Genomic DNA, 62,902 nt, shown 5'->3' with positions numbered 1-62,902 from the left:
ATATTTCTTAGGGAATCAAGAAACACACAGCTGCCCCCTTCCTTAATCTTGGAGTCCTTGAAGATCAAAAGGACTCTTTCTTCTTTCCCAGAGCTCTTTCACACATCCAATCTCCTAGGCTGTAAATAAATCTTAACCTTCTGCAGCAGGGTTGGAATCTACATTTGTAAATCAAATAGCCTCCATCCGGCTGAAGCTAAGGTGTGACTCCTTTTACACCTCTAGAGACATGACAAAGAACAGACACCCACTTTCCCAGGAGGCTGCTCTCCCATAATGCCATGTTTTTTATCTGAACCAAAGTTTAATACATACAGAATTTCCTAACTTCACTACAGATTCCTCAAGGGTTTGTGGCATTCCCAATTTCACACAGGTGCTCCACTTTCGGTAATCCGGTTCACACCCCTGAAAGCTATGCCACCACTACTGAATCACTTTTTCTGGTACAACTTGATAAGAGGCATTCTGTGGACCTGGCTTTATTAACAAGAGGGGTACTTTTTAAAAACCTCACCAAAGAAGAGGCTGAAAGGGGCTGTGTTGGGCATGGATATTTTTAATTATTCGGAAGCAAAGATGGGAATATTTGAATCAAACTTTAATTTCTCTCAATCCCTGTCCCCAAACTGATTGGGCCATGAAGGGGAGGGAGGAAAGAGGGAAAGCAGAACTTGTTGCACTGGCTCCCACTAGCACAACTGCTTAGTTGAATGAGATGGTCTAAGGTAATAATAACTGGAAACATGAAATCTACAAAATAGTTTAGCAAGAAACAAAAGGTAAACACCAAAATAGTCATGAATCCAAAGAGACTTGAATCTTCTCCCGAAGCAAAGTTCTGTTGAGTTCTGAGAATTGCAGGGGAATCCGCCAAGGGCACTTCTCTGGGAAGATAATCATTGCATTTTATCCTCTCAGTAACCTTGCCAGGCAGGTTAAGCTGTGTGACAGTATCTCTCCAGGCTCGGTTGAACTACAACTCCCATCATCCCTAACCACTGGTGATGGTTATCCAAACTTTCTCTTGTCCTGCAGCTTTCCCACAGGGAAAACAATTCTTTAGAGCTCCATCAGAGCAAAGGCAATTCAGGTTTTCTCTGGATTGGTGTTTGCTCTGATTTAGCACTAAAGAGCGGGTTTTCCCTGGGAAAGGTGTGGGGCAAGGGGAAACTGCTCAGATCCATGCTTTCTAGGTGTGGAATGAGCAGAATTTTGGATGAGCCCTAAATTACACTACTGCCTGGCCAGATTACTTAGGAAACACTTCCATGAAAGTTTGATTATTATTCAAGGCCAGGCTAATCAAATGTCATTGGATCCAGAAGATTAATTGCAACAGCCTAACACCACTTGTCAGTGTGTTTATAGCTTTCATTGATATAGCAGCCAGTTCACACAATCAAGTCTCTTTTTTTCCTGGTCCAGGCTCAAACTGTACATCTTTGAACCCACATTGCACCTGAATTGAGCTTATGCACGTTTTGGAGGGGGCCGAGGGGTTGTCCCTGCACACATCTTAACATGTGAAAATGCTTCAAGAGCACATTCCCCATGAGAAAAATCCAAATCACTTGGAGCTTTTTAATGTAAAAAGACAGGGAGCAAGGGCAGAGGGGTCTAAAATCATGAACAATGTGGAAAAGGAGATACTTTTCTCCCTGAGGATAACAGAATTTGAGGGTGCCCCCGTAACATTGATTGGCAGTAGGCTCAGGTTGGGCAAAATAACAGAGCTTCACCCCCAATCTGCTGTGCTGGAGGAAGTTAAGAAGTGGCAGAGATTTCCCTCTACTCAAATGCAGCCAGGTTCTGTTAGCAGGTGGCCTCACTGCTGTGGAGGTCATCACTGCACCTGTCAATGATACAGGCAGGTGGAATCTGCTGCCAGTGGTATCCCCATAAAACCCTGAAAGAGGCTGTGTTTGGGGCAGCAGGACTTGCCAAGGATCCTCTAGAATCTGATCCAGCTACTATGATGGACGAGTCTAGGCCTCTCGATTGAAGTACTTCTCTTTAAAACATCAAATGAATTGTTGCCTTCAACACCTATTAGTCATGAGAGGTAAATAGAACCTCTGCATTCAGAAGCAACATACTGCAGGGGTAGGCAATGTGTTGCCATCTAGATGTTGCTGGACTACAACTCCCATCATCCCTGACTTTTGACCATGCTGGCTGGGGCTGATGGGAGTTGGAGCCAAAATGTCAGAAGGGCACCACTTTGCCAATCCCTGCAGCATGTTTTTGGACACCATATACTGGGGGACAAAGGATAAGGGATTCTGTTGGTGGGAATCATAGTGTCCAAGCCCATAGAGCTCCCAACCCCATCTTCCATTCATTGCATTGTCTAAATGTCAAAACAAAATAAAAAAATAAAAATAAATCCTTCCATAGTACCTTAGAGACCAACTAAGTTTGTTCTTGGTGTGAGCTTTTGTGTGCATGCACACTTCTTCAGAGCTCATACCAAGAAAAAACTTAGTTGGTCTCTAAGGTGCTACTGGAAGGATTTTTTTAATTTTTAATTTTTAATTTTGTTTTGACTATGGCAGACCAACACGGCTACCTACCTGTAACTGTCCAAATATCAGTTACCCTTAGCAAAGTTTCTGGTATTTCTATGAAGCCTCATTAAAGCCCAAAATGGATCTGTCTCTACAGTAATAGAGGTTTTCTAGGCTGTACCTAAATGGTTTGACATATATGTCAAGATAGAGTTCAATATGAGAGCATAGTGCAGCATTCAAACTCATATGCTTTGTACGCACCTTTGTGTCCTGAAAGTCTGAACAGGCAATTATTTCCAGCCAGCTGGTTTACTGGAGAGACCAGCAAAGAAAGCAGAAGTGGTTGAAACATGGACTTTGTGACAATATGGGTTTTTTTCTTTTCTTTTTTCATCAGAACTGGTTCTGCCTGAATCTTAAAACTATGGACTATCTTAAAGTTCCTGTTCATTTTGATCATTTCAGGGCAGATGGCCGGCGTTGGTCCTTGGCTTCCTTGCCATCATCTGGATATGGAACCAATACTCCCAGCTCCACTGTATCGGTAAGACCTTCCTGCCATTAAGATGATCTGGGAGGGAGGCAAGATTTGACTGGTTATGGGAGCTGTTTATTGGACAGTGGCCTGAAGACTGTGCTGGAGTGTTTGAGGACAGGCCAGCCAAGGAAGTCTAAATCATAAATATGGTGGTAGAAATTGCTAAAACTACATGTGGGCCAACTGACCCCCAGTTTGTAGCTATTGACCCCCCACCCAAGAGCCCTGCATGTCCACTGTAGGGTTGCCTTATGTCCAAGAAATCCCAGACATGTCCTCTTTTGCGAGGCAAACAGGCCCATTCGGAGGGGGGGATTTTTACCTTTTAAAGGAAATGTCTGGGGTTTGGGGTTTTTGAAATTGGGGTGGGGTTTGGCATGGGCACGGGTGGCTCTGCATGCCATAGCTGCTGTCAGCCTGAACCTGGGAGAGAGGCACATGGGTGCAGTGGCCCTGTGCACCTTGTGCCTCTTTCCCTGGCTCGGGCTGGCAGCAGCTCTGGCTGTCTCCCCCCCCCCCTTCAAGATATGGCAACCCTAGCATGCAGGCCAGAGGTGGGGGAGGGGAGTCAGTGTTGTCAGTCTGGGTTGCCCCAGGAGAAGAGGAGTCTACATAATGTGAGCACTCGGCACAGGTTGAGGATGCAGAGTGCATACCCATTGCAAATGTTGTCACATAACTCAGTGCAATCTTTAACATCCTAGTGTGTGTATCTGTGGTTCACTGTAATAACACCTGGAATTCTTAGCTTCAGGTCAACCTGAAGGGCTGTAGGTCAGTGGCAGAATGCTTTCTTTCCACACGAAACACAAAACCCCCATTCCTGGCATTTCCAGGCAGGACTCGGAAAAGATGTGTGCCTGAAACCATAGAGCAACCTCCTGCCAACTTGGTGCCCTCCATTATGTTTTGGACTACAACTGCACACACACGCCCCAATATCACCTCTGCTGTGCTGGCTGAGGCAAAACAGAGAAGGCTGGTGTCGTCTATGCCGAGCTAAATGGGCCAGTGGCCAGATGATTTAAGCAGCTTCCTGCGTTCAGTCACATTCTGTGGGTTAATGCCAGGCTGACCTGTGAAAACCATTCTGCAGTAACAATTCTCATGTTGCATTGGCAATTGGATTATATTTTGGTTCCTGCAATAAAACTGTTGCATGTTTTAGAAGGCTATGCAGCCCATGTATAAGAACTGGGCCATTTCAAAGACCTAGATACATTTCCATGGCAGATTTGGGAAGACATTTGCAAATATCTGACACTTGGCATCAACTTAGGGCCAGTGGCCAATTCTGTTTCTTCCTTGCAGTCGTCCTGCTCCTCCCAAGAGCGCCTTCACCAGCTGCCTTACCAGCCCACCATGGATGAGCTGCATTTCCTTTCCAAGCATTTCGGCAGCAGTGAGAGCATTACTGATGATGACGGGGGGCGGAGGTCCCCTGCAGTGCGGCCCCGGTCCCGGAGCCTCAGGTAAGGATGGAGCAGCCGTCACCCTGCAGAGCAACTCCCTTGGGTCCCTCATATGTTCATTGCACATTCAGCCTTCACTCAGAAACTTGTAGGAATATAAGCAAATGAGAGACTTGCAATGAATTATTGGTCTATAGAATGGGATAAAAGACCAGTGTTCCAGTTAGATTCAGGGTCAACCCTGGCTGGCATGGGTAGATCCTAAGCTCCCCCCCAAAAACAACAACAATGGAGTGTATTTGCTAAGAAGCATTTTGGTGCAATGATCTGTGCTCTGAATCTGCCAATAGGAAGTGGGGAATCTCTGGTTCTCCTGATACTGCTGGACATCAGCTCCATCAGCCCCAGCCAGGATGCCAAGTGATAGGAGCTGATGGGAGTCATAGTCCAGCAACAACTGAAAGGCCTCCAGTAATCTTAAAGAATTGAGGTTTACGTAGACAAAAAGAAACACAGTCGTACCTTGGTTCTCGAATTTAATCCGTTCTGGGAGTCCGTTTGACTCCTGAAATGGTTCAAAAACCAAGGCGCAGCTTCTGATTGGCTGCAGGAGCTTCTTGCACTCAATTGGAAGTTGAGGAAGCCACGTTGGACGTTCGGCTTCCGAAAAATGTTTGCAAACTGGAACACTCACTTCCGGATTTGCGGCTTTCAGGAGCCAATTTGTTCAGGAGCCAAGCCGTTCAACAACCAACATACCATTGTATTAAACATACATTAAACATCTAAGAAAATAAGCACGAAACAGCTTAGCAACTCAGCAAATATGACTTTTGTTGCATTTCAAATGTGATAAAGACTGATGGGATCAGTTATTTGAATTCTGCCATTAGGCTGCAATCCTATATATATTTACCTAAGAGTAAGCCCTGCTGAACTTCTAAGAGTAGACATTAGAGGATTGTGCTTTTACTTTCTCACGTTGGCATGATCCAGGCCAGGAGGAAAGGTTAAACAGGCTGAATACAAAAGGCTCCTCTATTGTCCTGCCTGCTGGGAAGCAATTAATTTAAGAGAACTGTGATTAAATAGCTCCTTTTAATGGTTCCCTGTACATCTCGCAAAGCAGGTCTGTGTGCCATTCTGAAAGTGTTGCCTTTGGTTAAGGAAAGCAATAGGATAATACAGTCAAACCTCAGTTGTCGAACGTATCCATTCCAGAAGCCCGTTCATCTTCCGAACGTTTGACAACGTTTGTCGCGGCTTCCAATTGGTTGCAGGAGCTTCTTGCACTCAAGCAGAAGCCGTGTTGGACGTTCAGCTTCCAGAGAATGTTCGAAAACCAGAGCATTTACTTCCGGGTTTTTGGCATTCAGGAGCCGAAATGTTCCAAAATGGAGGTGTTCGGGATCCGAGTTTTGACTGTATAGGAAGCAATGCGGGTAATACTGAACACCACACTGATCTTTCACTACCAACTGATACACCACACTGCTGCTGACAGTTAGTTCCTGAGTTTCCTCACAACCCTGTCTTGTCTGTCCAATGCAATGGATGCCTGCTGGACAGGTCCTGTACACAGGGGCTGGGGTCTTGGAATCTGTTTTCTATTTTACTGGAATTGCTGGAAGCCAAGTGCACGAGACAGTTAGAAATGGAGAGCATGGTGCCTTTGAGCACACACTCAGCCCATGACAACTGGCCTCACAGTCTTTTCACACAAACATCCATTCTGATACCACCATGTTTTCTTTATTTCAACAGCCTTATTCAGAAAGCGAGAGGGAAGTCTTTTGTGTGTGTGTAAGAAACCCTTTCCAAGTCTCCTGCAAAGTACCCAGAGATTTACCATAGATCCCGATCTACCTTCTCCCCACTTCTTCCATATAGTATATTTCACATCATTAGCAATGAAAGAATAATGATTAAGTAGTAATAAAGAAAAGTGAGAAATGCCCAAATAGAATTCAGGGCGATGGGGAGTGTAGGAAAATGGAAGATACCAGGAGCTGATGCATTCTTATTCCTTTGCAGCCCGGGCCGGTCTCCATCCTCCTATGACAATGAGATAGTAATGATGAATCATGTGTACAAGGAACGATTCCCCAAGGTAAGGAGGCAGAATCTAAATATTTCATTTCCATCAAATAACTTCCTACAGGGACCATTTTGCTTGCAATCCTGGGAAATGGCTTCTAGAGGCAAAGGGATCTGTTTCATTGAGCCACTTTCCATTGACAAGAGATGGACAATATGCCTGTATTGACACTTAGCATGTAAATTTAAGACTCTTTTTTTGTCCCGCTCTTTCTGGACACAGGTCCATGCTTCAAAGCTCTGAGTCCAAGTGTGTGTGTGTGTGTGTGTGTGTGTGTGTGTGTGTTTTGTCCTGGAGCTTTCTCTGCAAAAACCCACTCTTTAGCGCTCCATTTGGTTTTTCTGTGGATTGCCTTTTGTTCCGATTGAGCTTTAAAGAGTGAGATTTCATAGGGAAAGCTCTGGAGCAGAAAAGGGGGCACTTTGACACAGAGTTTTACACTGTGGATCGTGTCTGGAAAGAGTGTGGATCAGCCCTTAATTTACATTTTAAAACTTGAATACTCTTGCCCAGAGCAGTGTCTCTTTGCTTTACTTTGCCTCATTCTCTCATGATTATTGCAATAGCCCACATTCCAAACAAACACACTGAGAAAGGGTAATGGAGAGAGAGAATAAGAACTGGGCGGGCCCAGAAATGGAAGCAAACAGGTATTCCTGACTAGGGTGTGTAATTGTTATTTATATAAATAGATATGATGGAGAAGAGAAATACCTTATGCCTTATAAGACAGAAAGAAAGAGAGGTTGGCTGTGCCTTGTTTATGTTGTGTCTTACTGTGGTGCAGTTGTGATATAGCAAGTGATTCTTTTAGAGGAAGGTGATAAAAAGGAAAGGCTCTCATGACCCAGAATTCATAGATTTTTGTTCACAGAGAGTGCTGTGAACTGGGTTCTAGTTGAGGGGCTGGGAGTCAGGATTCCCTTATACCTTTCCTAGCTTTGAGAAAGGAGCAATGCCTATTCTGGGTTATTTACTAGACTCTTTTTCCTGACACAAGAGCCAATTTCTTACCCCCCACAGGCCACGGCGCAGATGGAAGAGAAGCTGCAAGACTTCATCAAGAGCTATGAGCCAGACAGTGTGTTGCCCTTGGCTGATGGGGCTCTCAGTTTCATCCACCACCAAGTCATTGAGCTGGCACGAGACTGTTTAGCCAAGTCCCAGGAAGGCCTCATCACCACTGTCTACTTCTACGCTGCAGGAAAACATGGAGAAACTTCTAAAAGATGTGAGCACGGAGCCTCTCAGTGAATGTGCAGTGGACGGCAAGATGTGTGGAAGAAGTCTGTTTTCCATGGCAGTGAATAAAAATAAAGTAGGGAGGGGCAACAGGGTTGGCTTGGAGTATTTTCTGGAGAAATTTGGGTTTAGGTGTGAGTGGCAGCAAGTTATGATGGAAGCAACCACGATGGACGAAACCCATGTGAGAGCAGGGACTCTTGAGTGGGGTGATAGCAAGAACACGAGGAGGTGTTCCTTGTGGGCACAGTGGCATGCCATGGAGATGACTGCAACCAAAACCATTCTCTAACAAGCCCCTTCTTCCATTTTTACAGGCCTATGAGCGCTCTGAGAGTGAGGAGGTGACCTTTGTCACTCAGCTTGTGAAGAAGCTGCTCATTATCATCTCCCGACCAGCCCGACTGCTGGAATGCCTGGTGAGGCACTGAGGGGTATACAAGTCTGTCTGCTTCCCTAGCAATTGGCAGAACTCAAAGCTGTATGTCTCTGTTGTCACTTGATATCTTCCCACATGTTCACATCAAGAGCACTCCATGATCTGCTGCCTGTTGCACTCTCTGGACTGGTGAGGTGCTCAGTTTCTCAGGTCAAGGGGAAGACACACCTGAGGGTCAAGGCTGTGGGTTTATGGGCTCTGGTTCTGTGGGATCCAGCCCTGGAGCTTCCTGTCTGCCAGCCTCAGGTTCAGTGGGCTCAGTATCATGCTCAAAGCCAGGAACCTAGTCTACCACCTCAGCCACTAGCCCTGTTGCCTCTTTGGTATATTGGTCATTGACTCTGGGAATGTGACAGGTAGCATTGCTGTGGGGATGGGAGAAGAGTGCCGTTCTACTGTTCTCCCTCCATCCTCCTTTTTCATTTACTAATGCATGTTGCTGCAAAGAAGTCGTGTGATGGAAGTAGCAGGGAGCCACCAGAACACTCAAAAATAAATTCACAATGAAGTGGCCGGCAGATAGGAGCTGTGTTGTGGGTTCTAACATCACACACACAAAGTACTGTACCCAGCTAGAGCCGACAACACTTCTGCAGAGGCATGTTTTGCACACAGTAGCAATTAATGGTACATTTGAAGGAACTCTTACAAGTACAACATACGACATCCCTGAGGGACAACATGTGGGCTGTGCATAGCAAATGAGAAGGCAATGTACATGTTTTAGGAAGAACATAAAAATCATGTGTGCACACAAGTTCCTTGAAATGAATGGAATGCATGAACATAGCTGCTCTAACTCAATACAAGGCCTACTGAAATCTTCTCCCTTTGTTCAATGCCCGTTGGCTATTCCCACCAATGGACCCCAGAAATTTCTAATTCCCTTTGTCTCTAGAGGGTGCACTCTCCAAAACATGATATTTTAGGACATGTATTTTAAGAGTGCTGCCATGCATCCTGTTGCCTCTATATCAAGTTTTTAATAATTGCATTGTAGCCTAGGTTGAGAGGGCCTTACAGGGATAGGAGATGGGACAATGGTTTTTAAATATATGCTGTAAATAATACAAAGAAGCATTGCTAGCTAGCCGGGGGGGGGGGCGGACCACAAATGAATACCACCTTTTCTCCCAGGACTACCTCCTCTTCCAGAGCTGGGAAGTGAATTCAGGGTTCTTGTCTCCATCCTAACCATGCACTATCAGAGCTTAAAATGAGATTTTCAACACCAGTCATGCAGTCAAAATGAAAAAGCATGATGTAGATACAGGGTATTACTCAATAACTATCAGACTCCACACATAAGGTTAAGGCAGAGGTTTTCAACCTTTTGAGTCCACGGCTCCCTTAACTAACTACATTTTTTCTGCAGCATCCCTGTGGGGGCTCAGGAGCCCAGTTCTGTCACCCCTTTCCTGCAGAGCTGGCAGCCTCTCCCCTTTTTTGAACACCCTCCCTTGAGTGTTCCCTCAGCCTCCTCTCCTCTCCCCTCTCTTTGGGATTCCTCTAGCTGCTGCTCTAGCAGCTGTGCCCCCTGCCCCAAAGAGAGGTGCCTCCCAAAAGCTTATAGCCGGGGCTGCTGCAATAAACAGCTGTGCAAGCCTTTGGGAGGCAGAGACATGAGAGGGCCTCAGAGAAGGGAGGGGAGGAAAGAGGGACAGAGGCTGGTGTTGCCTGCGGCTCCCCTGACCATCATTCAAGGCACCCCAGGGTGCCACAGCAAAGTGGTTGAAAACCACCGGGTTAAGGAAAAGGGGCATACAGAGCCAAAGAAGGATTTGATCATATGGGTAGTGAAAATCATTGGGAAGGGGGGGAAATCTATTGAACTATTGTGGCTGGTGGGAGTTGGAGAGCTACATGTTCACTATCCTTGCTCTGTATCTGTTTCTATGAGGCTGAAAGTGGAAGAGGCAGCTTTAGGGCAGCCACGCTGGTCAAGAAATTAAGGGTGGCAAACTAGGAGGGAGACAGATCTGGTGCAAGTACTCAATCGCCCAGGAAGTTCTCCTGAGCACGGCCCAGTACTCATTTGTTTAAACAGGGCTTTAACAGAAGACTTCAGCAGGTCATTCTTCATTCTAATGAAAGGTGAGGCAGCAATTTGGATTTGGTGTTGCCCAGCACATCTTGGGCCGGCCCTTAATACTGCCTACGAAGGATGTCCTGGCTTGTGTTACTTTTGTCAGCTTTGTTCCCAAGTGGTAAGAGTTCATCCTGGTGCCTGTTCACCGGTCCTGTACGTGGGGAGGAGCCATAGTCCAGGAAAAGTGTTCAGTCCTTTGTACCGCGACTTAAGTATTAGCACTGAGCTGGGCAGCCTTGAGCCTTGGCACCAGTTGCTTCTCCTTCTGCCTCTTAATCCTGGCTCTGCTCTCCGCCATCCACAGAGCGCACAGGGCATCAGCTTTCACCCACCTGCCAGTTTCCCTGGCAACATACCATCCAATCACAGGACGCGCTTCCTCAGCCTTGCTAGTTGCCAGGTGGTTTGAGGAGCAGGAGGCTGTGCCAAGCCAATGCAGTATCAGTTGCTGTTCTTATGTCGGCATCCCTTGTTTGAAAAGGAGGAGAGTAGCAGTAGAGAGGAAAGCAACTGATTACGCCTCTTTTTATCATACATACATACATACATACATATATATCTGTATTTACTTAGTTGTCAGTTTGTTTTTGCCAAAAGCTGGCTGATGTGAAGCTGTTTGATTTCCTTATTCCTTTTTCAAGTGTTTTTCTCCACCGGCTGTTGGCTTGTGACTGACTGATGAAGAATGTCTCTGTCAGCCAGATCTGAAGGAAACAGTGTTGGGCAAATGATTCCGTTCCCCCTTTATTTCTTCTAGCACAGGAACTGGGACTGGTTCCCCTGATACTGTTTCCTTTGGACCTGGGAGTTCAAGGGAAGCAAAAACACCCACACAAAGCTTTCACCAAGGTTAAGTTGGAACACTTCAAATTCCTATTTTTCTATAATAACCCCCCCCCCCAGTCTCATCTCTCCAATTCCCTGTCTACTGCTTTGTCTCTCCCCATCCTTTCCAGCTCCACAAAACCAAACACACTGCAGTCAGAATCAGTCTTTTGATTACTCTTTCATAGCCTGGTCAGCTTGTCTCATTCCTTAGAAGCAACCTAAATTGCTGCAGCTAGACCTGTAGCCTACATTATTTTTATATTTGGGTGGTGTGATCAACTAGGTAGCCCCATTGAAATTAATGAACACAGCCAAGCTTGGTCTATGAGCTACTCTGAGTAAAACTTAGTTGAATTTCTGGTTCACAAAGAGGTTGCAACCCAGTTCACAGACCTATACGACAATTACTTGGTCATATTAAGCAAACTGCAAAATTACCACACAGCAATATAATGGTTCAGATCGAAACCTCAGTCACATAATTCCTTCACTCACTCACTGTAGGATCCCCACAGCACAAACACAGAAATCCCTGGCTCAGCTACATAAATCAGTCTGCATCACAGTTGGTATATTTGATATCGTAGAATAAAATAAATGAAATGGGAGGACCCCAATTCATCATTTAGCATAAGCCTAACCATCTTGTAACCTCTGGCCGATCCACGTTGCACCAGCCTTTTTCTATGGCCCACAGCACCCCATTTTTGCAGACCTTTGTTTCTAAACAAGTAACCCAAAGAGAATCGAAACAAAATAAAAAATAAAAAAAAATCCTTCCAGTAGCACCTTAGAGACCAACTAAGTTTGTTATTGATATGAGCTTTTGTGCACGCACACGAAAGCTCATACCAATAACAAACTTAGTTGGTCTCTAAGGTGCTACTGGAAGGATTTTTTTTAAAAAAGTTTTATTTTGTTTCAACTATGGCAGACCAACACGGCTACCAATGAGAATCTTTAGCCTGCTTACTATGGTAAAATCCTATGCTTTTTGTGGATAAAGTAATGTTTTGCACACCCGAGTCCCTGAGTGGTGAGAAGTTTTAGGTTTGATTCCTGCGCTTCTGTGCTGTATGATCTTGTTCCCATAGACAAATAGTCTGTGCAGAAGATAGAGAACTCATAGCATTAACACTCCCAACAGATCCTGCTGTGCCATTAAGTTTCTGTGGCAGAGTAGGCGGGCACCAAACCCATAACTTTGGATTTTTGCACAAAGAACTCCAGTCTCTTTTGTTCTCTTTCCCCTTGGTGACATCCCTCCAGCCAGGCAGATTTGGTGGCAACTCATTGCCCTAGCTTATATGACAAAGTAGATGCATAACAGATGCAGCTAGGGTTATTTACTGGTACTTAGTAAAGAAGCTAGTTTGACCATTTCAGCAGCCCTCCTGTTTGTACAGGATTTCGTCCTAGTTACGATTTGGTCCTAGTTACAAACCCATTTTATCCAACCCCCAAACTTATTATTCCACTTTTCCTTCAAGAAGCTCAGGACAGTGTGCTTGGGGACTGTGCCATCCTACGCTATCAATTGCCCTGCGAGGTAGGTTATGCAAAGAGAAAGGATGAGTAGCTGGATGCGGCTTGTCCAGGATACCCTGATCCCGTTCCCAACGCTCTGACCATTACACCACACCAACTCTCCCTTTTGTGAAAAGTGAAGGCAGCTCATAGTTGCTAGCTTCCTGCAGTCTTAGGAGAAGAGGCCTGATCCAATCCAAAGCAGGGCCTAACTCTGAGCTGTTCTACTGTTCCCTAGGAGTTTAATCCCGAGGAGTTTTACCACTTATTGGAAGCTGCTGAGGACCATGCCAAAGAGGGACACCTGGTGAAAACCGATATCCCTCGCTACATCATCAGCCAGCTGGGACTTACCCGAGATCCCTTCCCAGGTAATTCAACAAAAAAATCACCTGCAGGAAAACAGGCAGCATTCCACGTATGTACCTGGGCCACAGTACCTACTGCGTCATGTGAACATATGTGTATGTGATTTCATGCATGTGCTAGCATGCTCATTTTGTAACCTTTGTGGCTATGTGGCAAGTGACCCATCCTGTTAGCTGTGGACTTTGGCTTTACATGGATTCCAAGAAGCACAGGCTGTTCCGTCCCCCCCCCCCCCCGGTGAGGATTCTTCATACGTGAGCCAATCACATTTCCTCTACGGTTTTCAGGGTAACCTCTTCATGTGCTGGTTTATTGTTTAGGTTGATCTAGTTGTTAAGCAGGACAGAAAAACACACCGAGGGTGTGATGTCACTGATGGGAGTGGGTGTCAGGACAGCTTCTAGCCTTGACATATTTCCAGTATTTTAACAGAGGTGAAACTCATCCAGGATTCCTTGGGGACAGAGCATCCCCTAAGACAGGATAGATCATGGATAGACTGCGTCCCATTGGACAATTCCTTAGCTTACTGCTGGGATTTTTGTGGAGAACACAGGACTAGATGGACTTCAGTCTGATACAGAAAGGCACTTTGGATGATGATAAGATACATTCTTTGGTTCCCTTATTAATACAGACCAGCGAAGCCTTTGCCACTAAGAGATCCCAAGTATTGACCCTTGCTGTGTAAATCTGGACCTAGTTCACACACACATTAGCAGCCATTTATTTGTTCATATGATCGTGTATCACAGATACATGACACCTGGGGGGAAAGACCACGTATGTGTGAATCTACATTATGACTGAAAGGATGTCTTTGTATGAACGTTTTTTGAAATACTGTTCACCGCCCTGGTATCTTATTTATTAAGTTGTCAGGTTAGAAAGCGTGCTTGCTTTGGTCTCAAGGTGGTATGAACCACTGAGTCTCTTGGGCTGGCTGATCAGAAGGTCAGCAGTTCGAATCCATGTGACAGGGTGAGCCCCCGCTTTGTCCCAGCTCCTGCCAACCTAGCAGTTTGAAAGCACACCAGTGCAAGTAGATAAATAGGTACCGCTGCAGCAGGAAGGTAAAGGGTGTTTCTGTGCGCTCTGGCTTCTGTCACAGTGTTCTGTTGCACCAGAAGCGGTTTAGTCCTGCTGGCCACATGACCCAGAAAGCTGTCTGTGGACAGATGGAGGCTCCCTTGGCCTGAAAAGCAAGATCAGTGCCACACCCCATAGTCGCCTTTGAGTGGACTTAACTGTCCAGGGGTCCTTTACCTTTTACCCTTTACCTCCATCAATAAACTTCTTGATTTTGAAATCTTAAATTGGGCTGTACCAGCTAACGTTTGATGCCTTAATCTTATATGGCAGATTTCAATGGTCAGTCAGGGTGTGCTTCTTGGTTTATCTGTGTAAACTGAGGGGCAAAATGTAGTTATATACATGTGGAATTTTTTCCAACGAAAATACCCCCAACCTAACAGTTTTGCTATGGTCTCCAGGACTCCAAATCTATCTGTCTATCTGTCTGTTATATTTATATCCCTCCTCTTCTCCAACGAGCTGAAAGTGGTGTGCACACTTCTCCCCACTCCCTTCCATTTTACCCACACAACAACTCTGTGAGGTAGGTTAGGCTGGAAGTCTGTGACTGGCCCCAGGTCACCCAGTGAGCTTCTTGGCTGAGTGGGGATTTGAACCCTGGTCTCCCATGTTCTAGTCTAACACTCTAGCCATTATGCCACACTGGCTGTCCGAGCAGTGCAGGACAAGGGCATGTTTAATGCTTTCCTCTCAGGCTGGTTTCCCAGTCACATTTGGCTCTTCTTCAGTTGCTTTATCCCCATGGGGGAAAGTTGTATAGACCTCTCGCCGATTGTTTGACCCAGGGACAGGGTTGGTAGTTACTCAAGGTGAGTCTATGTGGTGTCAAAGTGCTGACACCCAGGTAAGCCAAACCAAGCTCACGTGCCAACGTTGGAGAGTCGAGTGGCCTCCAAGGCACCAGATGACAGAGGGATTGCATCTCACATTTGCAATTTGGCATAAACTATCTGTATCTGTGTGTGTTAAATGGGCATGGGCATGCATTTGTGTGAGCAGGGTAGCACAGCTGACGTCGTATTCCAGTGTCAATGGAAGTATATGCGAACCCCCATACCCGCAGGTGTTTGTGTATCTGTTCCCAAGGTGTGTGCTAAGATGCATGCAAGCTTATTCGCCTGTGATTTGTCTTAGCGAGCGCATGCTTCTGCCTCCTGATTTGTCACCTTGACACGCGTGTATCTCTCCATCGCATACATACCCCCACGCGTTGGCATGCCGCCGTGTGTGCATGTTTGTACCACAGGCATGTGCACCGGCGTATATGCATGGCTGTGTGCACATGTCTAGGTTTCACCCTTTCTGTGCTTTCATGAATGACAATGGGGTTGCTAAAGCCTTGTTCCCTTGGCTCTCCCTTTGGCTCTTTCCAAACCCTGTTCTCGTCAGATGTGCTGTATGTGGAGGAGCATGATAGCGGAGGATCCAACACACCTGAGACAGAGGAGTTCACAGAGGTCAGTACACAGGGGGCACCAACCGCACCCCAGCTCTGTGCTGTCTATCCCAACTATTCACACATAGACACAACTCTCTCTCTCTCTCTCTCTCTCTCTCTCTCTCTCTCTCTCTCTCTCTCTCTCCATACTGCTGCTCAATGTTTCTGCCACTACATCCACATCGCAAGCTTGATCCTGGGGAAAGAGGGAAAAGCAAGTTCCTGCAGCTACTTGGCTTCAGGCTGCCATCCCATTTGGTGGGCTGTTGTGCAGGAAAACAAACTAAAGGAAATCTGGCTACTCACTTGGGTGCATGCAACTAAAGCCCTCTATTTACCATTGGGCGTTCGGACTCTACTGGCAGCAGCTGGGAATCAGGCCAAAGCCGTGGTTCCCAGCGTGGGCACATGCCCCACGGGGGGGGGGGCAATTTGATTTTTAAGGGGGGCAATTCAAGAATGAGTTACTAACAGTTAATGGCCTTTTGGGCTTCCTCCATGCGAATAGGAGTTCATTTTTTGAATAATAAGAATTATATGTCACTGGGGTATGTGTCAGGATTTTAGAGATGCTTAGGTGGGGAATGGCCAAAAAAAAGGTTGGGAACCACTGGGCTAAGGCCAGAATTTGTTGCCTGAATGCAATTAATTTACACTCCTTTGTTATGTAAGTAAGCAGTCCCCCCCCCAAGCCATGAGCAGCCTCAGGATTGTGATGGGGGGTGGGGGTGGGGAGGGAGGAGAGGGAGTTTTCCATTCCTACCTAAAGGCAATATTTGCAATTTTCAGGGGAAAGTCCAATGAACTCCAAAGTAGGTTTCCCAATGGATAACTTTTGGCAGGTCAGAATTTGTTAGTGGCAGAGTGACACTTCTTCCCTATTCCCATAGCTGTTCTCCCTACCCCAAATCCAAAGCCCTTCTGGGCTAATAAAGCTTTGGGACAGGGACTGGAGCGTAAACATAATAAACAGACTCATCTTCTTGCTTTAATGTTTGATCTTTTACCGTGTTTTTAATGTTCTGTTGGGAGCCGCCCACAGTGGCTGGGGAAACCCAGCCAGATGGGCAGGGTACAAACAAACAAACAAACAAATATTATCATCACTGTCAAAACAAAAGGCCACCTTTAATTAATTTATTTTTTTAAAAAACATGACCATGCACTGGGACCTCAACAGTGAAATAAATGTGCTTTAGTTGACGGCTTAAAACATTCAGATCAAGTTATGAATTTCACATGTTAGATGACTCACTGGGAGCTGGGAAGCAGCTGACTTCCTTGCACCCTGACTTGGGTAGAGGTAGCAGCAGCGCCAAGGATGGCGACCCAAGCAGCAATTCTAGGAGTGCCCACGAAGCTACGTGCCATTGCACAAGTGCACTCCCCAACTCCTTGCGCAACAGCAGAGGATGATAGGGTGCAGTTCTTGGATTCGTGGCACACTGGTTTTGGACCAGCAATACAGTCAAACCTCGGTTCTCAAACGTCTCTGTTTTGGAACGTTTCGGCTCCCAAACGCCAAAAACCAGGAAGTAAATGCTCTGGTTTTTGAATGTTTTCCGGAAGCTGAACATCTGACGCGGGTTCTGCTTGAGTGCAGGAAGCTCCTGCAACCAATCGGAAGACACGCCTCAGTTGCTGAACATTTCGGAAGCCAAACAGGCTTCTGGAACTGATTACGCTCGACAGCCGAGGTTTGACTGTGTATCTGTGGCAGCCACGCACAGTAGTAGCATAGCAGATGTGCAAGAAAAGGGAAAGAGGCAGATAAAATGGGGGGGGGGATGAGAACCGGTGTGGTGGAAGTTGGAGAAAATGCATGAGGTTCCCCCACTTGGCTCCTCCACTCTTACGATAGAGAAAGAAAAGTCCAGCCAGGCATATTGGGGGGGGGGGGGAGAAGAGAAGGAAGGTTCACATGGGAGATCTGGGAGACAAGTGGAAGAGAGGCACAGAATGTGGATGGATGAGGTGGGAGGGAAAAGAAGCCCAGATGGTGTTGGAAGCAGCCAGGAAGAAGGCTTAGGAGGAATGTGATTAGTGGGTGAGAGGAAAAGAGAAGGCATGGGTGATTGACAAGGAGCATAGTGGGCAAATGGAAGAGAGGAGGCTTGTGTGAGAATGCCGGGAAGGGAAGCAGGTAGAAAGTACAGGGAAGGAAAATGAGCTTCTTAAAATATACGGTGTGAGGTGGCCCTAAGTCCTGCTGGGTCCAAGCCTAGGAACTGCTTTATCCACACACACCCTGCCTTACCAGAGTCTGTCAGGGGTACAGGGATGGCATTCATGTCCCACATTTTGTCAGCAAAGGGAGGTGTTCTTAGTGCTTGCCCCACACTTAAGGAAGCCAGCCTTCTCTTCCCTCTTGGAGATCCCCCAAATCTTGAGCATGGAAGTGTCTCAGACATACGGCTAAGATTCATTGGGTGCTATTTGGGCTCTGGGGTGAAATTGGTAGAGGGTTTGGGTTTTTCCACCACTGATGTTATGTGTTGGTTCATTGAATTTGAATGGTGTATTTTACATTTGGTTTTTTGATTCGTTGCGAAATAGATGCTAAAGTAGAGCTAGGTATAAAACAGCAGCACCAAAGCCTACAGGAGCATGGCTCGGTTGTTTGCCACAGACGTGGGAAACTGAGGTGATGGCCCTCCTGCCTTCATTCATCCATTCTTCTCAGAGTGTGTGCTGCATTTTTATTTGGGAAAAGAGCACATGGTGCAGTGATTTGGGGTAGCCAAAACAATTATGTCCAAACATGCTGGTAAACAGAAAATCTTAGAATCATAGAATTGTAGATTTGGAAGGGGTCACCTAGTCCAACCCCCAGCTATGCAGGAATCTTAGGTAGAGCATCCCTGACAAAATGACCATCCAACCTCTGCTTAAAAACCGGAGTCAGAACATATAGTTCTTCCTGGTGTTATATCAGCCTCTCCTTTCTTGTCACTTGAATCCCTTGGTTTGGGTCCTACTCTCCGGGGCCGGAGAAAACAAGCTTGTTCCATCTTCCATGTCACAGCCCTTGAGATATTTGAAGATGGCTATCATATCTACTCTCAGTCTCCTCTTTTCCAGTCTAAGCATACCCAACTTCCTCAACTGTCTATCATAAGAAGCGGTATGCAGTGGAATATATGACCAGCCACTCAGATCTCAGGAAGGGAAGTAGTGTGTGTGTGTGTGTGTGTGTGTGTGTGTGTGTGAGAGAGAGAGAGAGAGAGAGAGAGAGTCAGTCATAGAAGCTACAGAGCTTTCTGAAACAGCTGGAAAGGCAGGAAGTCCCACTGCTGGGATAGAGCCTGCCTTGGTCCAAGGATCAGAGAAGGCACTGGTGTGGTGCCTGCAGCAGCCTATCATCCACCCATTGGGGCACCTTAGGCATCTAGCATTGTGACCAGTCTGGTTGGGCAGGAAGGTGACAAGCACAACTCTTTCCTAAACTGCAGTTGACCTCAGTTAAAGCTCAACAGAGTGGGGGACCCAGAAGCAGCCCTTCTTGTGGAAGAATAAATATTCCATTCAATAGAATGAATCCAGTTGCAGGGGACACTGGCACCATCTCCAGCAAGCCCCAGGCTCCTGGGCACCCACTAAATTTTGCTGTTGGTGCCTAGCCTCTGCCACCTGCCTCTGTGCATCCCCCAATGCGACCCCAGCACATGGAGGCTATGATCCAGTCACTCCCGCAGTGCCAGAGCTGCTCCGTCATGATGACACGACATGACATCGTCACGTCACCATGTCATTATGCTGCAACTCAGTGTGCACCAACGTTGGGGATCCGCAGTGGGGGGGGGGCAAGTCAGAGCCCCTGGCAGGGGAGATCCCTTTCTAGGTTTTGTGTCACAAAGGTTGTTAGAACAGTGTGCGTTTATTAAGAGGAAAATAGAATGCGATTGCATGCACCCCCAAAAAATTGCTATGCGGACTCCTTTTTTTAATAGGAAATAAAATTATTTATTTAGTAAAGATAAAGGGTGGGGATGGAGAAGAGGGAAAGAGATCTAGCAGGCTTCCACCTCCTTCATGCCAGGTGGAAAAGAGCCCAGCAGCAAGGACATGGTTCCCTCTTAACTCCCCACCCAGTTGATCTGCGATAGATAGGAATGAAAATAAATCTGTTGTGATTACAAAAAGGAACTGAAAACAAGTGGAATCTCTTGCCCTTCTTGTTCTTACTGACTAACCTTTCATTTGTGTGACCCAGGCTTGAGGTGGGTGGCTTCTTAAATAACAGAAGACACTCCACCAGAACAACTCCTTATTATTAGGCATCTGAGTCAGTGGCTGGCTCTGCCCACAAGGTTCATCATTAAATCCATAGTGCCGTTGCATAGCCAGGGATTGCCCCGTCTTACGTTTGTGCTTTTGGCTCTGGTTTTTTTCTATCTTCTGCATCTATAAATGAAACTAAATGGGCTATGCCCGTTCAGTTTCAGAGTGGCTCTCTACCAATTTTCTGGTACCAGTGTTAACTGCGTTCACAATCTGTCATATTCCATACACAACTGCACTCCTAACCAGTGGCGTGCAGTCATTGGACTAGGATAGTCCCCTAAAAGTTCCCAGGAAATTAGAGTATTATTAAAGACTGGTGCCTCCTTCTCAAAACTTGGCAAGCTTCTGTCTGGCTTAGAGAGGAAGGTGTGATGCTCCAACGGGGTCCAAGAGCCCTTCTGCAACCTTCCCAAAGCCCACCCAGCTTTTGGAAGGAGGCAGCAGGGCTCCAGCATCCTGTCAGACGCTGGTGCCTCCTTCCCCGAAGCCCGGGAAGCTTCTGCATAGCTTGGGGAAGGAGGCGCGATGCTCAGCACACAATGTCACAACATAGCGATGTCACACTCACAACGTCACCGTTGGTCCTGCCCCGCCCCCAGTTGCCCTTGCAAGTTGCCGCCTCTCGCCCTAACTGTTCCCATACAAATAATAATAATTTCACCGTACGGCACTGCTCCTAACCTTGGTAAAGAAGGGGTCCTCAATAGGGTTGGCTTCAGTTAGCGGTGCTGAATTTCATAGGAGCTGCTTAAGCCCTCATACCCGATTTACTTACCATTACAGAGTCGTGGAACTACTCCAAAGCCAAAGAAGCCACCGGGAGAAGGAGACTTTGGAACAATTAAACTCATAAGCAACGGGGCATATGGGTGAGTGAGCTGACTCAGATCCCAAACTCCTTGGATCTGCCTGCCTGGAAGGGTCTCTCTTGCTTCTGGTTTGCTCCTTCAGCACCAAATCAGGCCTGGTTCAAATGCTTACCTGGCCCAAAGGGGCTGTTCCCAAAGTGGAGGAACAGGCTGTTTCAGCTGGTTTGAGTTGAAAGTATCACACCGTCGTTATGCTCCAATCATCCATGTTGGGGAACCCGTGTCCCATGTTTCTTTATGAGCATCATGGCGGGGGGTGCAGGAGCTTTGATATAGGGAAGCAACTGAACCAGGCTTGGAAGTTCAGGAGGCATCCCCTGGAAAAAAAGAAGAAGAGGGAAAAATTTATGGGGAAATGCTGTTTAAAAATTTTGGATTCAAAATACAGTACTCTGAATCCACATTGCTTCCTATTGAGAGGGAGAGATGCTCACTTCAGTGGTGTAGCATTTTCACTCTCTCCAGAGCAAGCCTGTTTGAAGGTTTTCTTGGAATTCTCACCTGTGTAAAGTCACTATGATGCCAGGTGATGGACAGGTGGGTTGTCCCATGGATCTGCCAAACTTGGCCTCTGTGTGTGTGTCATTTGGGAATCTGGCCCACTGAACAGTTCCCTACACCATCTTACTATGATGGGAATTTACTGTTATCATTCTCCTTTCCGTGTGGCTGAAAAACCCTTTTGTTAGAGGGAATGCTTTGCATCCCAACTGCTTCCTCTGGAAAGAAAGTGGAGCATTTTTCTCTCCTCAAAGGAAGCAGGTTTACATTTACACTTGCTCCGGCATTTTTGAATGCAAACTGCTTCCTCCATCCCCCTCAGGAGCCCATCCTAGCCAGGCTCTCGGTCAGCGTATTGATGCTGACAGGGAACCTTACTTGTACAGGAACAGCAGGGAGCCCCATTTAAGCCACATCCATATTTGCCTAGAACCAGCTATCACATATGGTGTCAGTTGTGGGACACCACCAAGAAGGTCCTGTTTCCTCTTGCTACTTGCCTCACACTGAGACAGCAGAGGCACCTGGAGGGAGGGTTCTGAAGAAGGCATCAAAGAGAAGGCAGGGCGATGCGGGAGCAGGGTTTTCTTCAGGTCGCAGTCCTCAGACAGCTTCCCGATCTTTTGCCACCTTAAGGGTTTGCAACGATGTGTAATGTTGATGCAGTGGACATATGAGCAGACCTAAGCCTCACTGCCCCCTTCCAAAAGCTCTGGGTAAAAGCTAGTTTACCAGCCCATTGTTTAAAGAGGGGAGAGAGTCTAGTATTTAGAGTGTGAGGATCAAGATCCCTCAATACACCTACATTCTCTGCTGTTCTTGGAGAATATGGCTCCCAGAAGTGCTCTGTGGGTTGGGGCTGCCTCTTGCTGAGCACATCCCCTCTGCTTTCTCCTCCTCCTCTCGCAGAGCTGTGTATCTGGTGCGGCACAAAGAGACCCGACAGCGCTTTGCCATGAAGAAGATCAACAAGCAAAACCTCATCCTGCGCAACCAGATCCAGCAGGCCTTTGTGGAGCGCGACATTTTGACATTTGCAGAAAACCCCTTTGTGGTCAGCATGTTCTGCTCTTTTGAGACCAAGCGCTACCTCTGCATGGTCATGGAATATGTCGAAGGTACACGGCCTCGGAACTCCTGGAGGGGACTCAAGATACCCCTGGGTCTCTCAGTGTCACACAGTCAGCTTTCAGGTTCCAGATGAAATTAAATCCCATGTGTGAGCTTGCAGGAAGCGACCCACATCCTTTGTTGTACAAATAATATCCAGTGTATTATATTATTATTTATTAATTTATCTATTAAATTAAAAACATAGCTCAGAAGCGGAGGAAAAGCATCTTTTCCTAGCCATCCAAACTGATCTACCCTTCTCAATCATTAGCACCAAGCTCCTCAACCAGTTGTTTCATTACTTTTAGTCAGGGACAGTGATGTTACTGGAAGCCCCAAGACTATCTCTTTTATTCAAGTTACAGGTAGGTAGCCGTTGTGGTCTGCCATAGTCAAAACAAAAGAAAATCCTTCCAGTAGCACCTTAAAAGGTGTTTGTAACAGAAATTTGAATGGTTCCTCAGTTACCAAGAATTAACACGTAGCACTGCTGTGTTCTTAAGGTAAAGGTTAAAGGGACCCCTGACCATCAGGTCCAGTTGTGTCCGACTCTGGGGTTGCGGCGTCATCTCGCTCTATAGGCCGAGGGAGCCGGCGTTTGTCTGCAGACAGCTTCCGGGTCATGTGGCCAGCATGACAAAGCCACTTCTGGCGAACCAGAGCAGCGCACGGAAACGCCGTTTACCTTCCCACTGGAGCGGTTGCCTATTTATCTGCTTGCACTTTGACATGCTTTTCAAACTGCTAGGTGGGCAGGAGCTGGGACCAAGCAACGGGAGCTCACCCCGTGGCAGGGATTCAAACCACTGACCTTCTGATCAGCAAGCCCTAGACTCTGTGGTTTAACCCACAGCGCACCTTAGAGACCAACTAAGTTTGTTCTTGGTAGGAGCTTTCGTGTGTATCTGAAGAAGTGTGCATGCACACGAAAGCTCATACCAAGAACAACTTAGTTGGTCTCTAAGGTGCTACTGGAAGGAATTTTTAATTTTGTATTTTCTTTTATTCAACTGTGTCTCCGGCTTCAAAGCAAGCTTGGATTGTAAGAGATGGCAGAGTCCCTGTGCGCTCTTGGCAGGAGCTTCCAGCATCCTGTTAGCTTTTTCAGCAAGCAAGATTGGAAACGCCCTGCCTTTTAAACCAGTCTCAAGTCGAAGGATCACCTAGGTCTTTTAGTATTAAATACAGCATGAATGTAAGGCACAGGGATCCAAGCCTTATACCTGCCCTCCTACAGACTGTGCTTTTTAGCATTCCAAACGGCATGACACTGGAGGACTCAAGCTCCGATCAAGGACAGGAACAGAGTAGCAGTCCTGCACTGCAGGAAGAGAGTGGCCTGCTAGCTGCCTCCCTAACCACTTCACCCTTTTCCAGCAGGCGGGGATTGTGCACACTGCTGAAGAACATAGGGGCACTGCCTGTGGAGATGGCCCGCATGTTACTTTGCGAGACCGTCCTTGCGCTGGAGTACCTGCACAACTATGGCATCGTTCCACCGTGACCTCAAGCCTGACAAGTATGAAGTGGAGAGCCAGAGCCTCTCCTGGGCTATCCTGCTCCGAAAGCAGCAGCAGCGCAGCAGCATGCTTTGCTGACATTCCCTGGGTTCCTTTGCCAAAGTGGGGGTGGGGGTGGGCAAGGTGTGTCTGTGATCTGAGCTCTCTTGACGGTTGCTTCTCCGGCTTTCTCCTCAGCCTGCTGATCACTTCCATGGGGCACATCAAGCTGACAGACTTCGGTCTCTCCAAGATGGGGCTGATGAGCCTCACCACCAACTTGTACGAGGGTCACATTGAGAAGGATGCCCGGGAGTTCCTGGATAAACAGGTGGGGCCCCTGATGGTGTGCGTGAGAGGGGAGCGTGGTGGGTGGGTGAGAGGGCAGAATTTGAAATGTGTGTTGGAGACTAGAACAAATCTGCCCTGTGGTGCAGATCAAGGCTGATCCAGGGGACCTCTTTCTGCTCCTCTCCGATTGTGTTTACATACAAACAACAGAAGTAAGAGGACATTAATCTCAGTTAGTCATTGGCTATGGGGGTTTTCATTGCCGCCAGACCACTTGGTAAATATTTAGGGAGGTATGAGATAAGAGAGTACAAAAACCCCTTGCCACTGGCTGGAAGTTCTCGTCTGGTTAGCTTGTTTTTTAAACCCCAGGATGGACTTTACATCAGAACTTCTTGTCAGTCAGCAGAACAAAGCCTTTCTTACCAAACAAGGCCTTCTGGTATTTTAGAAGGAAGACACGAGGCAGGACATGACAAATTGTCATTGTGTATGTGAGGGGGAAAGCTGTAGACATAGGGCGTCTAACCTCCATCCCAGGGGTCTGGTGGAAGCTTTTGTGACCCCCAAGACCCCACAGGTGGTGGTGGTGGTCGAAACAAAAATTATATACCCACCTCTGAGATGAATAGAGAGGTGTGAAACCTCTCCACCCAGCCCAGGATTCTGATAGGGATGCAGATCACCCCCTTCTCAGTTGTCTCAGCTAACATGTAGGGCCACCATATGTACAGATTTTCCCGGCCATTACCAGGATTTCATCCAATCTCTGTGCTGCTAGCTGAAGGACGGTGGGTGTCTTGGCAGGTGTGTGGAACCCCCGAATACATTGCTCCCGAAGTGATCCTTCGCCAAGGCTATGGGAAGCCAGTGGACTGGTGGGCTATGGGCATCATCCTGTACGAGTTCCTGGTGGGCTGTGTGCCATTCTTTGGAGACACCCCTGAGGAGCTCTTTGGTCAGGTCATCACTGGTAAGTGAAGGGCAAGTGTGTTTTGGTCGCTGTGATCCAGCTGTGAGCTCAACGTTGCTACTGCTGGCCTTGGAATTTCCTCCAGGCTTGGCTAAGTTGCAAGGTGAATGGAGGGGTGAGAGGAGGGTGCTGTTTGAGTTGGTGGGGAGAAAAACCTTAGGAGGGTATCATGAAACAGAGTGAAGCATTAAGGTGAAGCTTTGGGTTCAGAGGCTCTGTTAGGAAGATGCTTGGCATACGAGCCCATTCCCCAGTAACAATTGAAGCTGTTACAATAATCTACACATTGAGCAGACGGTTCTAACCCTCCCATATCCACCCCATCAGCTGCCTCGTCCACCAAGAGCTTCTCTGTTTCTTTCTGCTTTCAGATGACATCTTGTGGCCGGAAGGGGAGGAGGCCCTCCCAGCAGATGCTCAAGATCTCATCTCCTGCCTCCTGCAGACCAATCCTCTTCTCCGCCTGGGGGCAGGTAAGGACAGTTGTTCAAGGTGCAGGGCAGTTAGTTAGGTGGGGCTTCAGTGCGATCCAATCCAGAAGGAGGGGAGGGATAGTCCTGCCCCCAGATCTCTAGATCCTCTTTCGGGGTGTTGCAACCTGGGACACCAAGTTGTTGACCAGCTGTGGCCTTGGTGGGTCTGTGTCAACATTCCCTAAGTGCTCAGGATGTTGCCCACCACCCCGCCACCTGGCAGCAGAATCACATGTTTCGAGGAAAGAGCACCTCTTACCATGTCCAGTTTGATTGGTGGTGTTGTCCAGCAGAGGGCAGCAAGACCTCGGTCTTTGCGTTTTGCAGGTGGCGCCTACGAAGTGAAACAGCATGCATTTTTCAAAGATCTGGACTGGAATGGGCTTCTGAGGCAGAAAGCAGAATTCATCCCTCACCTGGAATCTGAGGAAGACACCAGCTACTTTGACAGCAAGTGTTAACATTCTTCTTTCTTTTTCTCTCCCCACTCCCAAATGTTTTCCTTTAACAAACAAGAGTGAGGCTGCTGGCCTGCACCACTACCCACTATCCGGAAACACCTAATCCCAGATTGCTCATGTTAATAAGGGCCTTCTCCTTCCTTCTTTCATACCAAAGAGGCGTCAGTGGGGGGTTTCCAATGCAAATATCAGCTTCCGGGGAATCATTTTCACCCGGGCCTTAGCTCAGTGGCAGAGTAATGCCTGCAAGCAGAAGGTCCTAAATTCAGTCACTGGCACTTCCAGCTGGGACTAGGAGAGACCCCTGCCTGGAACCCTGGGAGAGCTGCTGCCAGACAGTGTAGACAAGTGTGGAACATTATGAACCAGTGGTTGCCTCTGTAGGAGGCAGTGCCCTGTGTTCCAGTGAAAGAGTCACACCACTGCAACTGCTATTGTATTATTATTGTTTTAAGATGTATGTCAAACACTGTCAGGATGCTGTCAGTGGCTCCCAGCTGGCTGCCCAGGAAAGTATAAAGACAAGGAAAAGTTTCTTACCTTCCTTTTTTATTTCAGTATTACAGAGAGAGGCTATAGAACCCAGCCTCTTGGATAATGGCGTTGTCCTGAGTGAATCTCCACCCCCCCCCGTCTCTCCCACTTCCTCATTCGTCATTCTCATTGTCTCCTCTACGGATGGTGCTATGTGTCTTTGAGCTCTTAGCTCCCCCTCATCTGCCACTGAGCTGTGACCTCCCTCAAACCACTGTTGTCAATCTATACTGTCTTCCTAGAATCATAGAATCATAGAGTTGGAAGAGACCACAAGGGCCATCCAGTCCAACCCCCTGCCAAGCAGGAAACACCATCAAAGCATTCCTGACAGATGTCTGTCAAGCCTCCGCTTAAAGACCTCCAAAGAAGGAGACTCCACCACACTCCTTGGCAGCAAATTCCACTGTCGAACAGCTCTTACTGTCAGGAAGTTCTTCCTAATGTTTAGGTGGAATCTTCTTTCTTGTAGTTTGAATCCATTGCTCCGTGTCCGCTTCTCTGGAGCAGCAGAAAACAACCTTTCTCCCTCCTCTATATGACATCCTTTGATATATTTGAACATGGCTATCATATCACCCCTTAACCTTCTCTTCTCCAGGCTAAACATACCCAGCTCCCTAAGCCGTTCCTCATAAGGCATCGTTTCCAGGCCTTGGACCATTTTGGTTGCCCTCCTCTGGACACGTTCCTCTTCCTCCTCCCTGGAAAGGTCAGGCTGGGGAGGCGGTTTCCACCATTCCTCCTCTGCCCAGTCCCTGACAAACAAATGCTTAAAACATAATGCGCTAAATGCTAAGGTGCATCTGATGTCCTTCCTAGTTTGCTTCACACAGCTAAAATCAGAGATAAGCTTCTGCCTACTCTGGGCTTGAAATCTTTATCATCCATGCCATACAACTGTAGGTGATTGACAGGTAGGTGACCCCACCCCCACCCACCTGTCAAAAATGGTCCATGGAGGGTGGGCCAATTCTGGATCTGATCCTCAGGTTAAAAATAATTCCCCATCCACTCTTAGGTGACAATGGCAGCGAAATTCTGGGAGACGACGGGAACATGCTAAGGTTCTCGTTTGTTTTTAAGTACATGGGTATGCTGCTCATCTTTGGGTTGGTGGGTGCAGAGGGAGAGGCTGCTTGTCCTGGTGGGGCTTTGTTTCTGTTTTTTCCAAGCTTCCTGTTCAGGGTGAGATGTTCCACTTGGGTGCAGGAATGAAGCTGCCTCTGTGATGTTTCTCTTTCTCTAGCCCAGTGTTTTTCAACCACTGTTCCGCGGCACACTAGTGTGCCGCGAGATGTTGCCTGGTGTGCCGTGGGAAAAATTGAAAAATTACTTTATATATAGTCAATATAGGCACAGAGCTAAATTTTTTAACATTTTCTAATGGTGGTGTGCCTCGTGATTTTTTTCATGAAACAAGTGTGCCTTTGCCCAAAAAAGGTTGAAAAACACTGCTCTAGCCATTTGGGGCCAGGCTTAGAGGGAATGTGGGCAGCTCAACAGCAATCCTGCTGCCCTGCGGGGGTATTTGGAAGAGTCTCACCTTGCTCTTTTGTTGCAAGATTCTGATACGATTGTAACTCTACAAATGGCAAAAAATTTAACCTCAGTAGTGACACTCAAGAGACGCAATGGATTGTTATACACAACTTGAAATTTTTTATTTCCATTATAATTTATTTAATTTGTATATCTTCTAACCTATTCTGTTGCCGGTAATTGTAAATCAGAATGTGCGTGTTTTCTCTATGTCTATGGGCTTAAAGCTGAAATAAAATAGACTGTAAGACTAAGACAAAAACTGTAATCCTGCTGCCAAGGTCTCCTGCAGTTCCCATGAGACATTTTTCCTCTTTCCAGCTCGCTCTGATCGTTACCACCACATTAACTCATATGATGAAGATGACACGACTGAAGATGAACCCGTGGAAATAAGACAGTTTTCATCTTGCTCTCCCAGGTTCAGCAAGGTGAGAGTCCTCACTGACTGCATTTAATTTGAATTGTTGTTGTTGTTGTTTAACACTGGTGTTGAGGTTACAGAGTGTGTGCTCAGAAGCCCAGAGTTTAAATCTCACCTCAGCCTCAAGGTCACAAGTGTCCCTAGCTGCTTCCCTCTCTGTCACCTTTCTTTCTTTCTTTCTTTCTTTCTTTCTGCAAATAAACGAGGATAGTGTTACTGGCCTACTTGGCAGGGTTGCTGTAAGGATTACTAAGATAATGTATGTGAAATGCTATAAATACTTTTAATTGCTCTATGAAATGCTGCTGTTGTCTTCTTCATTCTTCTCCTGTCATTAGCAAAATGTGTTTGGGAGCACAGTGCAATGAGGAGTCAGGATTTGAATGGCGTATGTTGGGGATGGGTAGCCAATAAATGTATTGGCTATCTTCATAGCGCATCTGTATAGGGAGACAATACAATAGGAGATTGTCAGCAGCAGCACAGCCCTATACAAACTTACTCACTTAAGTGTGCAGAACTATGGTTTCCAAGTTGTGTGATTGTTGAGCTAAGAGGTGGGTGGGGGTGGGGTGGGTGGGTATTTTCAGGCAAAGATCGGCAGGAAGAAGGGATGTTTGAAGTCTCCTGCATGGGCCAGATCTGCACACTCAAACCTTTTAAAGACTATTCCCAGCACCCCTGGTATAGGATCTGAAACCAGCAGTAACCGTCACTGATGAAAAACATATACAGTGCTACCTCTGGTTACAAACTTAATTCGTTCCAGAGGTCCGTTCTTAACCTGAAACTGTTCTTAACCTGAGGTACCACATTAGCTAATGGGACCTCCTGTTGCCGCCGCCGGGCGATTCTGTTCTCATCCTAAAGTAAAGTTATTAACCCAAGGTACTACTTCTGGGTTAGCGGAGTCTGTAACCCGATGTGTTTGTAACCCGAGGTACCACTGTACTTGAAATCACCTTGTGGGCAGTGGGGGATTTCCTGTGGAGAACTGAAAGATTTGGGGAGGTTTACCGCGGGTGGCGCTGTGGGTTAAGCCACAAAGCCTAGGTCTTGCTGATCAGAAGGTTGTTGGTTCGAATCCTCGTGACAGGGTGAGTTCCTGTTGCTCGGTCCCAGCTCCTGCCCACCTAGCAGTTCGAAAGCACTTCAAAGTGCAAGTAGATAAATAGGTACCGCTCCGGCGGGAAGGTAAACAGCGTTTCCGTGCGCTGCTCTGGTTCGCCAGAAGCGGCTTTGTCATGCTGGCCACATGACCCAGAAGCTGTATGCCGGCTCCCTCGGCCAGTAACGCGAGATGAGCGCCGCAACCCCAAAGTCGGACACGACTGGACCTAATGGTCAGGGGTCCCTTTACCTTTACCTTAAGAACACAGCAGTGCTACGTGTTAATTCTTGGTAACTGAGGAACCATTGAAATTTCCGTTACAAACACCAAAGAATGTCTTAGAAGGCTCTGGGTGCTGTGTTTTGTTTTTGTTGTTATATCCTCCACACAACACGCTTCTGAGTGTGTGTCGTCAGGGGCAAGCTTATTGCCTAATTAATTGAACTTAAATTTTCACCTGTGGTTTTAGTACTGCGTGAATGATTGATGGATTGCTTTATAGGTGGTTGAGTCATCTGCTTTGCGGCCGTCTGTCTATAAATAAGGAAAATAAATACATAAGCAATAAAGCGGCTCCTTATAGCACGTTGCTGTACCATTTCTCACCCTTCTGGCCTTTGCTGCCCCCCTCCCCCAATACAGGTGTACAGCAGCATGGAGCACCTATCCCAGCATGAACAGAAGACTCCAGGCGTCACCAAGAGGGACCAGAGCAACAAACACAAAGATGAGAAGCTCAGCAAAAGGGAAAGCCTGGGCAGCTTCACCCTTCGAGAGAAAAGCTGGCGCACCAACTCCCCTGAAATGTGAGTCTCCACCCTGTGCAATAACAGCTGTGGCTTTTGTTATTCAGCCCCCAGACCTGGAGGAGGCTGAGGACACTTGGGAGAGGAGCACTCACTCCAGCTCTGAGAGGCAAATGTGGGCTTCGGGGTTTCCTGGATATTCCAGGGCTCTGGTCCCTGGCAGACGCTAGCTGCTGTTAGTCCTGCACTTTTCCATATGCGATGAGGACTTAGCAGAGAAAACTAGAAATAACAGCTGAGTACAGGATGCTTAGAAAATGGACGCCGTCTGTCTAACTAGTACATTAATCAGCTGTTCCCAGAATCACAGAATTGTAGTGTTAGAAGGGACTTCAAGGAACATCTAGTTCAACCCCCTGCAATGCTGGAATCTATTGCCCTACATGTGGCTCAAACTCACAACCCTGAGATTAAGTCTCATGCTCTACCGACTGAGCTTAAATGTAAATGCATTTCTGAATTACCGAAACCTCAGTGTAGGTGCAATATAAGTGAGGCACAGAATCAAGAACAGGATAACATAAAGTCAAATAAACAATTGCTTTCTCTCATTCTTTGGAGGGAAGATAATCTTTTAAAGTTATTTTTCATTCCCTATTATAGTACAGTAGTACCTCGGAAGTCGAACGCAATCCATTCCGGAAGTTGACTTCCAAAATGTTCGGAAACCAAGGCACGGCTTCCGATTGGCTGCAGGAAGCTCCTGCAGCCAATTGGAAGCCACGTCGGACATTCGGGTTCCAAAGAACGTTCGCAAACCAGAACACTCACTTCCGGGTTTGTGGCGTTCGGGAGCCAAAGCGTTCGACTTGCAAGGCGTTCAGGATCCAAGGTACAACTGTAATGCTCTCAGTGCAAAATGTAACACTTTAGGCATTTATTTCCCACCCCACCCCCACCCACATGCTCTTAAGTTGCAGCCCTAACAATTAAAATGTCTCCTCACTTATTGCAACTGAATCCACTGAAGATTCACTTCTGCATTGGGGAACCTGCGACCTTTCAGAGGCTCTTGGACTCCAACTCCCATCAGCCCCAGCCAGTGTGGCCAGTGGAAAGGGATGATGGGAGTTGTAATCCTGAAGTGTCTGCAGGGCCACAGGCTCCCCACCCCAGCTTCAGCTAAAGTAGATTGTGCTCCAGTTACAGCACTAATAATAATAAAAAAAGCTCTAAGGCCTCCTGACACAAGTTAAGCCCTGGCTGGCGTTTTGGACATGGCCTCAGGTGTTTGGGGTGGGTGGGGGGTGAGCCATTTTGCTTTTTTTCTGTCTCTCAGGAAGCGGCTCTCAGCCTCGGAGTCGTCCTACACCGAGAGCGATTCCAGCCCCCCGCTGGGTGCACGTCGACGCTTTTCGGCCCTGATGGACACCAGCCGTTTTGCTGTGCCCCTGGAAACCGACAACGAGAGTCTTGGCAAGGGACCTGCGAAGGCTCCTGCGGAAAATGGGCCCCCGGGGTCCACGCCCCAGGTCGAAGGCAAGGAGAGCAAGAAAGGGACAGCAGGAGAGGCTGGGCAGAGTCCTGCCCCTGTGGAGCCTGAGGCAGGTGAGTAATGGCCTCTTGCTGAAAGCCCTCACTCTGGCAGCTGAAGGGGAGATGCCATAGTCAGGGCCCCAATTTGCTGTTTACATGAGATGTGCCTATTACAGTCTGAACAGATTATTGGTACGTCGCTTCCCTTTTGACATCTGTTTTGTGAAGCCAAAGTCCTCTCCCTTCCAGCCTCTGGTGAGGAGATGCAGCCTGGCTCAGAGAGACCACACATCCCTAGGGAGCAGGGAGCAGTGCACCCCAGATCCCTTAAATCACCCCTTGGCAGATCCAAGCACTCTGGACTTGGTTCTAAGGCAAATCTCAAGTATACAGTTAGCCTCTTGGCACCTTTCCGGTAGGCATTGCACAATGTCCTGGTTGCAGAGGATCCAAACGTCTGTTCCCCCATCAATTGCCAGGAAATTTCCCAACATTCGGGGCCCCAAGGTTTTGTTGCTGGAAAAACTCGAACCTTCCTAACACCAGCAGCGCACAAATCTCCTGATAACGCATCCATTGCGATAAGGAGTACACTAAGCAATGTTTATTTGGTGCAGGCCCTTCAGCCGACCACTTGCAACCAATTCCATTCTTGCACAGCCTCCAGTAATTTCAGTGGGCTTGCGCAGGAAAATTTCCTGGTGGATTGTGATTTATGGGTCGGATCCGTCTGCTTCCCACTCTGTCGCCCAAAATTTGCTGCGCGAGACAGTTGCTTCACGGTGGGAACGGCTCTGTGGCAATGGGTGACACAACTCTCTTCCTGCCTCTGCCAGTGTCATTTTGCAACCCTTTTATTTCTTTGTTCACATGTTGGAGGTGAAGTCCCACCCCATGGTGCCCTAGGAGGGAGGAGGGCACCCATGAAGCGCTTTTAAAACAAAAGCAAAAAAAGGGGTGGCTGCCCCTTCCCTGCAACCTTGCCCCTCTGCTTCTTTAATTTTTTGTTTTCTCCCAAACTACTTTATTTGGGAGGAGGCATGCTTTTTTGTGTAATTTGGTGTTTTTTAGAGGTTGCACACTCCCCTTACCCAGAGCCAATGCACATCCTCCTCTCTTTCCCCCCAAATAGATTCCGGCACTAGATTGGGGCTACTAGCAGGAGTGCAGTGCTATGAATAAAATGCGGTGGTTGCAGGCAGATTATTCAGTAAAAGCCTACCAAGCTGCACATTCCACTATCAGCTGTCTCCCTTCTTGCAGAGTGGCTGGGGAAACCCAGCCAGTTGGGTGGGATATAAATAAGAAATGATTATTGTTATTATTATTATTACACACAACAAAGCTCCCTTTTCTGTCCCTCAGTGCTTGGGTTGCCTACCCTGTTCCTACCCCAGAAAGAGACACGTCTGCTACAAGCTCTCAAAGGCTCTAGCAAACCCTGAGATTTCCCAAAAGAGCAAATGCAGCAGTTATTTCTATTCTAGTAAAATCTGCCAAGAAGTTTGATTGGAATCTGGGCTTTCCCCACGTTTGTCAGAGCTTGCGTGGCTGCAGAAAACCCTAAAATGTGCGTAGAATACCCAAGTGTGCGTAGGATCAGACTGAAAACTTCCTCTAGTGCTGGCATACTGTACTAAGACAAAGTTGCCAGGCACAGCCTTTATCTGACGCTTGGTGATTTTAACAAGCCCTCACCTGGTGCTCTTGGAGGGGGTAAGGTGCCTGGCAGAGCCATCCCTTTGCATGGCATCCAAGGTGTTAGCCATGTCTAATAAGGAAAGGGAAAGGGCAGCGATTCCTTTCAGAGTCTTGCAGCCCAAGCATCGAATTGCATGGCTTCAGCACCTTTATGCAGTCCACAGAACTGAGGACAGGCAGCTTGGCAATTGCAATATCAGGTGTGCATCAGTAGCACTTACCCAGAGGTCCTTTTCGCACTTTTTGTGAGAGTTTGGTGGGCACGCTGGGGCTTGGCCCTAGGCCTCCGAGCTCCGCTGGGGCGCAATCCCATTTTCTCAGCTTCACCTTGAGAAGGCCTAGGCAGGTGGGGTCACCCTGCCTGGTGCCCCGTCTGCCGTCTGCGTGACGAGGAAAGGCGAAATCTTGGGGCATCGTGTTTGTTATCCTCTCGGGTGGATGGGGGTTTGGACAGTCCCTGCCGCGGCCCCCTCTGCTCTGTGGTCCTTGTTTGAAGGCGGGGGCCCCTGGCATGTGGTCCTCTGATGTAGGGCTTGAGTCATCATCCCTCTCTCTCCCCTCCCCAATAGGCAATAAATCAAAGGCGGGTGAGCTACAGCCCCCAAAGGAGCTGGACCCATCAGCCCCCAAAGCCACCAATGACTTGGTGCTGCGCCGGGCCCGCCACCAACAGCTCTCAGGGGACTCCACGGCCGAGAAGCGCAGCTCCCGCACAGGGGGCAAGGTCATCAAATCTGCCTCAGCTACTGCGCTGTCCGTCATTATCCCCACAGGTACGGCCCTCCTCCTCTCGCCCCCCCTGCGCATAACCAGCAGGCACAGCACTAACCCCATAGGAACGGCATCCCACTTTGAGCCTGGCACCCCACCCCCTGCTCTCAGCCCACTCCCTGCCCCCAGGGGCACTGGGCTTCTCACTACAAACCGTCCATCCTGCTTGACAGCATCTCGGCCTGTCTTTCATGCTGTATCCACCCGCCCTTGCACAGAACCGCTCCCCTTCCATCGGACCAGCCTGTCCCGGCGGGCCGCATCCTGATCAAGACTGTCCAGTCCCTGAAAACAGGACCCATCTGTCGCTGTTCCAGTAGGAATGAACACTCCCCACTCACTGCAGCCTTCATCAGCTCACAGCCCCCAACCTCTCACTTATCAACCCTGCATGCTGTACCCACCCTTTCGGCACTTCTAACATAGTTGCTGGGCTGTGTGTGTTTTGTGCCAATAAGAAAAAGGTCTTCCATAAGAAAAATGGAACTCTGGACCATGCACAAACTTATGCAAATGAAGCATATTTGCATGTATAACTTCCTCTGTTGATTTAGGTTTTGCAGCTTCTACAGTTTTGCATAGTTTGTTCTGCTTCTGTCGTTTATGGAGAGACAGAAAGTAGCTTTCAAGGCACTGAGGACCCCCTGAACGCTGGGAATCTTATTCAGTCACGCCTCTTAAGATTTAAGCAAGCATTGCCCACACACTGTCAATTGCACTATGAGGGCCGGAAACTTGCTTTTAATTTAAATGCAAAGGGAGGTTCTTGGGAAGCTGAACGTTGTGCCAAAAGCCCGCAGCCGCCTGCAGCTTGAAATTGCACCATGCAGGCCTTTGTCTGTGGCAGGGGTCTATAGCTGTATGCTTAAACCGGGGGAGGGGAGCCCTTTCCGATGCTGTTGGGTTCCAACTTCCACCAGTCCAACCAGCATGGCCATTGGTAAGGGATGATGGGAACTGGTAGCCCAAAAGCACCTGGAGGGCCACAGAGAATAGGGAAAGGCACCACTTATTTTCCCTTTCCTGCCAGAAGGGCACACACCAGGCTTCATTTGCCTGTGGGACCTGCGGGAGCACTTCGCCCTAGCCTGCTCAACACCCACCGACCCCCACGTACCATTTCCCAAGCTCAAAACCACCCTTGGAAGTGTCGCAGCTTCTGTACTTTTCCCTCGCTGCCAACAGGTCTTGGGAAACGACTGGAAGGAACAGGCGGCTGGCCTTAGGCTGGGTGCAGAGACCAGAAAGTACAAGTTTGCAGGGCCTAGAGCAGGGGAGGCTGGGGGACAGGGCTCCTGTTCTGGCAGCAGGGCCGTCTCATCCATAGGGGCTAGTGGCGCGGCGCGCCAGGGCGCTGGCCCCCCAGGGGCGCCCCGCGAGCCCGCTGGCATACTGGGCGCCCCCCTCCCCAACCCGCCCCCACGGGCAGGCTGTCGGCTGGGCGCTCGCACATTGGTGGCGCATCCGCTGCCGCCCATGCCGGTCCCGGGCGGGCTGCGAGCTGGCTGCCCTCACCTCCCGTCCCGGGAGCACTGGAAGGGCGCACAGAGCCCCGTGCTGCTCCAGCGCCACGCCCCTCACCCCCCGCTCGCCCAACCCCCCGAGGGCCTGCAAGCGCGGGAGGGAGGTGGCGGAGAGGCGGCATGCCGGGGGTGCCGGAGGGATCGTCGCGCCACGGCGGCCGATCTCCCTAAGACGGCCCTGTCTGGCAGGCAAGAGGTGCTCTTGTGTTCTTGCCCCATGGAATGGCGGAGGGCTTCTTGCTTCCCCTTTAGTTTTTCTCTCCCTCTCCCTCCTCGCAGTGGAACAGCACAGCAGCTCACCTTTGGCCAGCCCCATGTCCCCCCGGTCACTCTCCTCCAACCCGTCGTCCCGCGATTCCTCACCGTCCCGCGACTACTCACCCGCCGTCACCATCCTGCGGTCGCCCATCACGATCCAGCGCTCGGGGAAGAAGTACGGCTTCACACTTCGTGCCATCCGGGTTTACATGGGGGACAGTGATGTCTACAGCGTACACCACATTGTCTGGGTAAGTGGGCGTGCCAACCCGGAGGGCACTTTGGGCAGGCGTGAGATTAACGCTGCACTATGGGAAAGGAAGAATCCCCAACCTGCCTTGTCAGCCTCCGCGCTAAGAGAGCCCGAAGGGGCAAACGCTTTAGGCAATGGCCCTTGCAAGGCCAAAGCCAGGTGTGCTGTGGGCAGAAAGGGGCAGCAGAGCTGTGAGAGCCTCTCTCTCTTGTCTTCTCCCCGGCAGCACGTGGAGGAAGGTGGTCCAGCTCATGAGGCAGGCCTGTGTGCCGGAGACCTGATCACCCATGTCAACGGGGAGCCAGTGCACGGGCTGGTGCACACGGAGGTGGTGGAGCTCATCCTGAAGGTAAGCACGGAGCGGCCGTGGCCTCCCAGGGCACCTGGGCAAAGTGCTGCGTCTGCCTGCTGTGCCAACAGCCAGCTCTCTCCCTCTCTTTCGCCACAGAGCGGGAACAAAGTGATGGTGACCACCACGCCCTTTGAGAACACCTCCATCCGGATTGGGCCAGCCCGCAAGAGCAGCTACAAATCCAAGATGGCTCGGAGGAACAAGAGGAGCAGCACCAGCAAGGAAGGGCAGGACAGGTGAGGTGCAATAACCGGGGGGGGGGGCAGAGGAAGCGGCTGCCTCCCCTCTTGGCTAACGGCTCCCCTTCCTTCCTTAGCAGCAAGAAGCGCAGCTCCCTCTTCCGCAAGATCACCAAGCAGTCCAACCTGCTGCACACCAGCCGGAGCCTGTCCTCGCTGAACCGCTCGCTGTCCTCCAGCGACAGCTTGCCGGGCTCTCCCACCCACGGCCTGGGCGCTCGCTCGCCCACCCAGAGCCTGCGCTCCACCCCTGACTCTGCCTACCTAGGTAGGAAGCCCAAGGTGGCTGGGCTGCAGCAGGCGGGTGGGGAGAGGGTTAGGGAGGTGGGGGGCATTTGCTCCCAAAGATGTCCTTAATGGGGAGGCGGTGGGGGGGGGGACAGAATTGCATGTTGTGAGCTCTTGCTGCCTCTCACCCCGGAGGGAGTTGAGACTGGCTTGGAGCATGCCTGGTGCCCAGCAAGGGCTGCTGGTCTCCTGCCTCTCAGCCTGCCCCCTTCCCCTTTGCCCCCCACCACAGGTGCCTCTTCGCAGAGCAGCTCCCCAGCCTCCAGCACCCCCAACTCGCCAGCTTCCTCGTCCCACCACATGAGGCCCAGCACCCTGCACGGCCTGTCTCCCAAGCTGCACCGCCAGTACCGCTCGGCCCGCTGCAAGTCGGCTGGCAACATCCCCCTCTCGCCCCTGGCTCACACGCCCTCACCCACGCAGTCTTCGCCGCCCCCGCTGCCCGGCCACACGGTGGGCAGCTCCAACACCACGCAGAGCTTCCCGGCCAAGCTCCACTCCTCGCCGCCCGTGGTGAGGCCGCGCCCCAAGAGCGCAGAGCCCCCCCGCTCACCGCTGCTGAAGCGGGTGCAGTCGGCGGAGAAGCTGGGCTCCCCGCTCAGCTCCGAGAAGAAAGTGGTGGTGAGGAAGCACAGCCTGGAGGTGGTTCACTCCGAATACCGCAAGGACTTCTATGGGGAGCCTGGCCTCCACAGCCTGGCGGAGTCCGACGGGGAGAGCCCCAGCGAGTCGGGCGCTCCAAAGCCACTTGCCACCCGGCGCCTGGGCCGCCAGGAATCCCCACTTAGCTTTGGGGCAGGAGATGGAGAGGCCAGCGCCCTGGAAGCCAGCATCAAGGCCAGGCTCCCGGAAGCTCTGCTCGGGGACTGCAGGAGAAGCCAAGCCGTGCAGACCGAAGAGGCGTTTGCAGGAGCCAACCGTGCCCTGGCCAAAGCCCTGAGCCCCGTGCAAGAGCACGAGCAAGGCAGGAAAGGAAGCGTGGAGGTGGAAGTCGCCCCGCGGGGGCCTGTCCCCATTGTGCTGGAACCCAAGGAGAGCCAAGAGCCTGGCCCTCCGGCGAAAGCTGCCACGGAGCATGGCCAGGACAAGGCTGGCTCACCCAAGGAGAAGTGGATCTTGGAGGTCGTGGAGGAACACACCACCCTGGGGACCTGCGCCAAGACCCCCAGTTGCCTCTGCCCAGAGGGGACCAAGAACGGGCTGAAGCGGGGCTCAGCAGAGGCAAAGGGGAAGCGGGGGAAGGAAGAGGCGCCTGCCCTGGGATCCGGGAACAAGTGTGCTGGAGACACCCCACGGCCTTCACCGCCGGCACTGGAGAAAAAGGGGGCAGCACGCTGACACAGAGGACTGTACTGTACTGACCCCCAGACCGCTCCTTAGGACACCTCCTTCATCTTTGCCTTGCAGCCGTGGCAGCCGTGGTGCTGGTTAGGGAACCCACATCAAAGTTGGAGGGGGCTGACCTGTAAGTTCCCTGTAAATACGAAGGGCAGAGGCAATGATGCCTTCCCCCGCCCCCCGGCCACCCTCCTGGATATGGCATGCCTGTTGTTAGGCCTTGTAAAGTACCTATACATAACTCTCTCTATATATATTATATTATATTATTTATATAAATATACATATATATATATATATGAGCAAGACTACTCTATACATGAAAAGGTTAATACTGTGATCACTCCCTTCCCCAAAGCTACTCCCAGGGCCCTTTGTTTCAAGCTGCTCCTTGAAGTCTGTAGGATAACAGGGGGAATGAATGGATGTGCAGGAAAAAGAGATCAGAACCAGAACACGTGCAGACCAAGCTAAGTTGGGACGCAGAAGGTTTTACTAACCCACAAAATGCAGAAACCCAATTATAATTCTTGTTGCGTCTGGATCCTTGCATGCAGGTGTCCAACCTCATGCGAGTTCGGCATTGATTGATTGAGATTGAGAGGTGCCGGTCCAGGCTGGCACCACGGCAGCAGTCAGCCAAAGTCCCCACGCCCACTTTCAATTTGCCCATAGCACATGTCCAAAGCAAGTTCTTCTTTCCTGACTCCCTTAGGTGAGGCAGGGAGATGCAGAAACCCTGAATTTATTGTTTTGCAGTTCTAATAAATACTTAGGTAAATCGTCTCACTAAAGTGAGCACTTTAAACATCAAATTGAACTCCCTGGCAAAGCAAATTGCACATCGGTCAGTTCCTAACATTGTACGTCTGTTAGAAACTAAACAAAAGTTTGGATTTGATTGTGCCTGGATGGCGAAAAAGGCAGATTGGCCCCACCTCTAGAAAAAGCAGAGGTGCCCTCAGGTGGCAGATTTGACGCACTATGAAAAGTGGTTCTGTGGGAGATTGGAATATCTGGCCTAGGGGTCACGACTGATTGGCAAATATCCCTGTACTAGCCCTGTTTAAATGGGGCTTATGCTGGTGAGCTCACTTCTTGACTTAAGTAGTGGAAGGGGTGAGCCATTTGGATTTTCCACCTTAGGAACCAAAGTATCTTGCAAAGGCAAAGCCAGACAGACTAATGATTCTTGAGAGAGAGAGAGCAATTGAGAGCCCACGTATTTTCAAACTTGGCTTAATGAGCCCACCAAATTAAGTGGTTTCTCAGACAGTGATTTTGGAGACAACGGAAAACCATTAAAGGTGCTTGCTTGGTTGCTTGGTGAAGAGGCATGTTATAGTGCAGTCTGAGCTCATGGTGGATCCCAACATGGAAATGCACGTTGAGTCCATTTTGGAGAAGGGGGAAAACAATTTTCCAGCATATTAATACTTTTCTGCCCCTATTCTTACATGAGGTGCCCAATGGGTGCTCACATAGCATAGCCTCTGACCTGCTGTACAAAATGGCATCTTCTGCCAATGTACTAAATGCATGCCCCTTAATGTAGAACTACCACGGCAGTCCTTGGCCCACTGGGCTTTTGCATGTCAGTGGCAAGAGCTGGCACCAGGAGGGTAGAACCATTTGGCATGTACACTAGGACAGCAATAATGGTGCTGGAAGAGGAGGGCGGGCACTGCCGTTGTTGCGCATCGCAGTTGTGTCAACAACTCCTGCAGCTGCCAATTTGGTTGAAGTCAATACATTTTTCTGCAGCCATGAATTGGGCAAAATGCCTGCAGCCAGCCATGGTGCCCCATGATGCATCTGTTATATCATCTGTGTTTGTGGGCAATGAAGTCATCATGCATGATGGTTCTGTAAGCTGGCAGTGTCTTGTTAACCTCAGAGCATGTCTGCAGCTTCTGCCCAGAGGCACAATGCCGCCAGGCCTCCAAAGGCTCAAACCCCGAAATACAGGGTACAGCTTGGCATAAGAGGGGGTGGAGCCTGCCAGGGCAGGAGCGGGGCCTAGTGATGGCTGGTGGGTCACGGGTAAAATCTGGTTTCAGAGGAAATGGGCAAAAATTCTCAACCGAACTTCTCACCACCCACTCACGGCTTTAAACTCCTTCCACTGCTCAGTCTGCTTCACAATCCTTACCTTGCTCTTGGGAAGAGGATGGAGCCCAGTGGAGGAATGGCAGGTGCATCCACTTAAACCTTAGGGATTATAGCCTTGTAAATGTGGCAGCAGTTTCCTGACCAAAAATCCTAAACTCTCAATAAACCTAGTGCCCAAGGTTATTTAGTGGTAAGGTAAATCAACACTAAGCAACGTGGTGGTGCTGTGGTCTAAACCACTGAGCCTCTTGGACTCGCCGATCGGAAGGTTGGCGGTTCGAATCCCCGTGACAGGGTGAGCTCCCATTGCTCTGTCCCAGTTCCTGCCAACCTAGCAGTTTGAAAGCACACCGGTTCAAGTAGATAAATAGGTACTGCTGCGGCAGGAAGGTAAACGGCGTTTCTGTGCGCTCTGGCTTCCATCATGGTGTTCCATTGTGCCAGAAGCAGTTTAGTCATGCTGGCCACATGACTCGGAAAGCTGTCTGTGGACAAACATGGACTCCATCAGCCTGAAGCGAGATGAGCGCCACAACCCCATAGTCATCCTTTGACTGGACTTACCTATCCAGGGGTCCTTTGCCTTTAACATTTACCAACACTAAGTGGTTAGGTCCTGGATGCACCATATAAGAAAAATAGCCTTTTCTTCCCTCTTTGCACCTGCTCCCTCACTCTGAGGTTTTATTCTTTGGCCTGTAAATCTTAAGAAGGAAGCAAAAACCCTGCAACTTTGGGTCATGGTCGGAGAGTTGGCAGCCCTGCTGCAAATGGCAACATCAAACCCTAACCACTAGGGTTCTTCCATATGTACTCTTGACCATTCTTTCGCCTGGTTCAGCTACTAGTCTGTCTCCAGCCGCCTTACTCACTGGTGCTCTCCCAGTCCAGTTACCTCTGAAGTGAGAGATACCCTCTATGCAATGTGAGCTGATGGCAGAAGTCTTTTTTATTTTTGCCCTCCCTCTCAAATTTCCCCCTCGTTATCCTGCAGCAGCCATTAACTCGTCTTTCCTCTGCTATCCTGATGGTGAAAAAAATCACTTGTTTTCCTGAAGAGAACTGGATCCCAGGGCATCAGATATTCCACTGGAAATAATAGCAGTGAAGTGGGGCTTTAGGGGAAAGCCGGGTTCACTTCCATCAAGACTTTACAACCCATGTAGTATTTCTGTTGTCTGACCAAACCAAATTTAGCCCATTGGGCTTGATCAATCTTCCTTCCCTGCCTGGGGCAACAAAAAAAGGGATTGGGAATCATGTGGGAAGCCAGAGTATGTGGCAAGTGGACAGTGTTTGACCTGGTGGGTCACAAGCTGTGTGAGCCTGGCCAATATGCATTTTCTGTCTGTCCGTCCCCCCCCCCAACCATATGAGACCTAGTGCTAGTCATAGAGATTGCTCCAGGCAAGTCTGCAAGATGCAACGCGTGTGCAGAGGAAGCTACAGCAGTGGGGATAGGGATAAGCCCTAAACTGGGAGGAAAGCGAGTGGGGAAATGCTTTATCTGGATGAGTAATTTTCTTCACCAGTCCAGAGCTGCTGGGCCCACAAGGAAGGAAGGCACTCGGAGAGCAGGAGGAGAACTCCAGGGAAGTAGGAGCTCCTGCCAGTCTGTCCACCTTGCAGGGAGGGTGTGTCGATGGCTGTTGTGCCCTCCAAGCTCTGACATGCATGAACGACTACTGAAGCACCCCCTGCTATGTTGGCATCTGTCTGTAATGTGGATAAAGGCATATAGCCCACCTCCCTCACAAGGAGACAAGAAGCTGACAGCCACACAGTGTCTGCCCGCAGTGTGTGTCTTCTGGGCCATTATAACTGTTTCCAGGCTTATTAAGGCAGGCACACTGTGTCATGTTAATAAACCAACCTGTACAGCAAATCTGGCCTTTAGTTTCTCTCTTATTGCTGCCTGTTTGGGACGGAGGGAAGGGGACCAGAGAGCTCCCACCTTCTTATTCCCCGAGCTCCAGGAAACGAAGCCAGACCCAGAGAAGAGACTGGGGCAGAGGAGCTGGATATGGGGTTGGTGTGGTTTCCTCATCCACTGTTGAGGGCGTGGGGTTCGGTTCAAAGAAAGAGCGGCCCCAGCTGGGCCTAGGGCTCAGGGTTTCCCTGCGCTCAAGCAGCTCCCTCCCTCCCACATGATGCCCGAGTCACTCGGCTCTTTGGAGCTTATTTTCCCTGTTCTGCCCTCAGGTCTCCACCCTCCTGCATGGACTTGGCTTCCCTCCAGCAGCCTACAACCCCAGTGCTTACATAACAGCCAGGGCATCGTGCCAGGAGGTTAGTATTACAAACAAGGTGGCCCTTGTACACGTGAGACTCGCCTCACACAGCCCTCTGTGCCAGGACGAGGAAACCAGGGCAGGGCCACAAGCGCATTGGCAAAGGTGCCACCCACTGCTAGTTTTCCTTCTGTAGGGCTGTGGGGCTGCCCTTTCTGCATAGCTGACAAGTTGACTCACTGAGCAACCCTGAATTGCCTGGAATAGGAAATCCGGGCCTCTGACTCAAGGGCTGGCCTCTTGACTCCGCTTGGGGTTCTCTAATTATCTGGATCCTTTTCCTCCACCCCTCTTAGGACGATTTAGAACGAATGGTCGGATCTTTTCCCCATCCTGACCTGGGTGCCGTAACACTCTGTTGCGCTTGGTTAATCAGGACACCTGCCAATTCCTAGACTTGTTCCTACACAGCCTCTTGATTTCCATCTGATTCTGTACCTGCCATGTTGGGCAAAGCATGAGAAAGAGCCGTGTTGACCGCAAGGAGACAATGAGTTCAGTCCTCTGCTAACGTTCCATGTCAAGGGACCTCCTGTCACCTCCGAAACAGAAAAGTAGGTGTCATCCCAACCGCTACACCAGGGATTGGGAATCTTCTGCTCCGTTTGTTCTTCAACTGCAACTCCCAAAATCCCTGGCCTTTGTCCAGGTTGCCTGGGGCTCATGGGAGTTGGAGTCCAGCAACACCTGGGGCAACCCTCCCGTACACCCCAAAGATGGTCCTGCGATGAACCAAGTAGGCAATCTAATGTGTTGCTTTTAAGTTACCAATCAAGAACATCTCTGTATTCGGTTCAATTTCCTGTAGGAAATTACCCTATGGAAGCCCCACTAACATGAACAGAAATCAGACAAGCACCGTACACTTCAACGGGGCTTGTACAAAACAAGTTTCCACCAGACTGTGCCCCCGTGTTAGTGAGTGGAAAGGTGGGTGTCACTAGGAATTTCAGCATCAGGTGCTGAAATGTTTTGGGCTGGCCCTGTACACCCTGCCTGTCTCTCAACAGAGGTATATTCTCAACGCAACCCTTCCCTCATTGAGCTGCTAAGACTCCTCAGTATGCTGTTGAAATTATAAATATGTAGGATGAAAGGGGAGCCTTGTAATGCTGTGAACCACCTCTGATTTTCAGGTGAAGGGCGGGATACAAATTTAATAAATGATGATGATGATGCTTTGGTACTCCAGTCCCCACACGAATGCCTGGCAAAGGCAGGGTATTAACAATGCAGATTTCCCCCAACTTTCTAGTATATGCCTGCAGGTGATGAGAGAAACCAACTGGGCAGGTAGAGATGATGGCACACGGTAGCAGTTATTCTAGGATGCGTAACGTGAAATGCGCACAATCAGCTTTCTCTTGAGAGAGCAAAGTTTAAAGCGTAATAGGCCAACAAAGCATCTGTGCCTAATTCTGGGTATCACGCACCATTGCAGCTCACACGGCATCTTAATCACTCTCTGCGACCCCCCCCCCCCACACACTCGTCAATCTTGGTTTCTCCCTTTGCTCTCTAATCCTGCTAAACCTTTGTGCCTTCTGCATGCTAGCCCTGGAAATGGAAAGAAGGAGAAGAAGAAGAAGAAGAAGAAGAAGAAGAAGAAGAAGAAGAAGAAGAAGAAGAAGAAGAAGAAGAAGAAGAAGAAGAAGAAGAAGAAGAAGAAGAGTTTGGAGTTTGGTTCCCCAGATTACGAGTCTACCACTCTTAACCACTACACCACACTGGCTGAGCAAAGTGGTGCAATTCTTAATGATAGGCAGTACCTCCACAGGGGCACTGGTTAAGAGGAAGGTACCGCTTCTTTCCTGGAGACACCCACTAGGTACTCGTGACAGTCTGGACTGAGCTGTCAACATCTCCTTGCCTTGCAGAGTGACTCAGCAGTGCCTGGAAGGCAGTGGCTCCTGAGAGGAAAGGTGACCGGGCAGTCACCTGGATCCCAGCAGCCAGTGGAAATGGCTTCGTGTGGTTTCTGGGTCACTCATTGTTTCTCAGTTCAGGGCTTGCCTGGCAGCTTGCCACCTCATCGCCCAGCTTACCAACACAAGTTTCCAAATGGCGAAGAGGCACAGGAACAATGATAGCCATCACATTAGGTAATAAGAGCTTTTGCGAACATTTTCCACGTTTCCAGCACTCCACCTCAGTGCCAAGGAGAAGGCTGTTCTGGGTCCACTTTCTACACAAATGGTTTTGGGTTCAAATGTTTTCAGGATTTCAAGAAGCAGGTTCTACAATCTCTGAATAGGCAAGTGATTGTATGCATCTTTGCTTCCTCCCTCAAGGACCCAGTATATGGGTGCATATACTGCAAAGGAGACCTTGTTTCACATCCAGGCTTTAAAGCAAGTGGTCCATCACACGTTTAGTTCCCCCCCCCCCAGTGCACTAGCTTTCCAGGGCCTATTCATGCTAACAGAATGACATGATGATGTGGGTTGACCATACCTGAGCCAAGCTGTGCTTCTGTAATTTCTTCTCCAAGAGTCCATTCCAGATTCCTGCCTACCCTAACTAACTGCAGATCCTAAACCAAGGGTCAGCAACTTTTTCAGCAGGGGGCCGGTCCACTGTCCCTCAGACCTTGTGGGGGGCCGGACTATATTTTTTTTGGGGGGGGGGAAATGAACGAATTCCTCTGCCCCACAAATAACCCAGAGATGCATCTTAAATAAAAGCACACATTCTACTCATGTAAAAACACGCTATTCCCGGACCATCTGTGGGCCACATTTAGAAGATGATTGGGCCGCATCCGGCCCCCGGGCCTTAGTTTGGGGACCCCTGTCCTAAACCCTAACCCTTATTCCACCCAAAACAAAATTTTAAAAAATTCTTTCCAGTAGCACCTTAAGAGACCAACTAAGTTTGTTCTTGGTATGAGCTTTCGTGTGCATGCACAATTCTTCAGATATGGTTATGTTTCAAAGGCAGCTTGTGGCAGAAGGTGGAGGCTGCCAACTGACACCAGAGTTAAGTAACACCCAGGTGTCATTTACAGTGTTACCGTTAAGACATTCCAGAGTCCCGGTTCATAAACGGGTTAGGGAATCAATTTGTTTTGACTTGCAAATTCCAGCTCTGATGTGTGCCCCCTTTGCCTATAGGGCTGCCAAGGTGGGGGTTGGAGGTGACTCTGTGATATTCTCTTCTTTTTGCTAGCTCTGCTCCTCTGCCTTCAGAGCATCCCGACATACACAAACTAGAGGGGTGTAACTTTTCCACCCTGCTTAGAATCATAGAGTTGGAAGAGACCACAAGGGCCATCCAGTCCAACCCCCTGCCAAGCAGGGAACGCCATCAAAGCATTCCTGACAGATGGCTGTCAAGTCTCCGCTTAAAGACCTCCAAGGAAGGAGACTCCACCACACTCCTTGGCAGCAAATTCCACTGTCAAACAGCTCTTACTGTCAGGAAGTTCTTCCTAATGTTTAGGTGGAATCTTCTTTCTTGTAGTTTGAATCCATTGCCACATGTCCGCTTTCTCCCTCCTCTATATGACATCCTTTTATATATTTGAACATGGCTATCATATCACCCCTTAACCTTCTCTTCTCCAGGCTAAACATACCCAGCTCCCTAAGCCATTCCTCATAAGACATTGTTTCCAGGCCTTTGACCATTTTGGCTGCCCTCCTCTGGACATGTTCCAGCTTGTCAGTACAGTGGTGCCCCGCTAGACGAATGCCTCGCAAGACGAAAAACTCGCTAGACGAAGGCATTCGTCTAGCGGAAGGCAGCCCTGCAAGATGAAAAAGTCTATGGGGCTGCCTCGCAAGGCAAAAAAATTTTCGTCTTTTTTTTTTGTCTAGTGAAAGCGCGGCTTCCATTGCCGCTTCGCTAGACGAAAAACCCGCTAGACGAAAATTTTCGCAGGACGATTTATTTTCGTCTAGCGGGGCACCACTGTATCCTTCTTGAATTGTGGTGCCCAGAACTGGACACAGTATTCCAGGTGAGGTCTGACCAAAGCGGAATACAGTGGTACTATTACTTCCCTTGATCTAGATGCTATACTCCTATTGATGCAGCCCAGAATTGCATTGACTTTTTTAGCTGCTGCATCACACTGTTGACACTTGTCAAGTTTATGGTCTACCAAGACTCCTAGATCCTTTTCACATGTACTGCTCTCAAGCCAGGTGTCACCTTCTTTGGAGGTCTTTAAGCAGAGGCTTGACAGCCATCTGTCAGGAATGCTTTGATGGTGTTTCCTGCTTGGCAGGGGGTTGGACTGGATGGCCCTTGTGGTCTCTTCCAACTCTATGATTCTATTATTCTATTCTATGATTCTATCCTGTATTTGTGGCTTTCATTTTTTTTGCCCAAGTGTAGTACTTTACATTTATCCCTGTTAAAATTCATCTTGTTTGCTTTGGCCCAGTTCTCTAATCTCTTTAAGTCATTTTGAAGTGTGATCCTGTCCTCTGGGGTATTAGCCACCCCTCCCAATTTGGTGTCATCTGCAAACTTGATCAGGATGCCCTCAAGCCCATCATCCAAGTCATTGATAAAAGATGTTGAATAAGACTGGGCCCAAGACAGAACCCTGTGGCACCCCACTAGTCACTTCTCTCCAGGATGAAGAGGAGCTGTTAATGAGTACCCTTTGGGTTCGGTCAGTCAGCCAGTTACAAATCCACTGAATGGTAGCATTGTCTAGCCCGCATTTTACTAGCTTCATCCCCGCGAGTGGAAAACTTGCCACCTGCTCAATACTTCTCTGTAAGCATTGAGCCTTTGTCTCTCCACTGCCTATTTGCCTCAAAAATATTGCAATGTCCTTGTAATTTGGTGCCACAGATTCGGGAGCTTGCTCGCCTCCAAAGCTGTCCATACAGAACAACTACATGGGCTGCCCCCAACCCCCAATCCTGGCTATCCTATTCTGTTCTCTATCTTTTTATCCCAGGCTGCCGCTGCCATGGCAACACAGGCCAGGCATTCTGATGGGCTGCTTTCATGGTACACAACACTGGCTGCCAAGCACCCTCAAGCAATGCGTGTGCAAGCAGAAGGGGCGGGCAGGCAGGGGGTGTGCGCAGCCGATGACCTACTTTTAACGGCACTTTCTTCTTGCCCTTGCTAATCGCGGATAATCCTACCCTGACCCAGAGATGTGGCAGAATGAGGAAGCGCAGGGACAGGCGAGTCGCTGCTTGCCTTCAAAGAGATGCAAAAAGCCAGTGGATGGGGGTGTCTGTGCAGGCTCAACATAGCGCGGAAACACAACTGCTACTCCGAGTCAAACCTTACCTGCTCCTAGTCTGCTAATAGGAAAGCCTGCGCTAAGGTGGAAATTATAAATAAACCTCAAATTTTTAGAATGGCCACATTAGCATCGCAGAAGTCTAGTCTCTGAATCCCACAGGCAGTCCTGACACATTTTGCTGCCCCTACAGCTAGTTTACATCTTGCACTCATTGCTTCCACAGGGAAGAGCGGGGACAGCAATAACTGATTCGGTTAACCGTAATAGCTAAGTGGAGCTTCCATGTTCAGAGGCAGTGCACCTCCGACCAGTTGCTGGAGGGCACCCAAGTGAGGTAAGGCTGCTGCTTTAATGCACCATGTGTGACCTTCCCAAAAGCATTTCATTGGGAGACAGGATACTGACGGTCCCATGTCTGAGCCCTCCAGACTCTTCCTGTGCTCCACACGCAGCATTCTGTATCCAGTAGCAGACACTTTTGTTCCTCATCATTACAAAAAAAAAAAAAAGGTAATGTGTTCTCCTCCTAGTGTACCACTGGTAGGAAAACGAAACAAACACTATGAAACTTACAGGCAACCTGGCCAGGTTTACGCAGCCTGAAGCAGAGGCCATACCCAACCCTTGGCACACCTCAACCTCTCAAACAACCCACACCTGTAATCCTAAACATCCTCGAGGGCAGGGACAGGGAACTTGTGGTCCTCTAGCACCTCCCCTCATGCCTGACCACACTGGTCGTGTTGGTGTTGGCCTGATGGGAGCTGGAGTCCAACAACATTCATAGGGGCTGATGTGAACTACTCCAGGCCTGACATTCAGCATCTCCGTCCTAGACTCACTGGCAGGGAGAAAGCCAGGTGTGGTTTCGTTCCTCCAAGAGGAGGCGAAATGATTGAAGTCACACAATGCAAAGCCCTCCCAAATGAGGCTTTGAACTTAGATGTACCTACAAGATTCCTAACACGTGGGCTGAAATAACTGCCCTGACTACCTGTTTCTACATTAAATGCTGACTTTCACAATCCCACATGGCTTGGGGTCACGGCAATTCCCTTATGAACTTCCTTGGGCCCCAGGATCTTTGGAAAGGGCCAACCTCGAGCCGAGGAGAAGGGCCCTTTGTGGGAGCAGCAACCCAGCTGGGGAAAAGCTTTGGCCTATTCTTACTCCCTGCTGTGTTTTGAGAAATGAGGTTAAGACTTTCTTACTCTGTCAGGCTTAGGAAGAATAAGTTCTCGGCCTTATGCTGTTCTTATATGCATATTTTAGGATGGACAGTTCAAATCCACTACTTCAATGGAGGGTGGGTGGGTGCTGTACAAAAGCTATGGATTGAGCCACCTGGTGGATCCTGGATGGTGACACACCGTACAAATTTATGTAAAACACTCGAAGACAAAACACTCGAATCCTTTCCTGTGCAACATTTGGCTGCCCTGGTTGATAGATAAGGCACCACTGCCGTACATCCCTTTTATGCTAATCTGTTTCCACTCCCAAGTAATACTCAGCAATTCCTCGGCATTTCTTGAAATTTTCTGCACATTTATTTTAGTATTTAAAATCACAAATATTTCTGTCCAACCAAGCAGTTTCTGACTCAGAAGATGATGCAGTCCCTGGCAAACCACCAGCTGTGCCAGTTGAAGCTACCCAGGAGCCTCGGCACCAGCAAAGGGTGGATTAGATGCCAACTTCTCCGTGGATCTCGATGCCCCAAAATCAGCTCAAGTAACAATATCCTTGCAGTGACTGACTGGAAAGCCAGCAGAGCTTAGAGACAGGTTCCCCTCCACGTGCTGAATCCCTGGCCTGTCCAAGCAGGGAGGCCACCAACTTCCAGGTCTCAGTAGCTCCACAGCCCGCCTTTTCATGAGACCCCTTTCAAGTCCAGCCAGGTCACGATCCCTTCATGTCTCATGATTGCCACTCTGCTCGATCCTGTGGCCCTGGGGTCTGAGTGGACGAAGGCCCGCTTCCGCTCCCCAAATCCAAGGCTGATCCTGCCTTGCAGAATTTCTCTCGTATACAAAACCCCAGATCAGTTTAAAAAACAAAAGCCCACCATTTTTTTACCCACACCCGAGCCTCTTTCAAGTGGCCCGAGGGCCATCGTCATGGCAACCTTCCTCCCACTGTCTGACATGGTCCTTGGGCACTGAGTTGTCCGAATGGACGCCGGAGCCACGGCACAGAAGTCTCTCCAGGGCGCCCCCTGTGGCCGGCTGCTCGTTGAGGAGCAGCGCTTGCCGCACCAAGACCGACATCTCCTCAGGCCGGTCGCCGACCCAGTCCGGTGCCACAGGAGCATCCTGACAGCAGCCGGCTGGGACAGTGCTAGAACTAGGGAACAGCTCTTGAACGCCGCTGCTATGGGCCCTGCACTTGAGGCGAAGCTTGTGAGGGAGAGCTGCTGTCCGGACATCAGGGTGGGCATCCAGTGGCCCTGGATAGGGAACAGGCGAGCCGCCCCAGCTGCGCTCTTCCCCGCTCTCCTCACTGCTGTAGCCTTCAAAGGGGGATTGGGGCTCCTGAGCCTTCCTCATGTGCTCCACTCGGGGCAGATCCCCCTCCAAATAACCACTGGGCGTGCTGTAGCTCGGGGGCTTTGTGCAGTACCCTGGGTTGGGGAGCAGCTCCTCCCGCTGGCTGTGGCCTTCCTGCTCCATGCAGGGGCTTTTGGGAGCCTCAGCCACACCGTGTCCTCCTACCCGCTCTTCCCGCTCAGGAAACAAAGGCTGGGGGGCTGCCACTGCGGTAAAGCCATTGGCGCTGAAGAGGATGACCCCGCGAGGAACCGGGGTTTTGGGCTCTGGGTGGTGCTGCGGGGGAGCCTCGCCGTAGGCTCGGCTGACCGCCTGGGCTTCCCCGAGCGTCTGCGGCATGGGGCTGTCCCGAGACGAGCCGTCCGACATGTCCGAGAGGGAGCCCCGGGACGAATACTTGGCCGCGGACACACTGCCGCTGTCCCGACTCGACTGCTCCGTCTCGGAGGAGTCCTCTGAGTGATGCGCCCGGGACAAAGAGCTGCCAGAGTACATGCTGCCGTCGCTGCTCTCGTAGAAGTGGGCCATGGCGTTGGCGCTGGCGGCGCTCAGCTGCTGGCTCTTCTCCATGAAGGCCGCCGTGCTGATGAGGCCGAAGCGCAGCTTGAGCTGCAGAAGCTCCGTCTTGAGCCGCACGTTCTCCTCGTTCAAAGCCATCACCCTGTTCTCGAGGACCAAGTCATTGAAACGGCGCTTCTCCCGCGAGCGTTTGGCGGCCTCGTTGTTCTTCCGGCGCTTTTCCCAGTAGCTGGCGTCCTTCTTCTCGTCAGAGATAAATTCCCGCTTCCGGCGGCAGTTGGCACTCGGCTTGCCCTTCAGCGCCCGGGCTCGCTGCATCATGCCGTCCTGGTGGAATCCAGGGAAGCTCCCTGCCGAACACAGCGTGGGCGAGTTGAGACTCTCCATGGCGTCGCCGGCGGAGGTCTGGCGATCCCTCGGCACAAACGTTCAGGTGCTTGTTGCCTGCCTGCCCTTTGGAGGTTTACCCTCCAATTGCTGCTGAAGCTGGAAAGGGTACTTCTTGCCAAACTCTCCGCCCAACGCTGTTGTCAAACTGTACTGCCAGAGGTGCTACTTACAATATAGCCTTGAGCTGTCCTCCAGCTGCAACAGTCAAACGGGCTCCTCCGTGTTCCCACAGGTGCAAAGGGAACTGTCCAGCAGAAGGAGAGCATCTTCCAGGACACCCAGAGGAGCAGGAATTCTTTTGGCTCAGGCAATCAAAGACTTTCTGGTCACTCTTTGCTATCCAGAAGATGACCTTCCATTCCCTGGAAGACCTGCGGGGCTTTGAATCCAGACACCGGCCGACGGCAAGAGCAGAGATGTTACTGGCTGGCAGGCGCAGTGGGAAATGAAGGAGCCAGTGGCAACCGCTGCGTCAGGCCCAGAAGGGAGTGAAACGCCTAAGGAGGAAGGACACAAAAGGAGGGTGTTACATCTCTGCCCAGTGCTGTCACACACCTCAGGCTCCATTTACATAATCCAGCAGGTTCAGGCAGCAGAGCCACAGCCCCTGGCAGACAAGGACCACACCCCACATTCCAGTTCCCTCCAGAAATATGAGTGGTTGCACACAGTGGGTGGGGTCACACCTGCGTGGGGTCACTCCCTTCGGGGGGGGCCCAAACACCCCCTCCCCAAAAAGGATTTTATGTATATACATGCAAAAGTTCTGCTTGCTGTTCAATGCACAGTGTCTACCATGCGCACATGCTGCGCACAGTATCCCCGCCTACTTGAAACATGCAACCCAAACCAGTCTTCTGCTACAGGGGCCCCCGGCAGCACCGCACATTGTAATGACTTCTGGACATAGAAGGGGCGCATGACACATATAAAGGGCACAAGCCAAGCTAAGGAAGAGGAGCTGCATGCAAACTATTTGCAGCACAGAGGGGGCCCTTAAAGAAAGGAAATGGTTGCAACCTGAATTTAGGGTGGTCGACTAGGGGATGTGTTCCATTTACTCCAATGCCGTTCCCAAACATGTCCGTGCACAGCTGCCCATTATTTCTCAAACCTCGAGAAGAGCTTTCTCTTTCCCCTCTCACAGGAAAACCAATCCCATTTCTCTCTCTCTCTCTCTCTCTCTCTCTCTCTCTCACACACACACACACACACACACACACAACCTCATCCAGGCTCTGTGTTTGTTTGTGTGTGTGATGAACGAAGCCAGGCTGGGAATACGATCCGCAAAACCTATGGATCCAAGGCAAGCAGTCGCCTGGCCCCGTTCTGACTACTGAGGAATCAGGCCACCAGGCAAAGGAGGTAGTATAAGGAAAAGCGAGGTGCCGCCACTCCTCCTGGACACCATGACACATACAGAGGAATGCTGCAGCTCCCCTCCCCTGAGAAAGCCAGGGTCATGTGTACGTAGTGGCACGCTCCCCCATGGCGGTGGCGCTCCCCCCCCATCTCTTCTTTCCCTTTGCATGTGATCTACGCGCATCAGGCACAAGCAGCGGGAATATAGGTCAGTAAACACTGAATATTTATCAAGCCAAGCAGTCAAAACAGGTCTGATGATTATGGATTGCACAACAGCTCCAGAAAAGAGAGCACAGGCACAGCGCCAACAACCTACTGGCCTAGAAACTGTTTCTGCACAAAGAGACAATAGAGGCAGGGAGGCAGGGGGAGATATTACGTGGAGCTGCGGGAGGAGGAGGCTGCAAACAACTAGGGCATTGTCCAGGGCAGCCTTCAATGTGACTGGCATGTCGCTGTGCCATTTGCCCACAGACCACAGCTTGCTGGCGGAGGGAGCGAGAGGGGCTGGGTAGAATATCCCACCAGGGCACACACACCCCAGACGTGGTTTGCTCATTTGGCTGCTGCTCTGGGCTTCTTCAATGAAGCACAACTTTTTTTTCTGACGTGCATAATTTTTACAGAGGAAGCAATGGGAGCACCATCACTTAGGCAGGGCACTGTGTAAACGTTTTTTTCTTTTTCTTTTAAGGAAAAAGCTTTATTTGTTTCATATGAACAGGCTGGAAGGAACTAGAATTCACTAGCCAAACCATGGGGGGGGGAGAGATATTAAGTGGGGGTGTTCCATATTTCATAAAAAACAATTTGAGATAAAAAGAGTATTTTTTTAAAGCAGGTCTCTATTATCCTCCCCCTCCCTTCAAAAATAAAAATAAATGGAAAATATGACACAATCCAAAGCCACAAGATCCCTTGACGATCAGATATGAAACTGTTATGCAGCTTGTGACCAAATGAGTGTCAGTGTGCCTTGTTGCTAATGAGGCTACAAGCACTATATACATGCCAATTAAAATGTGGTGGGGTTTTTTTTGGGGGGGTTATTAGGTTGTTTTTATTTTGATTATGTATTTCGTGGTTTTATATTTTGATTTCATTATGTGAACCACCCTGAGACCTCCAGGTATAGGGTGGTATATCAATTCTATTATTATTATTATTATTATTATTATTATTATACGACCCCTGCCTGAAACGCAGGAGGGCCGTTGCAAGACTGTGCAGACAACAGTCTGACTTTGTATAAGGCAGCTTCCTATGTGACTATATAAATTAGGACGTGTTCGCTTAAATGATGGGAGTTTGGAGCCAGGGTTTTCAGATGTTATTTTGCCTGTTTCCATCCCAGCTGGTTGGCGCAATAACTGTACCTGGGTGCCTGAGCTTGCTTTCCCCCTCCTCCCTCCCCATCCCCTTTTCCTTGTGTGTCATGTCTTTTAGAATATAAACCTGAGGCCAGGGGCTGTCTTGTTACTGGTTGTTGTTAAGTCACTCTAGGGGCCTTTTCAGCTGAAAGAACAGGGGGAAATGCTTTAAACAAACAAACACTATCCAGCTGAAAGGATGCAATTGCTAATGTGACAGCTGGTAGAGTATGAGACTCTTAATCTCAGGGACATGGGTTCGAGCCTCACGTTGCTGCAGGGGGTTCGACTAGATGACCCTTGGGGTCCATTCCAACTCTACATTTCTGTTTTGCGTTGAAATCTGTTGAGCTTCCTGCAATTACTTTCTTCACCCTAGTTGTTCCCGGGCCACATCTCCTCTTCAACTCTTTCCTTGACCCATGCATTTATTTCTCATTCTGGGTCAAGTCAAGAAAATAATTTTCCAGCTAAACAACCCAAATCCCACACCCTGACCCGCCTATGGGCTCTGGCCTCATGTCTTGGGTGGCACGTGGAGCTGCCAGCAGGATGGGCTGGGTGTGTGCAACCAGGATGCAGCGAGCTGGGGCACGAATAGCGGCATGACCTACTTCTCAGTCTGCGTCACCTCCCTGGGGCAGCGAGGCTTACAGCCTGCAAAGGAGGTCAATATACCGGGATGGATGCACAGCTAGAGCCCCTGGCCTATGGTTAGATGTGCTGGAATACTTCTGGAGTTAAACCAAATAAAACGTTTAAATGCAGATTCATTCGACGTGGATAAAAAGTAGAAGATAGAATTGTGATTTTTTTTCTATTTTATGTATTTCTGTTAAGAATAAGGTGATAGATATAAGATGATAGATAAGGATTAAGATCAGTTGTAAAAGGAGAGTTAAAGTAGTTACAAAGTTACTACAGTATATTTGAAATGAACGCAGAAGAGAGGGCGTGAGGAAGTCCCCCAAGTAAGATTATTAATAAGATTAGAATAGTTAAATAGATGTTTGAATGTGAGGTGTGTTTTTGTTGTTTTAGTTGTGTTTTCATGTATTGTATTACGTTTTTTGTTTTGTATTTTGTCGCTTGTGTTTTGTATGTATTTTTTGTAATTTGTTAAAATACCAATAAATTCCTTAAAAAAAAGAAGATCAGAAACAAACAAGCAAATTAACTCGAAAGTGCATCTGAGCATGGGCAGAGTGCTTTGCCACTCACAAATAGCCCATGACCCACGTATCTGAGGCTAGGGAGAAATGGCTCCCAGCTTAATAAAGGTTACAACCTTCAGATAAGAGGTTGAGCCTTAAGGAACTGAGATGGTCCAGCTCAGAGGGAATTGGGGTGCTTGCAATGGAAAATATTCTGGATCAGAACAGGAGAAGTAAAGGGCTCTTGTTTCTCCTCTACTAGACGACAAAAAGCACAACGTGAAGAGAAGGAGCAGTAATCAATGCAGACACACAAGTAAGCAAGTTTGCACACCACTTAGAACGCAAATTCAGTGTTGCAGGATTCAATTTCAGTGAAAGTGTGGATAAGATTTACAGAATGTTACATTGCCAAATTTAAGGGAAGGGGATGCCAAATCTTAGTGATCCACAGGAGCCTTTCAGAATATATGAAGGTCTGACCATCTTTCCTGGATGAGTCCCTGTTTTTCACAAGTTTCCTGGAACACGTTAAACTAGCCAGCCTGCGGTTTGCCAGAACCCCCATCCCTCCCCCCCTTTTTAATGGTATTGTGTTGGTCTCTTTCCAATCCTAAAACGTGGAGGCTGATATTACGGACAAGTTACCTATTTCTGGTGGAAGACCAGCAATTTCATGTTACAGGTGTATCTGAAGAAGTGTGCATGCACGCGAAAGCTCATACCAATAACAAACTTAGTTGGTCTCTAAGGTGCTACTTTGGCCACCTCATGAGAAGAGAAGACTCCCTGGAAAAGACCCTGATGTTGGGAAAGATGGAGGGCACAAGGAGAAGGGGACGACAGAGGATGAGATGGCTGGACGGTGTTCTCGAAGCGACTGGCATGAGTTTGGCCAAACTGCAGGAGGCAGTGGAGGATAGGGGTGCCTGGCGTGCTCTGGTCCATGGGGTCACGAAGAGTCGGACACGACTGAACGACTGAACAACAACAAAGGTGCTACTGGAAGGAATTTATTTTATTTTGTTTCAGCAATTTCATATTGGGTTCCTGGGGAACTCTCAGGTGGATGCCATCCGGGCCCCGTGATTTACTTGTTGTTCATGTCAATTAAGGCCTAGAATTAATTACTTAATGGCCTTTGGTCACCACTTTATGTCTTCCTGAGAAGGTTGGTTCAGGAGCAATTATCTGCCCTTCACCTTCCACGGTGAAGCTTATCCTCGGTTAGCAGATGCGTAGAGGGGGAATTGCAAGCAGAGATCATAAGAAGCTGCTCTGACAGCTACTGTCAGAGTCACCAACTCCATCACCCGCCCTTCCTTTAAGAGCAGCACAACACACAAATTCAGCAACTTCGGTTTTTCCCACTTCATCTCCATAAAACAGGACAAGCCGGGGCAGGAGCAACATTCCCTCTTCAGTCATAGATTTCCCGAGTAACTTTGGACTGCCCGTGGCAGATAAACCCTTCCACGTCTTCTTCCTTAGGTGGCTGATATTGTTTGCTCTGCAGGTTCTTTCCCTTTGCTTAGCCCTATGACTAGCAGCTTCCAAAACGAGATCCCCTCCTCTGTGCTCCCTCCCTGCAGGGCTTCCACCACCGCTTACTGATGTAACATTACATGACAGTGTCTGCTTTCCAAGCAGGAATGTTCTGTTCCTCTCCGGGTTGGAGATGAGCCACTGTAATTCTTCTTACTCCTCCCCTTTCCCTTCCTCATCAGTAGACAATATTCTGCATAATCAAATCTCTAAACACACACACACACACTAGGATTGCCACTCCCCCACCCCCCCACCGAGGCATTATGTAAGCAGCGCGGCAGGCAGAAATTTAACAGGCGTACCTTAAAATACAGCGGTAGGGGAAATGTACCTGTTGATGTTTTGCCCATCTGGCAGTGTGTTAAACACACAGAGACAAAGGCGGCAATCATACAATACGGGGCTGCGGGGACGGTGCAGATGACGATGTCGTAAAGCAGAAAATCTCAAATGGTAACATCGACAAGGGAGGGGGGGTCAGGAAAAGATCAAGCTACAGGTTTCACTTTTGGCAGGTGGAGGGAGAGCTCTGGGGTCTTAGCTAGCCTGACACATAGAAATGAGGCAGCTGAAAAACAGGCTGACTGCTAAAGAGTAAGTTTGTGAAGAAGGGGGCCCTTAGAGCTGCCATATTTTAAAAAGTGAAAGGTCTGGGCTCAAAAGCTGCTGAGATTTTCTTTGCCAAATTTGCTGATCTCAACAACAACAACAACAACCCAAAAGACATGGGCTGCATGCGTCCAGATTTTCATGGACATTTCAGCGATTTTCGCCCCCCCCCCCCCCCGATGCTGAATACTGGCTATGTCCAGAAAATCCCAGAGGTATGGCAACCCTAGTGGCACTCCTAGGCCAAGATTACATTAATTTCCACCCCAGGACACCGACGGATCAAGTCCTGGGCATGGCTGGGGAGCATGGATTCAAATTGCCCTCCAGGCGTTGAGTGGCCTTCATCAGATCATGGTGAGTTAAAACACACACTATGCGCACGCACACACACACACACACACACACACATCACTTTGGGCCTCTGAAAGGTGCAATACAAATATGATGAACAAATTAGGGTAGTGGTTAGGGCTAAGTAGGTCAAGACACACTTTGAGGTTCCCTACAGTGGAAGCCCAAGGGGGAAGAGACACAAGAGGTGGCTCACTTAGCGGCAGGTACCCTGCAAATGGCCGCGGAGTCGGGCACAAGCCGCTCCTGGCAGAAACCAGGCCTTGCCCAACTGGGCCCTGCTGAAGTGATGGGCCACAACTGCCACCAGCTCCAGCCCGTGCAGGAGAAGGTGTGGGTTGCCAAATAAGCAGGGGGCAAAAGGAAGGCAGCCTGGACAGCTTCTGAGCTTTTCTTTTTAATGAGTTTTGCTCTGTAAACATTAGCAGGCAAAGCTCTGTCCACACCAGACGGTGACTTATCACTGTCTGGTGTCTGGAGCGCAAGCTGCTGCTGCTAAACGTACAGAGGCCAGTGAAACAGCAGCCATTCCTACGGGCAACCTTAAGAGCCAAGCTCTGCTCTGTCGCTGACTGGCCACCAACCTCTCCGATTTCACAACTGACTCTGCCATCCCCACCTCCCTCCGGACGACGCCTCCCCCTCGCTGCTCTGTATGCGAGTTTTTGGCCTGCTGAGCCTCCTCAAGGGTGCAGGAAAGGCTTTCTAAAGCAAAGATTGCTCAACTCTGGGGCGAGGCTTTGCATGTGGCAGCAAGCAAACCATTCCGTGCTACACAACAGCACGTACGTATGTGCTCTCTCTCTCTCTCTCTCTTGCTTAGACTTTGTCCAGAGTTTCCACTGCTAAGGAACATACTGATCTCCTCCCAGGAGCCTAAGCTGTTGGCCACGACTGGGGTTACAAGTTTTGCATAGCTGTTGAAATGACTCAGGTGCCTGTAATTGTGTTTGGCTCTGGAAACCAACCAATGCCTTGATGTTTAGGGCACAGCAGGGGGAACAGCGCAGGGTGTGGCAAAGGAGGACGGGAGCAGGAACGCTTTGCTCCGAGTCTGAGTTCTGGGAGGGGAGTGGTGACTAGTGGTAGCAGAACGGGAAACAAGAGACTGAAGAAATCTGTTCGGTGCTCAGTGTGTTGCAGGGAGGTGGGTAAATCTAGCGGTTTGACAGCCCAAACACCTCTCCGACTCCCTCAAAGCACAAGAAAGGAAGCAAGTAGGCCTATATCCTGCAAATGGAACATACACAACCGATGCTGTTTGCACTGTGACTCCACCCAGAGGTTCCACTCAGCAGCCCTGAGTGTTTCTTACCAACTCTAACTAGCCAGCCAACTCCACCCAGGTTATGTGATCAAGGTTTCACTTGACCTGGATCAGAGAGCCCTCAGCAGGATAGTGGCAGGCGCAGGTTGCCAAGACCTTGGTTAAGTCCTGCTCACAGAGTGACCTCAGGCCAGATGCACACTCGGCCTACCTTACAAGGTGGTTGTGGTGGGGGGTGTCCTGAGCACTTTGGAGGAGGGACACCATGCTCAAAATTACTGCACTGCTGGGAACTGAATTAGATGATCCACTGGGTCCCTCCCAGCTCTACAATTCTGTGTTTCTATGAAATCAGGGTGGCTATGGGCTTTTTATAAACTTTCAGTGCATGCTTTAAAAGAAAGGAGGGGGTGAGAAGCGGACACGGGGCAATGGATTCAAACTACAAGAAAGAAGATTCCACCTAAACATTAGGAAGAACTTCCTGACAGTGAGAGCTATTCGGCAGTGGAATTTGCTACCAAAGAGTGTGGTGGTGGAGTCTCCTTCTTTGGAGGTCTTTAAGCAGAGGCTTGACAGCCATCTGTCAGGAATGCTTTGATGGTGTTTCCTGCTTGGCAGGGGGTTGGACTGGATGGCCCTTGTGGTCTCTTCCAACTCTATAATTCTATGATTCTACAGCAGTAAAGGTTAGATGGATCTAGGTGGTAGCTATTAATTTGGTGTTGTTGTTCAGTCGTGTCTGACTCTTCGTGACCGCATGGACCAGAGCACGCCAGGCACCCCTATCCTCCACTGCCTCCCGCAGTTTGGCCAAACTCATGCTAGTCGCTATTAATTAAGATGGGGTAAATAGGGTGATTTTGTCATAGATTCCTATCCACAAACTCCCATCTCAGACCCTTAAATATATTTATCCATTTGTACTTGTGAATGCACATGAGCACACATCTGCAGACGGTGTGTTTATCTTTGTGTGGGAAGAGGATTGTGAGTGTATTCCTAATAGTAATTTGCTGTACTTTAAAAAAATCAGCTGACCCGCTCAGCCTGGCAGAGCAAAGATCACAATCAGAGAAATACTGTCCATTACACAATCAGTGTTTCTAATGCAATGTGTGAGCTTTTGAGTTACACACAGCCCTTCCTGTGACTGGATAGTTAAGAAAGTGTTTTAAAGGAAATAGTACTTCTACATGTGGGGAAGATGAACAGAAACATATTCGAAAGCAAGGAAAATCACCATCTAGACTAAGCAACGTGTTGTGTAACTCAAAAGCTGATATGCTGCCTTTTGAACAATATTTAGTCCTAAATAAGAGCCTGAGCTAGGCAAGATGTACAGCAGGGATGGAAATTCAGGGTCCCTCCAGGATGTTAGAGGTTTACTTGAGCTACGTACTTTCAGCAATCCTCCAGGATACTGCATTCCCCCAGTACAGAATCTAGATTTACCTTGATGCAGAAATTTAATTTTAGCAGAGTATACACAGATGACAAAGAAGAGGTAATCAGCCCTGTGTGGTTTTCTCTCTTTAACTAAAATCCCTGGAGTCCACTTTTGTATTTTAAGTTTAGAAAGCAAGAGAGCATGCTCAATCTCACCTTGCAGTTAAGTCATAAATGATCTGTGTTACGAGATAAGGGGTGCACTTCTAGATCACCTAGTTCCTTATTCTTGGCAATAATCTCTGTAACAAGCAAGGACAAGCTGCTGTCCCATCATTTGGCCAGGTCAACCAACCTGCTTTCTGCCCAACCCCTGCAGAACAGAGGGTGCACGGTTTTGTTTGTGTGGGTATAGAGTTGTGCAAGTGGCAAGACTGGAGGGGGGTTGCTGCGTGAGAGAAATTGACTGTGCTGCGTCAACCAGTCCCCAGATTACACACTTCCTTACCCACATTCCTGTGGTCAGGTAGAGGACTTCATTTGGAGAGAGAGAGAGAGAGCGCGCTAGCTTGTTTGGAAGTGACTCTCTTCAGCTAGACACGCCTCACCCAGCTTCTTCCCTCCCACTTTCACGCGGGTGCCATGCATCGATCTATGCTTCCTCAACAGTGTGGCAGCGACCCTGCACATGCTCAGAGGCACTCCACTATATTTTGAGGCGGGAAGCTCTGCTGCAAACAAACCCGTGCAAGTTTGTTTAACCCGTGTGCATCAGAATGCCCAAATTATTTTACTGAAACAGCAGCAAGAAGCAAAACACACCACGACATCTTCCCGGCTCTGGTGATAAACCGATCTTCTCCAGAAAGCAAGCTTCCCCCAATCTCATTTCTTTCATGTCAAAAGGTTCTTGGCTGCCTCGCACAGACACACAAAACCCTCACGCCCTCCCCACCCCCCCCAAAAAATAGGTCAGGCTGGGCAGGAGAGGAGGCCCGCTCGCAGGCTTGCTAGTGTTGTTCCGCGCGCGAGCCGGGGCCGTGTGTGCGCACAGTCCAGCCGGGGGAGTTGCGCGCAAGCGAGTCTCCCCCGCGCTGCCACCGGCCCCGCGCGCGGCTCCACTTCACCCCAAGAACGCGAGTGGCTGTGCAGGAGAACTTCTCCGGCTGCATTGTGCGTCCCCCCGAGCTTTTGCTTTGCTTTGCTTTGAGCAGGAACGGGCGGGCGGGTTGCTGGGCACATACGCACAAAAACGCAGCCCCAAAACAAAGCTGCACATGCTCGCTGCACGCAAGACACCGTTCCCACAAACAAAGCGCGCACGCACATGCACCCGCGCGCCCGGCGAGCAGAGACCCAGGAGCCGCCGCCGCCGCCGCCCTGGCCGGGGGAGGGGCGGGAGGAGCTCCGCGCCCTAGATCCCGCAATCGCAGACGCGCCCCGAGCCCCGGTACCTCTTTGGAAAGAAGCGGCCGCGTCCAGGGATCCGTCGCGCTCCTCTCGCCCCGCCAAGCGCCTGCCTCCTCGCCCAGCTCCGCCGCCGTCGCCGCCGCCCTCCTTCCTTCGCCCGGCGAATGTGTGTTAGTAGGTCAGCCGGTTGCATAAGCGCTGCTCTGAGCGCCTCCTCCGTCACGCTCCCGGAGTCGCCGCACAAAACAAAACGGGGGAAGGGAAGGCGCAGGGAGGAAGGGAAGGGGGCGGGGGGGCAGCGAAAGAGAGGGAGAGAGGGCTGGGCCGGAGCCCGACGAGCAGAGCCACGCGGGAGGCGCCGGCGCCGCGGCGGGGGGCGGAAGAGCCGGACGGAGCCCGCCCGCGAGCGGTCCTCGCGGAAGATGCGCGGCCTCCCCTCGCCAACCCCGCCGGGTGGCCAAAGGCGTGCGCAACCCCATCGGCGCGCGTGCGAACAAGGGAATGAATAAAGGGCCGCCTTGCTCCGAGGGTTTTCCCATTTAAAACGGCCCCGGCGGGGGGTGGGGTGGGGAATGAATCCCTGTTTGTGTGCGAAGAGCTCTGTAATTCTTCGGTGCAGAGAGAGGTGCACTCTGCGTATGCCCTTGGTGCCGCCTTCTTTTATCCATTATATTTTTCTACCATCT

The 62,902-nt window shown here is 49.5% G+C and overlaps 2 protein-coding genes across 2 annotated transcripts; one reads left to right on the top strand and one right to left on the bottom strand.

Moving 5' to 3' along the window:
- The first annotated feature begins 2,920 nt into the window (after positions 1-2,920).
- On the top strand, positions 2,921-38,963 carry LOC117060473 (microtubule-associated serine/threonine-protein kinase 1-like). Its single transcript, XM_033172713.1, is given in 26 exon segments — positions 2,921-3,057; positions 4,363-4,523; positions 6,498-6,573; positions 7,585-7,754; positions 7,756-7,792; positions 8,121-8,222; positions 12,925-13,057; positions 15,540-15,607; positions 20,656-20,741; positions 22,152-22,360; positions 23,736-23,744; positions 23,747-23,850; positions 23,852-23,874; positions 24,053-24,185; positions 24,953-25,118; positions 25,490-25,591; positions 25,919-26,041; positions 28,450-28,559; positions 30,306-30,469; positions 31,749-32,017; positions 34,216-34,419; positions 36,220-36,449; positions 36,678-36,800; positions 36,900-37,039; positions 37,120-37,310; positions 37,563-38,963. Coding segments are annotated over 26 exon segments (4,359 nt in total). The 5' UTR covers positions 2,921-2,937; the 3' UTR covers positions 38,669-38,963.
- Positions 38,964-49,816: 10,853 nt separating this feature from the next.
- Positions 49,817-62,504, bottom strand: LOC117060918 (nuclear factor interleukin-3-regulated protein-like). Its single transcript, XM_033173525.1, has 2 exons — positions 62,261-62,504; positions 49,817-52,244 (listed from the first exon to the last, which is right to left on the bottom strand). Exon 2 carries the CDS (start codon positions 51,742-51,744, stop codon positions 50,386-50,388), a length of 1,359 nt encoding a protein of 452 aa, XP_033029416.1. The 5' UTR covers positions 51,745-52,244; positions 62,261-62,504; the 3' UTR covers positions 49,817-50,385.
- Between the last annotated feature and the right edge of the window lie 398 nt (positions 62,505-62,902).

The sequence above is a fragment of the Lacerta agilis genome, chromosome 16 (genome assembly GCF_009819535.1).
Source record: "Lacerta agilis isolate rLacAgi1 chromosome 16, rLacAgi1.pri, whole genome shotgun sequence".
NCBI classification, from domain to species: domain Eukaryota; kingdom Metazoa; phylum Chordata; class Lepidosauria; order Squamata; family Lacertidae; genus Lacerta; species Lacerta agilis.
This window is presented reverse-complemented; position numbering and strand designations above follow the sequence as displayed.

Bases quoted from the DNA above. Each gene is read 5' to 3' on its own strand.
- LOC117060918 (XM_033173525.1), bottom strand. From the start codon at position 51,744: ATGGAGAGTCTCAACTCGCCCACGCTGTGTTCGGCAGGGAGCTTCCCT.